At 47.6% G+C, this 72,089-nt stretch overlaps 1 protein-coding gene across 3 annotated transcripts; it reads right to left on the bottom strand.

Annotated features, from left to right (window-relative positions):
• Positions 1 to 2,378: 2,378 nt before the first annotated feature.
• tfb2m (transcription factor B2, mitochondrial) lies at positions 2,379 to 42,036 on the bottom strand. 3 transcript variants are annotated; one of them, XM_072512892.1, is made up of 9 exons: positions 41,668 to 42,034; positions 25,556 to 25,982; positions 25,373 to 25,464; positions 19,738 to 19,891; positions 16,214 to 16,362; positions 16,026 to 16,115; positions 14,000 to 14,062; positions 7,351 to 7,499; positions 2,379 to 4,732 (listed from the first exon to the last, which is right to left on the bottom strand). In XM_072512892.1, the coding sequence occupies exons 2-9, from the start codon at positions 25,968 to 25,970 to the stop codon at positions 4,540 to 4,542; spliced, it is 1,305 nt and encodes a 434-aa protein (XP_072368993.1). In that variant the 5' UTR covers positions 25,971 to 25,982; positions 41,668 to 42,034; the 3' UTR covers positions 2,379 to 4,539. The 3 variants fall into 3 exon arrangements, with proteins under 3 accessions (XP_072368993.1, XP_072368998.1, XP_072369002.1); XM_072512897.1 differs by lacking the exon at positions 41,668 to 42,034 and adding an exon at positions 41,490 to 41,648; XM_072512901.1 differs by having other exon boundaries at positions 4,572 to 4,732; positions 7,351 to 7,470; positions 41,668 to 42,036.
• Between the last annotated feature and the right edge of the window lie 30,053 nt (positions 42,037 to 72,089).

Consider the following 72,089-nt stretch of genomic DNA (forward strand, 5'->3'; position numbering starts at 1 on the left):
CCACATTGCTGTAGATCTGGAGTCACATGTGTGATGATATGCAGAGAGCAATTCTGTATATATTCTATGCGACCTCCAACCAGCAGATGGCAGTGTAAGTATACCATGCGGCTCTGTGCCTCAAGGGAGTTGTAAGTGTTGGTGGATAGACATATTTTGCAGTAGCTCTATAATAGTTAGTTTGTTATTTATTGATTCCAGTTATCTTTACCATGCAGTTGTTTCATAATAAATTATTTAAACTAGATGTTCTGCAGTGCATCATTCATATCCAGTCTACAGAACATGACAACATGTGGCCAGACCAAGTAAGGACAGCAGATTTCCTTCCTTAAAAAGGACATTAGTGAACCAGATGTGTTTTTATGACCATCAACAATGCTTCATGGTTATAGTTAGACCTGATTCGAGATTTTTATTGAATTCAAATTTCACCATCTGCCATGGTGGGATTCAAACCCGGTTTCCAGAGCATTGAAAATCACTTTGTCACAAGTAGGCTTCAAATGAAGTTAATGAAAAATTTCGGGTCTCTGGATTACTAGCCCAGTGACAGTACCATTACACCAACACCTCCCCTAAAAAAAGAGGCATTTAATATCTTGGATGTAAATTTTCCTTCTTAAAATATTTTTTTGGGGGGGATCCTTCTTGACTAAAGGTATATCCAATCATCCCATACGGATCAAATTCTGATACTGTATTGTGACATGGATTGCACAGCATTGGATAACATTTCACATCCTCAGCGGTGTGGTGGCATAAAATGCTTTAGTGTGCAAGCATTAATAGCAGTGTCCTTTTTCAGACTTGCAAGAATGGCAAGTGTGCCAGGAAGCTCACACTCCACCCTTATCCATGACTATGTGCCAAATTGAGAAGCAATGTTGTTTGAGGGATTGTCTTTTACTGATGGATTGAATCAACACTTTGGCTCTAACCTCAAGATTTGAACAACACAATTTTACCAGGTCTTCGAATTGTCTCAAATCCGACAGATCAGAATTATTTTCAAAGTGAAAAAAAGAGTAATCAAGTGTGATTTGCAACCCTGGCTGTGTTCCACTCAGTGGCTTACAACCTATTTGCCTTTGTATTCATTGAAACCCTGTTCCCTCACTCCCATCCCAACCTAACAGCCGATTGCTACCAGGATTGCACAGCAGATTATATTTTGTTTCACCAACTCACATCATACGTTTAGGAAGTGGTACTTCACATTACAGCAGAATTACTGTTAGCACTGCTGCCTCACAACACTGAGGACCCAGGTTCGATCCCAGGCCACTGTCTGTGTGGAGTTTGCAAATTTCCCTGTGCCTGCGTGGGTCTCACCCCCACAACCCAAAAAATGTACAGGATAGGTAGATGCCCCTTAATTGGAAAAAAAAAATTGGATACTAAATTTAAAAAAATCAAGTGACCAAAGGCATGTTAGAAACAAATTGTGAGCATGCGTTTGAAAGCAGAGTGGAGGTGAATGTCAACATACCTAAGGTTGTAACTGAATATCTACCCAACAACAAAAATCTTCAGGGATGAATCTCTTTGTATTAGACACCTGTTTGTTCTTTTTGTAATCCAATAAAACATAGTTAAGTACATGTTGTTAATTCAAAAACTAAATTGTTATTTTCTCTTTAAATGTTAAGTCTATCAAGGCGTTTCAAAATTAGTTTGAGAATTAAAAAGGTTTTGCTGGACCCACATTAGCATTCCAACTTTAAAAAAATTATTTAGAGTACCCAATTAATTTTTTCCAATTAAAGGGCAATTTAGCGTGGCCAATCCACCTAGCCTGCACATCTTTGGGTTGTGGGGACAAAACCCACGCAAACACAAGGAAAATGTGCAAACTCTACATGGACAGTGACCCAGAGCTGGGTGTCGAACCTGCGACCTCTGCACCGTGAGGCAGCTGTGCTAACCACTGCGCCACCATGCTGCCCGATACCATTCCAACTTGATATTGTGCTTTGAAAGCTTTAAGTGCACTTCAACTGTTTTACCTTTTCCAGTTGCACAAAAAGGTTTGAAGACCAGAAATGTTAGCAGGTATACTCCCGAAACAGTCTTTTGCGTAACTTGTAACATTCAATATGGAGAAAGAGCCTCCGCTACTGGGATAATGTGACTGAGAGAAATTACACGTACAAATACAGCAATGTGAGATGTGATACAAATCACATACAAAGAAAGTTTATTGCTTTGCATTTAAAAGTTCATGGAAGCATGATATCAGAGAGTACCAGATCTTGGAATTAAATGAAAATGAGATTAGTTTACTCAGCTGAAAGCATTGGTGATGACAACCAAAGAGAGAATCAATTTAAAATAATTTGTGAACTCGTGATGCTTAAACACAAGACCAAAATAAGCAGTGTTTTGGAGATTTATTGGATATTAATCATACAGAACAAATGTGCCAAAATTGCCAGCTAACAATGGTGCTTGATGGTTGACTCTTAACTGACCTAGGAAATGACTTGGCAAGTCAGTCCGTTGAGCTGTCAAGAATCGAGCTCGCCATCTCGAGGACACAACAAATGTGGGCTTTGTCAGAAGCACCAGCATCATGTGAATTTAAAAAACGATACGTTATCAAGTTAAAAAAGAAAATGTCATTTGTAAATCACTTCAATTTAATATTTAAAAGTACCCAATACCCCCCCCCCAATTAAGGGGCAATTTAGCGTGGCCAATCCATCTACCCTGCATATCATTTTGGGTTGTGGGGGTGAGACCCGTGCAGACATGGGGGGAATGTGCAAACTCCACATGGGCAGTGACCCGGGTCCTTAGCGCCGTGGCCATTTGTGAATCTTAACCATTAAGTGACGTGCACCACTAGCCAATTGTTTCACCTGATTTGTTTAACTTATAATGGATTAGAACAGAGTTTTTGAAAGTGTGGATCACAACCTGTGGGTGTCGGAAGAGTCTGGAGTGATCGATCACACTGTTCCTGTGGTGGTCCTGATCATGTGAGAAATGCCCAACAGCCGCTATTGGCTTTTAAATTGAGAATGGCGGCCACTGCTGCCTTTTAAATGAAAAACAAATTGTGCTGTGTGCAGTCATGAGGCCAGAAGCAGCAGCAGTGAGCAGGTCAAGCGCCCTGTACATGTTTTTTGCACCAAATCACATACGAGACCCGCTTCCATTTTCTAGCTGCTGGTAAGCAAGGCAAGAGGATTATGAAGATTGATTTTTTTCTTACAAGAAAGAGATGGTCAAGGACACAAATAGGCAGTGTACCTACTGGACAGGATCTCACTGAATCTGCTGGAGCGAGCAGGGCAGGACAAAGCAGTGTTAGCTCTGGACAGAGCTCCAAGGCCCCTAATTAACAGTCTACAAACAACCAACCTAACTGGGGAACAATGCAATATAAAGATAATTTCTTGAGGTATGGTTTTGTCAATTGTGCCTATACAAATAAGGATGTAAAACCCATGTGGGTTACATGTAGGGAAGTACTGGCAAATGAGAGAAGTTTCAGATCTTGAAAGAGAAGTGGTGGTTGAGACCCCAGCATCAGTTATTAACTTACAGCTGACTCCAAATTAAAAGACAATACAGCTGTACCGGACCTGTGATACCACATTAAAAACATGCCAGAAGCAGGCTATCTGAATTCTGGAGTAGCATCTCCCAGGGGTATCCCATGCGGAGTACAACAAGTTATTTGTTGCTATTGCCTTTCACGACGACCTACATGTGAGAGGTTGGATTTTCCGTCGCGGTACAAAAGGAACTGGCTGATGTCTGTACCCAATATTAACATTGCCCTCTCCTCCTTTGAACCCTATTCAAGTGAGATCATGAAGACCAAGCAGGCTCCCATTTCGCACTAAAGGTAAGCGAATGCGACGTGGGTCGCGAAGGCCGGCTGATTTAGCAAAAGTGGGTCCCGGGGAAAAAAAGTTTGAAAAACACTGGATTAGAAAGTCATTCACTTTTCATTTGTCAGTTCTCACTCATTATGATCTTGTTGCTCATGAGCCATTTGACCATCCAAAACCATAAAGTGATCAACAGAGTACTCCCCCTAACCAAACTCTAACAGACTTAAGTTTTAAAAAATCTTGACAGCTGAACAAAATTATTCAATGGGAATTATATTTCATTAGTATATTGTTTCAATAAAAATTCATTTGAATAAAACACCATTTTTGGAGAAGTTTAAACAGTATCAATAACTGCAATTTCTGTACAGTATGTACTCTTTACACTGGTATCTCCTTTCATGTGTGTCAATTGACCTCTGTGCAGGAACTGGAATGGCCGACAAAGATCAACATTCCTTGTAATTATAAAGGAGGCCATATTGGTGAGTAGGGTCTGCAACATGAAGATTGAAGCCAAGATTTCACTGACAGAGTGCACAGAATATCATTTCAGAAATGGACCATACGTTTTAGCAATATGCGAAAAAGCACTTGAAGGTCTCCACTGATTTGGTTGCAGTTGAAGCTGCATAGCATTCACACAGCACAGAGATTGAGGAGCATGACTGTTTTAACCAAAGTTATGCATTCAGATATGCGACACTGTAGAATTCATGTTCTCCAAAACTTCATCATAGAGCCAGCTTTGACGGAAATCCTGGGAGTGCTCCATTGCTTCAAAAAGTTCCTTGTACTCCTCTGGATGCACATCACCTGTTAATACATTCTCTGGTAAATTGAGCTGCATCAATAACTTCTCTCCACTTCCAGGACACCAGGATCTAGGTAATGATTTTTTAAAAAAACATTGAGGGTTACTTTCTTTATTTTAAAAAAATCTTTAAAAGGTCAATTAACATTCATCATGTTTGATTAAGTTGGATAGGTTATGTTTTATTATACGGTGCAACATAAATCCAAAGAGAGGCCTATTAGACACTTTGGTGAAGCTCAATTTGATTTGAAACTGAACAATGTTGAAATTAGATTGAATTATTTACTAAATGTCACGGAGTAATATCAGTGATTATATGGAGGATAAAGAAGTTTTGATTTTGGAATTTGTAATCAAATACAATTTTGGTGCTGCACTCAAGTGTGCGCGTGTGGAAAAATTGGCGGATATGTCTGAATTCAGTAATCAGGCTGGGCTCGTTTAGCTGTGACAGGCAGATCCATGTGTGGTCACTTAAATGCTCAAATTCCCCTAAGATCAAGGGAGGCGACATTAAACAGCTACCCATCGCAGACGATGAATTTACCCAGAAGCAGAGGATCTCAAAGAAATGCAGAACACCTCCACAGATGAGATATAAATTCAACTTGCTTTTAAATTGGGTATTTCAGGTGGAACAATTGAGATTTAATGTTCTGATGCCACAGAAGGCTAACACCACCCCTCCCAGAAGAAGAGACAAGGAAACTAATTCATAAAGCAAATTGTGAAAGTGCTGGAACATTAACAGCAAGTTAAAAAAAAATTGAATCTATTCAATAGACCAATTAACTATTACTGTTAACATGTCAACTATCTATGAAGTCTAACCTTACTTTCAACAATTTCCATCACTTTCTGACTCAAGTTAAAAAGAGAAAGCAGTCACTAATTAATTACTTCACATAACTGCCTTTGCAATCCTTTAGTCAATTACTTTACCTTCTACTTACTGTACACTCAATTAAGTGCTGCACCTAGCATTACAAAGTTAAAGAAGCTGGTTAATTACTGACTTCTTTCATTTCCCCAAACAAGTGGACAGCAATGCAGCACAGTGGTTAGCACCTGCTTCACAGTGACAGGGACCCAGGTTCGATTCCCGGCTTGGGTCACTGTCTGTGCGGAGTATGCACTTTCTCCCAGTGTTTGGATTGGATTGGATTTTGTTTATTGTCACGTGTACCGAGGTACAGTGAAAAGTATTTTTCTGCAAGCAGCTCAAACAGATCATTAAGTACATGGGAAGAAAAGGAAATAAAAGAAAATACATAATAGGGCAACACAAGGTATACAATGCAACTACATAAGCACTGGCATCGGATGAAGCATACAGGGTGTAGTGTTAATGAGGTCAGTCCAGAAGAGGGTCGTTTAGGAGTCTGATAACAGCGGGAAGAAGAGTTTTTGAGTCTGTTCGTGCGTGTTCTCAGACTTCTGTATCTCCTGCCCGATGGAAGAAGTTGAAAGGGTGAGTAAGCCGGGTGGGAGGGGTCTTTGATTATGCTGCCCACTTTCCCCAGGCAGCGGGAGGTATAGATGGAGTCAATGGATGGGAGGCAGGTTTGTGTGATGGACTGGGCTGTGTTCATGACTCTGAAGTTTCTTGCGGTCTTGGGCCAAGCAGTTGCCATACCAGGCTGTGATGCAGCCAGATAGGATGCTTTCTATGGTGCATCTGTAAAAGTTGGTAAGGGTTAATGTGGACATGCCGAATTTCCTTAGTTTCCTGAGGAAGTATAGGCGCTGTTGTGCTTTCTTGGTGGTAGCGTTGACGTGGGTGGACCAGGACAGGTTTTTGGAGGTGTACCCCATGGAATTTGAAACTGCTAACCATCTCCACCTCGGCCTCGTTGATGCTGACAGGGGTGTGTGTGTACAGTACTTTGCTTTCTGAAGTCAATGACCAGCTCTTTCGCTTTGCTGGCATTGAGGGATAGATTGTTGTAGCTGCACCACTCCACTAGGTTCCCAATCTCCCTCCGGAATTCTGACTCGTTGTTATTCGAGATCCGGCCCACTATGGTCGTATCGTCAGCAAACTTGTAGATGGAGTTGGAACCAAATTTTGCCACGCAGTCGTGTGTGTACAGGGAGTATTGTAGGGGGCTAAGTACGCAGCCTTGCGGGCCCGCGGTATTGAGGACTATTGTGGAGGAGGTGTGGTTGTTTATTCTTACGGATTGTTTGCGTGGGTTTTCTCCAAGTGCTCCGCTTTCCTCCCACAAGTTCGAAAAGACGTGTTTGTTACGTGATTTGGACATTCTCAATTCTTCCTCAGTGTACCCGAACAGGCGCCGGAGTGTGGCGACTAGGGGATTTTTTTTGTGACACGAATAAAGATTAGAATAAAAAATTAACTCAAGCTTGTTGTGAATCCTGCCGGTAGGTCTGTGATGCAATTGTTAATGGGATCCCAACTGATTAATGCAAGACAATTTGGATAGCCAAATATGGGAATCATTAACTCCATAAACTGAGTACTGAATTCCAAATATACGAAAACATTTGCAATGCCTCAGAATATAAACTTATTTAGGAAATGTGGACAACGATCATACACTATATTTATCTTAAAATCCATCAGAATTTCACAACTACAAAATACTCCAGTACAAGATGATCAGTTATCATAATACGATTCTGAATGCAAGTCTGGGGATGGGTAAACTGCTGTATACTTACTCCAGTCGATCAATTAGTTTAGCTTTACGTTTTGTAAGGCACTGCTTTAGCATCAGAACCAGTGTGGATGAATTGGCAGCTGTCAAGGTCTGAGTGAATAAGTCTCTGCGTGGAGTCAGTCTCACAAAACACAAATGATCGTTTGTTAGCTACAGAAATTTCAAAAGAGACAAGATGATTAATCTCATACTCAAGTCTAATTTTTTTCACTCAACAAGTCAATACTGTTTCATAGAATTTACAGTGCAGAAGGAGGCCATTCGGCCCATCGAGTCTGCACCGGCTCTTGGAAAGAGCACCCCACCCAAGGTCAACACCTCCAACCTATCCCCATTACCCAGTAACCCCACCCAACACTAAGGGCAATTTTGGACACGAAGGGCAATTTATCATGGCCAATCCACCTAACCTGCACATCTTTGGACTGTGGTAGGAAACCGGAGCACCCGGTGGAAACCCACGCACACACGGGAAGGATGTGCAGACTCCGCACAGACAGTGACCCAAGCCGGAATCGAACCTGGGACCCTGGAGCTGTGAAGCAATTGTGCTATCCACAATGCTACCGTGCTGCCCGTTAAACAATGAATAATTACAAAATGTGCAGAATTATAAAATTAGCCAAAATACCACAGGAACTGGTTCCAATTGGTTTTCCCATTTGAAACATACAAAGATGAAAACAATTTAAAATAACGTGAACAATAAAAATATACAGTGAGCACCAGTTAGTTACATTTTTACAAGATAGTGGTAAACATGTGCATTAGGAAGTAGGCGGAGAGTAATTCCCTTGGAAGGTGGGCAACACCTGCGTAATCCAAATACCACAGACAGCAAACCAGACCACAATTCAACACCTTAAACCTCCAAAAACAGATTACCCAGTCAAGCACAAAACACACAGACAGACATTCACTTCTGGGTGCACACATGACAGTGAAAACCAATGTTTATTATATGGCAAAGGGGTGCAAAAATGTGATTCAAAATTACATTGATATGTACACCCTATTATATATAACATCGGAGGTCTGATAACATCAGACCTCAAAGGTACTGAAATAGTAAGATTACCGGATGAATATGTAGCTGAAGAGATGGAGTGAGGTGGAGAGTTTCAGATTCCTGGGGTATTGGGACCAGTTCCGCAGGAGGTGGGTCCTGTACAAACTGGACGGGTTACACCTGGGGAGGGGGTTCTTGCTAGAGCGGTTGGGGAGGGGTTTAAACTAATAATGCAGGGGGATGGGAACATATGTACGGATTCAGAGCAGGGGGAATCAAGAACAAGAGAAAAGGACAGAAAGGAGAATAAGAAGTGAAAGGCAGAAAAATTAAGGGCCAGTTTTAGATAATAGCACTGTAAAAGAAATAGTAAGGGACAGGATAAATTAAAAGGGCTCGCCTTAAGGTTTTGTACCCGAACAGAAGGAGCATTCAAAATGAAATGGATGAATTAGTTGCGCAGATGGATGAAAAGGGATATGATATAGATGGGATTACGGAGACATGGCTCTAAGGTGACCTGGGATGGGAACTAAACATTGAGGGATATTCAGTTTTTAGGAACCATAGACAGAAAGGAAAAGGTGGTGGAGTTGCACTGTTGATTAAAGAAGCTATTGATACACTATGGAGGAAAGATATTAGTACAGGTGATGTGGAATATGTCTGGGTGGAGTTAAGGGCGACACGATGGTACAGTGGTTAGCAGTGTTGCTTCTGTTAAGTAATGGGTTAAGAGCCATTGCAATTAGTTGTCTCATTTATGTTAAGTATCCAATGATTGACACTGATATGTAAAGGGGCTTCAGGTGGCCCTTGTGTCAGGTGGTGTGTTGTTAACAGTTTTGTACAGAGGCAGTGGAAGTGGAAGTGAAATAAATGGTGTTTGGTGAAAAGGAACAGGACTTTTGACTCTTCATACAACGGTAACTAAAACGTAGAACAGCTTCACAGCACCAGGGACCCGGTTCGATTCCCGGCTTGGGTCACTGTCTGTGCGGAGTCTGCACGTTCTCCCCGTGTCTGCGTGGGTTTCCTCTGAGTGCTCAGATTTCCTCCCACAAGTCCCAAAAGATATGCTTGTTTGGTGAATTAGACATTCTGAATTCTCCCTCAGTCAACCTGAACAGGCGCCAGAGTTTGGGGATTTTCGCAATAACTTCATTGCAGTGTTAATGTAAGCCTACTTGTAACACTAATAAAGATTATAATAAAGAAACATTAAGGGGCAAAAAACATTCGCAGGGGTGGTGTACAGACCAAACTGCAGTGGTAATGTTAGGAACAGAATTAGACTGGAAATCAGGGATGCATGTGGATAAAGGAACAAGTGTGATTATGGAGGGACTTTAATATGCATATTGATTGGGTGACACAAATTAGTCACAGTACAACAGAGGAGGAGTGTATACAGGATGGCTTTCTGGACCAGTATGTTGAGGAACCAACATGGGAACAGGCCTTCTTGCACTGGGTGTTGTGCAATGAGAAAGGATTAATTGGCAATCTAGTTGTGAGAGAACCCCTGGGGATGAGTGACCGTAATATGGTAGAATTCTTTATCAAGGTGAATAGCGAGGTAGTTGATTCGGAGACCAGGTTCCTGAACTTCAATAAAGGTAACTATGGTAGTATAGGGAAATTAGAGATAGCATTGGATTCAAAGAAGAGGCATACAAATTAGCAATACATTTTATTTAAAAAAAATAGACCTCAGGATTGGGAACAGTTTAAAATTCAACAAAGGCAGACCAAGGGATTGATTAAGAAAAGGAAAATATAATTCGCAAGTAAACTAGCGGGGAACATAAAAACGGACTGTAAAATTTTCCATTGGTATGTAAAGAGAAAAAGATTAATAAAAACTAATGTACGCCCCTTACAGTCAGAAACGGGGGAACTCATAACAGGGACTAAAGAAACGGCCGAGGAATTAAGTTCCTACTTTGCTTCTGTCTTCACAAAGGACTTGGTGGAAGTTCTGAGAAGCACAAGTTTTAGTGAGGATCTGAAGGAAATTAGTATTGGTAAAGAAATGGCTTTGGGGAAATTATTGGGATTGAAGGCAGGCAAATCTCCAGGGCCTGATAATCTGCATCCCAGAGTACTTAAGGAAGTGGCCCTAGAAAAAGTAGATCCATTGATGGTCATTTTCCAAAATTCTTTGGACTCTGGAATGGTTCCGACAGATTGGAGGGTAGCAAATGTAACCCCGCGATTCAAAAAGGGAGGTAGAGAGAAAACAGGGAACTATAGACCAGTGAGCCTGACGTCATTTGTAGGGAAGTTGCGGAGTCCATTATTAAGGATTTCTTAGCACAGCATTTGGGAAGCAGTGCTATAATCAGACAAAACTCAACATGGATTTACGAAAGGAAAATTATGCTTTACAAATCTACTAGAATTCTTTGAAGATGTAACTAATAGAGTTGACCAGGGAGAACCGATGGATGTGGTTTATTTTGACTTTCAGAAGGGATTTAAAAATTTTATTTTTATTTTTTAAGAAAATATTTTATTGAAGCATTTGTAATTTTCACAAATTAACATGTTGACATTTCTAAAACAACCGCGCGGGTCGACGCACAAAATACACCCTAAAATAATAATAATAATCGCTTATTGTCACAAGTAGGCTTCAATTAAGTTGTGAAAAGCCCCCTAGTCGCCACATTCCGGCGCCTCTTCGGGGAAGCTGGTACGGGAATTGAACCTGCGCTGCTGGCCTTGTTCTGCGTTACAAGCCAGCTGTTTGGCCCACTGTGCAAAACCAGCCCCTGACTGCTAAACTAGCCCCTGCTGGTATAACATAACAAAATAACAACAAACAATAAACCACGTCCCCCACCCTATCCCCAATTACCCGTATACTAAGTTCCCTGTCCTTATTTAACATTACCCTGCCTCCTGTTTTCCTCCCCCCTTTTCCCTTTCCCCCCCTTACTGCTGACATTCAGTTTTTGTTAAAGAAATCAATGAACGGCTGCCAACTCCGGGCGAATCCCTGAATTGATCGTCTCAGAGCGAACTTGATTTTCTCCAGACTGAGAAACCCTACCATATCGCTGACCCACACTCTGACTTCGGGGGCTCCGTGTCCCTCCATCTCAGCAAGATGCGTCTCCGGGCCACCAGGGAGGAGAAGACCAAGATATCGGCCTCCCTCCCCCCACTTTGCCCCCGGATTCTCCGACACCCCAAATATTGCCAATTCTGGACTTGAGTTACCCTACCTTCCAGGACTTCTGACATAACATCTGCAAATCCCTGCCAGAATTCCCTCAGTTTCGGACATGCCCAAAACATATCAACATGGTTGGCCAGGCTATCCTCACACCGTCCACATCTGTCCTCCACCTCCTCAAAGAACCTACTCATCCGGGCTACCGTTATGTGGGCCCTGTGGACTACCTTGAACTGAATCAAGCTGAGGACGAGGATGCATTTACCCTTTTCAAGGCTTTTTCCCCAGTTCAGTTTCCAGGTCCCCTCCTAGCTGCTCTTCCCACTGCCTCTTCACCTCTGATAGGGCCCCCTTCCCACTCTAACAATTCCCTGTATATCTCCAAAACCTTCCCACCTCCAACCCCTGTTTTTGACAGCACTTTTATCCTGTAATCCCCTCAGGGGGAGGTGAGGAAAGCTTGGGACCTGCCTCCGTACAAAGCCCAGCACTTGAAGGGACCGAAACCCGTTCCCACTCCGCAAATTAAACTCCTCCTCTCATGTCTCCAAGGTCAGGAAGCCTTCCTGGATGAATAGATCCCCAAACCTCTCAATCCCTGCCCGCTGCCAAACCTTAAAGCCCCCATCCAGACCCCCCGGGACAAACCAGTGATTGTCACAGATCAGTGATCACACTGACGCCACCTCCAGTCTCATATGCTGCCTCTATTGCTCCCACACCCTTAGGGCTGCCACCCCCACAGGACTTGTAGAGTACCGAGCCAGCAAGAATGGCAGGGGCGCCGTCTGTAAAGCCTCCAGACTCGTACCTTTGCAGGATGCTGCCTCCATCTGCTCCCAGACCGACCCCTCCCCCACTACCTGACCATCGATATGTTGGCAGCCCAGTAATAGTTAATAAAGCTCAGGAGAGCCAAGCCCCCTTCCCCGCGGGTCCGTTCCAGGAGTGTCCTCTTTACTCTTGGGGTTTTACCCAAACATATGAACCTCGATATCGCCACATTCATACTTCTGAAAAAAGCCTTTGGGACAAAAATCGGGAGACATTGAAAAAAAGAAAAGCAGCCCCAGAAGGACCGTCACCTTCACTGTCTGATCCCTCCCCGCCAGCGTCAGTGGGAGCATGTCCCATCAACAAAAATTCCTTCTCATTTGATCCACTGCTTTGCTCAAATTTAGCTTGTGAAGCTTTCAGAAAGCTTTTGACAAGGTCTCACAGGGCAGATTAATATGTAAAGTTGGGGCAGCACGATGGCGTAGTGGGTTAGCCCTGTTGCCCCACGGCCCAGAGGTCCCAGGTTCAATCCCGGCTCTGGGACACTATCTGTGTGGAGTTTGCACATTCTCCCAGTGTTTGCTTGGGTTTCGACCCCACAAACCAAAAGATGTGCAGGCTAGGTGGATTGACCACGCTAAATTGCCCCTTAATTGGGGAAAAAAAATGAATTGGGCACTCTAAATTTAAAAAGAAAATATGTAAAGTTAAAGCGCATGGGATTATGGGTAGTGTCGAGATGGATAAAAGGCTGGTTAGCAGACGGGAAGCAAAAAGTTGAAATAAATGGATCTTTTTCTGATTGGCAGGCAATGACTAGTGGAGTACATTACCGCAGGGATCTGTGCTAGAGCTCCAACTGTTCACATTATATATTAATGATTTGGACGAGGGAACTCAATGTATGAACTTCAAATTTGCAGATGATACATAGTTGGGTGGAGCTGTGAGGAGGATGCAGAGATGCTTCAGCGGGATTTGGACAGGCTGAGTGAGTGGTCACATGCATGGCAGATGCAGTATACCTCGGGTGTCCTCGTGTATCAGTTGCTGAAAGCAAGCAGCTATAGCCAGCAGTAAAGCAGGCAAACGTTATGCTGGCCTTCATAGCTAGAGGATTTGAATATAGGAATAGATGTTTTACTGCAATTGTATGGGGCATTGGTGAGGTCACACCCAGAGTATTGTGTGCAGTTTTGGTGTCCCTTTCTGAGGAAGGATGTTCTTGCTATGGAGGTAGTACAGCAAAGGTTTACTAAGTGGATTCAGGACTGTCATAAGAGGAGCGACTAAATCGGTTAGGATTATATTCATTGGTGTTTAGAAGAATGAGGTAGGAGAGATTTCTTCACCCAGAGAGTGGTGAATCTGTGCAATTCATACCACAGAAGGTAGTTGAGGCGAAAACAGTGTGTAACTTCAAGGAGGAATTAGATATAGGTTTTGGGGTTAAAGGGATATTTGGGGGGAGAGGGGGGGAAATCAGGGTGTTGAACTTGATGATCATAATGAATGGCGGAGCTGGCTCAAAGGGCTAAATGGCCTCCTCCTGCTTCTATTTTCTATATTTAACATCGCTTCTCTTACAACACCACCAATTTGTTTCTTTAACTAAAAAGAACAGATACCGTCCCAAGTATTTATTGCTACGTACAATCAGCAGGCAAATGAAAAACTTACCGAACTGCGTGGTATTGCACAGCCACCATTTTTAGAATTTGTAGCAAAAGATGACCAAGGTTCCTAAAATAAATAATTCACTCAAAATCATATTTGATATTTCAAAGCAATAGATTTTATAGTAATACTACAATAAACACTAAATATTCAACCTAATGGCCCATGAACGGATGTACCATGAACGGAGGGCAGCACGGTAGCACAGTGGCTTCACAGCGCCAGGGCCCCGGGTTCGATTCCCAGGTCACTCTCTGTGAGGAGTCTGCACATTCTCCCTGTGTCTGAGTGAGTTTCCTCCGGGTGCTCCGGTTTCCTCCCACAAGGCAGCATTGTGGATATCACAATTGCTTCACAGCTCCAAGGTCCCAGGTTCGATTCCGGCTTGGGTCACTGTCTGTGCGGAGTCGGCACGTTCTCCCCGTGTGCGCGTGGGTTTCCTCCGGGTGCTCCGGTTTCCTCCCACAGTCCAAAGATGTACAGGTTAGGTGGATTGGCCATGCTAAATTGTCCTTAGTGTCCAAAATTGCCCTTAGTGTTGGGTGGGGTTATTGGGCTATGGGGATAGGGTGGAGGTGTGGACCTTGGGTAGGGTGCTCTTTCCAAGAGCCGGTGCAGACTCGATGGGCCGAATGGCCTCCTTCTGCACTGTAAATTCTATGACATCTAAGTCCCGAAAGACGTGCTGTTAGGTGAATTGGACATTCTGAATTTGCCCTCGGTGTACCCAAACAGGTGCCGGAATGTGGCGACGAGGGGATTTCCACAGTAACTTCATTGCATTGCAAGTAAGCCTACTTGTGACAATAATAAAGATTATGAACTACCCCACAATCAATAATAAAATATAATAATCTTCATAGAATCCTTACAGTGCAGGAGGCTGCCATTTGGCCCATCGAGTCTGCACCTACCCTTTGAAAGAGCACCCGACATAGGCCCAATCTCCCACCCTATCCCGTAACCCCACATACTAGGGGGCAATTTATCATGGCCAATCCACCTAACCTGCACATCTTGGGATAGTGGGAGGAAACCAGAGCACCTGGAGGAAACCCACGCATACACAGGGAGAATGTGCAAACTCCAGTCACCCGAAGTCAGAATCGAACCAGGTTCCCTGGTGCTGTGAGACAGCAGTGCTAACCACTGAGCCGCCCTACATCACATGGGCTGCAACGGTTCACGGTGACAGCTCATCACCACTGTTTCCAGGGAAATTAGGGATGTGCAGTAAACGCTGGCCTAGCCAGTGACACGTATATCCCGCAATGTAATTTTAAAAAACTGCTGCAGCCATGTTATTAAGCCAAGTACTGGAAGAGGGCACATGGCCTTGCAAGCCACTCAATTCAAGGGCAATTAGGGATGCAAAAATGCTGGTCCAGCTATCGACGCACACATTCCCAGGAATTAATTTGTTTTTTAAAATCTCATAATTTAGAGAAGCCCAGTGCAAAACCAGCTGAATTAGCTTAGCATCACAATTTAGCAGTGCTCCAAAGAAGCAAGGATCAGAGAGGGATTCTAAGCTGTGTGAGTGAGGGTTATTGACCACTCAGGGAAAGAGGAAACTGACAAGCGGATAAAACGGCCAAACAGCCGAGATAAAAACAGGCAGCTTTGGAAAACAAAATATGCACAGCTAGTTCTATTTCAGCTTGTGAAAAGCCGAGAAGTGGCACATGCATTTGCAGAACCAGTGAGCTCCTTCATTCACATACTTGTGATTAAAATTAAGATCCACATGAAGCAGGATAGAAGGCTGCACAAAGGATCAATTTAATCTTAGTGTTTTCATGATAACTGACATTTCAAACTCTGGAAGTGGATCTTCAGGTAGTCAAATCTCAAAGTCACTGCGTAGTTGCAGTTTGTATTTGTATCACAGTGATGTGATGTGTGCCATGTATGGCCACCGGAAATAGTATCAATGTTACAGACGCTAAAAAAGGTGAATGAAATATATGCAAATAAAAGCACAGTCCACAATTTACAATCATAGCATTAAATGGAAACAAATTCTCACCTTGTGCAATAGCTGTATTTCACAAGCTATCTGGCACAGGGCAGTCAATGCCTGATAGTTCTTCAGGTTCCCAGCCTCTGCTGTCAGCTTCTACATGTAAAATAAAACACTCTATTTCAACAACTAAATTCAAAGCACAAGTCACGCGCATGTGTCTCAGGCACTTAAAAAAAAATTGGCAAACATACCGTGTATTCTTTCTCACTCATGAACATGTTAATTTCTACTCTCCCGTGTTGAAACACGGAAATCCGTTCGTACATGGCATAAATAAGCTTCCAAAGCATGCTCCGTTCATTTCTTTGTGGGAAGATTCCAACTACTCTTATTGGAATATCTAGGAAAGAGAATTGTAATTTCAGAGTGCGATACTTAATTTGTCTAAATTACAAATCAAAATCCACTCATGCCATGGCTATAAAACTTCCTGTTACCATCTCCACCCCCATTTGCTACTGAAGGTGTTGACTCCATGTAGGGGTATGGTTCCACATGTGAAATGCTTCCATATACTGCACCCTTCATGAAGGTCAGCCTTCATCTGTGAGGCCACACAGGATGTTGACCAAAGTCAATACCAAAGGGTTTATACTAGTATGGCAGGGGGGTGGGTACCGGAGCAATAGGTTAGAAGGTGAAAACATTGAGGGAGAACTAGGGAATAGGGCCAGTATGGCTGAGGAAGAGCAGACAGGGAGATGTTGCTGAAAACAGCGGAACTGGTGGCCTGAAGTGCATATGTTTTAATGCAAGTATAATAACGGGCAAGGCAGATGAACTCAAGAGCTTGGATTAGTACTTGGAACTATGATGTTGTTGCCATCACAGAGACCTGGTTGAGGGAAGGACAGGATCAGCAGCGAAACGTTCCAGGATTTAGATGTTTCAGGCGGGATAGAGGGGGATGTAAAGGGGGTGGTGGAGTTGCGCTACTGGTTAGGGAGAATATCACAGCTGTACTGCGGGAGGACACCTCAGAGGGCAGCGAGGCTATATGGGTAGAGATCAGGAATAAGAAGGGTGCAGTCACAATGTTGGGGGTTTACTACAGGCCTCCCAACAGCCAGCGGGAGATAGAGGAGCAGATAGACAGACAGATTTTTGGAAAGGATTAAAAACAACAGGGTTGATGGGAGACTTCAACTTCCCCAATATTGACTGGGACTCATAGTGCTAGAGGCTTGGACGGGGCAGTTTGTAAGGAGCATCCAGGGGGGCTTCTTAAAACAATATGTAGATAGTCCAACTAGGGAAGGGGCTGTACTGGACCTGGTATTGGGGAATGAGCCCGGCCAGGTGGTAGGAGTTTCAGTAGGGGAGCATTTCGGGAACAGTGACCACAATTCAGTAAGTTTTAAAGTGCTGGTGGATAAGGATAAGAGTGGTCCTAGGATGAATGTGCTAAATTGGGGGCAGGTTAATTATAACAATATTAGGCGGGAACTGAAGAACCTAGATTGGGGGCGGATGTTTCAGGGTAAATCAACAACTGACATGTGGGAGGCTTTCAAAGGTCAGTTGAAAGGAATTCAGGGCCGGCATGTTCCTGTGCGGAAGAAGGATAAATACTGCAAATTTCAGGAACCTTGGATAACGAGAGATATTGTAAGCCTCGTCAAAAAGAAAAAGGAGGCATTTGTCAGGGCTAGAAGGCTGGGAACAGACGAAGCCTGTGTGGAATATAAAGAAAGTAGGAAGGAACTTAAGCAAGGAGTCAGGAGGGCTAAAAGGGGTCACGAAAAGTCATTGGCAAATAGGGTTAAGGAAAATCCCAAGGCTTTTTACATGTACATAAAAAGCAAGAGGGTAGCCAGGGAAAGGGTTGGCCCACTGAAGGATAGGCAAGGGAATCTATGTGTGGAGCCAGAGGAAATGGGCGAGGTACTCAATGAATACAAAATTATGAGGGGCATAGGCAGAGTGGATAGTCAGAGGCTTTTCCCCAAGGTAGATGGGTCAATTACCAGGGGGCATAGGTTTAAGGTCAGAGGGGCAAGGTTTAGAAGAGATGTACGAGGCAAGTTTTTTTTTTGTTTTTTTTTTTTTACACAGAGGAACTCGCTGCCGGAGGAGGTGGTGGAAGCAGGGACGATAGTGACATTTAAGGGGCATCTTGACAAATACATGAATAGGATGGGAATAGAGGGATACGGACCCAGGAAGTGTAGAAGATTTTAGTTTAGACGGGTAGCATGGTCAGCACAGGCTTGGAGGGCCAAAGGGCCTGTTCCTGTGCTGTACTTTTCTTTGTTCTTTGTCAATCCTGAACTTTCTTCATCCATCATTCACTGAGAAGCTGGACAGCTTCAATAACAGGAACCTTGGTTGACATTTCTTTCATCAACTTGAGGGTGCTGATGCAGATTGCAGAAGTCCCAACTGATGCCTTTTCACCAATATTTTGGAGTGCACGTTAAAAATAATGCAGCAGACAGGTAAAGGAGCAGTGTGAAAGATGGACACAAGCAGGTTACGCCAACAGGAATGCTGTGGGAGAAAAAGAAAAAAACTAACCCCCCCCAAATATTGAAGAATCTACCAAGGAAAACACACAAGGTGTTTGTCTAGTTAAAATGTGACCCATATACAATGTGCATAAATCCAATGCAATTATTGAAGCACTATTCAAAATATTATGAGATCTAAATCCTCCAATTGATAATCTTTGTGCAAAAGGTGGATTCAGGGTGCAACACACAACGTCAAATTGATAAACAAATAAAACACTTGCAATTATCCAACACCTTTCGCGTCTCAAGGACGCCCCAAAGTGCTTTGCAGACAGAGGTTCTTATTAAATGTAGGCATTATCATCATGTAGGAAATAAGGCAGTGAATCTGCACACAACAAACTTCCTCAAACACCAAAGTGATAGTAACATCAATTGAGGAATAAATATTGGACAGTACACTGGGATAGCTTCCCCGCTCGACGGCTGCCTTGGGTTTCCCCCCTCCTCCGCCTGAGGGAGCAGACAGGGTCTCGGTTTAACATTTGAGCCAAAAGTCAGGACTTACTGCCGCAGTACAGCAATGGAACGTCAGTCTCGATTTGTGTTCCCAACTGGGTTTTGAACTCTGTTTCGGACTCTGGTGAGACTTCGGCCAACTGAATCATTCCAACACAAACCACCTCCACCTGTCCATTCCAAGGGACTAAATAGTATATTTCAATGTTTGCGGGCAGCATGGTGGCGCAATGGTTAGCACTGCTGCCTCACGGCGCTGAGGTCCCAGGTTTGATCCCGGCTCTGGGTCACTGTCCGTGTGGAGTTTGCACATTCTCCCCGTGTTGCCGTGGGTTTTGCCACCACAACCCAAAGATGTGCAGGGTAGGTGGATTGATTACGCTAAATTGCCCCTTAATTGGAAAAAAATGAATTGGGTACTCTAAATTTATTTAAAATATTTCAATGTTTGCAAAAAGTACAAACAAAGTTGCTCTTAGCACCATCTAGTGGATTTTTAACCACATTGCGACTCAGCCTTTGAATGAAAAGAAAATGAAAATCGCTTATTGTCACGAGTAGGCTTCAAATGAAGTTACTGTGTAAAGCCCCTAGTCGGCACATTCCGGCGCCTGTTTGGGGAGGCCAGTACGGGAAAGTTTGGGGAGCAGTTCTTCACAACATCAGCATCGTTGGAACATTAAAAATGAGGATTGTTCAACTCAATTGCTGAATTAGAGAGAGAGAAAGAAAGAAATAATCACCTTCACTCCAAGCGACCGGTGGTATTCCCAGATCATCGAAGAGCTTTTCAGAAAACATGGCAGGCGGTTTCACTGGGCCACGACCAATTGGATCCAGTTTGAAGAAATCACAGTGCACCACCTCCAATTGTCCGTTCAAACGCCTTTCTAGGGACTAAATGTTTATTTCAATATTTCAGAAAACTCTCCTGGAGACACTTCTCATCAGCTGCCAATTCCTTTGCATGACTTTAAAGAACCAATGGCAAAGTCCAGGTAATGGAGCAGCTCAGGTGGGGGGGGGGGGGGGGGGGGGGGGGACAGGCTAACTTCAGAGTATAATGGTTTGTATCTGTACTCAGGTGCTATGTCGATGGGATAGTTTGGCATATTAAGTGGAGTATGTCTCAAAAACATGGGGCTGGGTGGGAACAAGAGGCTTGTAATGTCTATCAGGACACAAGACAGAATTACTTGTGTCAAAAACACAATGCCAAGTACAACACTCGATTCTTTCAGAAGCTGAATTTAAACCAAAGCTTGCATGCCACAGAATACGGCAATAAATCCAAATTTCAACAATCTTGGACAGAGTGGCCGGGTTTCTCTGTAATGCCGGCACCTGGGTTTCCCAACGGCGTGGGGCTGCCCCACAATGGGAAACCCCATTGACCGGCTGGCATAACGGAGAATCCCGCCGGCCGGTCGGGGCAGAAATGTGGCGCAGCGGGGCGGAGAATCCCGCCAGTATCTCTGAACGCAAGAACGAGGAACAGGAGTAGGCCATCTGGCCCCTCGAGCCTGCTCCGCCATTCAATGAGATCATGACTGATCCTTTTGTGGACTCAGCTCCACTTTCCCACCCGAACACCGTAACCCTTAATCCCTTTATTCTTCAAAACTCGATCTGTCTTTATTTTGAAAACATTTAATGAAGGAGCCTCTACTGCTTCACTGGGCAAGGAATTCCATAGATTCACAACCCTTTGGGTGAAGAAGTTCCTCCTAAGCTCAGTCCTAAATCTTATTTTGAGGCTATGACCTTAGTTCTGCTTTCACCCGCCAGTGGAAACAACCTGCCCACATCTATCCTATCTATTCCCTTCAGAATGTTATATGTTTCTATAAGATCCCCCCGCATCCTTCTGAATTCCAACGAGTACAGTCCCAGTCTACTCAACCTCTCCTCGTATTACAAACTCCTCAACTCTGGGATTAACCTAGTGAAGCTCCTCTGCACACCCTCCAGCGCCAGTACATCCTTTCTCAGGTAAGGAGACAAAATCGGAACACAATACTCCAGGTGTGGCCTCACTAACACCTTATACAGTTGCAGCATAACCTCCCTAGTCTTAAATACCATCCCTCTAGCAATGAAGGACAAAACGCCATTTGCCTTCTTAATCACCTGTTACACCTGTAAACCAACGTTTTGCAACTCATGCACTAGGACACCCAGGTCCCTCTGCACAGCAACGTTTTGATATTTTATTTAAATAATAATCCCTTTTGCTGTTGTTCCTACCAAAATGGACAACCTCACATTTGTCAACATTGTATTCCATCTGCCAGACCCTAGCCCATTCACTTAACCTATCCAAATTCCTCTGCAGACTTCCAGTATCCTCTGCACTTTTTGCTTTACCACTCATCTTAGTGTCGTCTGCCAACTTGGACACATTGTACTTGGTCCCCAACTCCAAATCATCTATGTAAATTGTGAACAGTTGTGGGCCCAACATTGATCCCAAGGGACACCACTAGCTACTGATTGCCAACCAGAGAAACACCCATTAATCCCCACTCTCTGCTTTCTATGAATTAACCAATCCTCTATCCATGCTACTACTTTACCCTTAACGCCATGCATCTTTATCTTATGCAGCAACCTTTTGTGTGGCACTTTGTCAAAAGCTTTCTGGAAATCCAGAGATACCACATCCATTGGCTCCCCGTTGTCTACCGCACTGGTAATGTCCTCAAAAAATTCCACTGAATTAGATGGCACGACCTGCCCTTTATGAACCCATGCTGCGTCTGTCCAACGGGACAATTTCCATCCATATGCCTCGCTATTTCTTCCTTGATGATAGATTCCAGCATCTTCCCTACTACCGAAGTTAAGCTAACTGGCCGATAATTACCCGCTTTCTGCCTACCTCTTTTTAAACAGTGTCATGTTTGCTAATTTCCAATCCGCCGGGACCACCCCAGAGTCTAATGAATTTTGGTAAATTATCACGAGTGCATTTGCAATTTCCCTAGCCATCTCTTGTAGTACTCAGGGATGCATTCCATCAGGGCCAGGAGACTTGTCTACCTTTAGCCCCATTAGCTTGCCCATCACTACCACCTTAGTGATAACAATTGTCTCAAGGTCCTCACCTGTCACAGCCTCACTTCCATCAGTCACTGGCATGTTATTTGTGTCTTCTACTGTGAAGACCAAGCCAAAAAACCTGTTTAGTTCCTCAGCTATTTCCTCATCTCCCATTATTAAATCTCCCTTCTCATCCTCTAAAGGACCAATATTTGCCGTAGCCACTCTTTTGTTTTATATATTTGTAGAAACTTTTACTATCTGCTTTTATATTCTGAGCAAGTTTACTCTCATAATCGATCTTACTTTTCTCATTTTATTAGAAGCTTTCTGTTGCCCCCTAAAGATTTCCCAGTCCTCTAGTCTCCCACTAATCTTTGCCACTTTGTCTACTTTTTCCTTCAATTTGATACTCTCCCTTATTTCCTTAGATATCCCCGGTCGATTTTTCCTCTTTCTACCGTCCTTCCTTTTTGTTGGTATAAACCTTTGCTGAGCACTGAAAAATCGTTTGGAAGGTTCTCCACTGTTCCTCAACTGTTTCACCATAAAGTCTTTGCTCCCAGTCTACCTTAGCTAGTTCTTCTCTCATCCCATTGTAATCTCCTTTGTTTAAGCACAAAACACAAGTGCTTGATTTTACCTTCTCACCCTCCATCTGTATTTTAAATTCCACCATATTGTGATTGTTCCTTCGGAGAGGATCCCTAACTATGGAGATCATTAATCAATCCTGTCTCATTACACTGGACCAGATCTAGGACCGCTTGTTCCCTCGTAGGTTCCATTACATACTGTTCCAGGAAACTATCGCGGATACAATGTAAATTTCTCCAATCAAAATTAGAGGTGCGTATATGTTGCCAGCAAAGGAAATTAGTGACAATATTTGTGAACACTCTGGGCAGTGAGTCAAGCCAAAAAGAAGTTTCACTCTGATGCTTACTGCCTTGAACATTTAAGAATTTTTGCCTTGGCTCCAGCTAATCTATCACTTGAAATAACTGATCAATTAATTGGTTCCCTCTTCTCAAAGGAGGGCACAAATAACATATGAGAAATGTTGGGGAATGCAGGGTTATTGAGAGAGGAACTGAAGGAAATCAGTACTGGTGGAGAAAGAGTGTTGGGGAAATTGATGGGATTGAAGGCTGATAAACCCCAGGGCCTGATAATCTACATCCCAGAGGATTTAAGGAAGTGACCCGATAAATAGTGGATGCATTGGTGGTCATCTTCCAAGATTCTATAGACTCTAGAACATTCCTGAAGATTGGAGGGTAGCTAATGTAGCCCCACTATCGAAAAAGAGGCAAGAGAAAACAGGGAATTATAGAGCAGTCAGCCTGACATCAGCAGTGAGAAAAATGCAGATTTAATAGATGAGCACTGTAAGAAGTCATACAACACCAGTTTAAAGTCCAACAGGTTTGTTTCAAATCACTAGCTTTCGGAGCACTGCTCCTTCCTCAGGTGAAATGAAACGAATGAATGAATCAGATGGCAGGATCAGATGGAGTCAGTATGGATTTATGAAAGGGAAATCATAGAAACATAGAAAATAGGAGGCCATTCAGCCCTTTGAGCCTGCTCCACCATTCATCATCATGGCTGATCATCCAACTCACTAGCTTAATCCCACCTTCCCCCCCCCCATATTCTTTGAACCCCTTCGCCCAAAGTGCTACATCTAACTGCTTCCTGTGGTAACAAATTCCACATACTCATCACTCTCTGGGTGAAGAAATTTCTCCTAATCTTTGTCCTTAATGGTCTACCCCATATCCTCAGACTGCGACCCCTGGTTCTGGACACCACCACCATTGGTGCATCTACCCTGCCTTGTCCTGTTAGAACTTCATAGATTTATATCAGATCTCCCTTCATTCTTCTGAACCCCAGCGAATACAATCCTAACCGACTCATTCTCTCCTCATACATCAGTACCGCCATCCCAGGATTAGTCTGCTAAATCTTTGCTGCACCCTCTCTAGAGCAATAACATCCTTCCGCAGATAAGGAGACTAAAACTACACACAATATTCCAGGTGTTTCCTCACTCAGGCCCTGGATATATCACAGAATTGTTCTGGTGTAGAAGGAGACCATTTGGTCCATTGTGTCTGCACAGGTTCTCCAAATGAGCATTATGACTGAGCATCATTCCACCAAACCCCTGCACATTAGATGATTATCGAATGCCCTCTTGAATGCCTCAATTGAACCTGCCTCCACCAGACTTTCAAGCAGCACATTCCCACCCGGAGCATTCATTGTGTGAAAATATTTTTCCTCACATCAAATTTGTTTCGTTTGCAAGTCAATTTAAATCCATGCCCTCTTCTTCTGGATCCTTTTGCGAGCGGGAATAGTTTCTCCATACCTACTCTGTTCAGCCCCCTCATGATTTTGAGCATCCCTATCAAGTTTCCACTCAACATTCTTCTCTCCAAAGGAGAACAGTTCCTTGGGCAGCACGGTGGCACAGTGGGTTAGCCCTGTTGCCTCACGGCGCCGAGGTCCCAGGTTCAATCCCGGCTCTGGCTCACTGTCCGTGTGGAGTTTGCACATTCTCCCAGTGTTTGCGTGGCTTTCGCCCGCACAACCCAAAGATGTGCAGGCTAGGTGGATTGGCCTCGCTAAATTGCCCCTTAATTGGAAAAAATGAATTGGGTACTCTAAATAATTTTTTTAAATTTGGAATGCTAATGTGGGTCCAGCAAAACCTTTTTAATTCTCAAACTAATTTTGAAACGCCTTGATAGACTTAACATTTAAAGAGAAAATAACAATTTAGTTTTTGAATTAACAACATGTACAAGTTCTCCCCCAAGTTTCAAGTTCTGCCTCAACGGAAAGCAACATGGGCATGGCTGATAATGATTCTGGTGAGAAAAGACCCATACAGCTAGTCATGAAGGAACTAACGCAGACATCTGCCTAGAAATGCTTCAGTTTAAAACGGAGGTTAGAATCATTGAATTTGTGCAGGGAGAAGAGAATTGGCACTCTTGGTCACTTGGGAGCCAATAATTCTTGGTGACACAGCGGCAGAGCAGATTGAATAGACTCAAGAGAAAATATTCCTGACCAAGGGAACAGCACTGGAATGGTCTTGCAGATTAGGGTAATTTTGCCTCCTTTCATCCCAGTGAGTGTTTGGCCTACTTTTTCCACATCAAGGCTGGAATTTGGGAATTGACGTGGAGAGCTGCAATCTCAATTCATTGGTCCATTCAGCTGCCATATGTATCTCGCTCACTAAATTGTGACAAGCTCAGTTTCTCAAAATTAATTAACTTTGATCAAGCAAACAGAAATTAAGTATGAATGTACCTGTAATGCAGGAAGAAACTGTTTGTCATGCTCCAGAGCCACCACTCTCTGAGCTCCACCATTCAGCAATGCACGTGTCAAAACCCCAGGCCCTAAGAATGTAATCAAACCAAACTAATCATCAAGGGAGGGGAAAAGATCCTTAAGCAAAGTACAACACACGTTCAAAAAAAGTACCCTTACCTGGATTGCACTCAAAGATTATCGCGTTTCTTTCAGAGAGGTCACCATCAAGACAGTCCACAATTAGATTTGCCAGGTCGGGATTGAGAACAAATCTCCTGAAATGTTTGCTCCTCTCTGCCTTAATTATTATATCTTCAATGTCCTCCAGGTCCATAAAGTCAAACCTGGATAATGGCCTCTGCCATTCCTTTCTCAATATTGAACTGGTGACTCCTGACAAGCATCTCTGTGTCCTTCCACAATAGGTTGAATATTCCGCAAACTTGTGTAGAGCCTGAGATTTTGGTGGGCTGTCAGGAAACCTTGTGTCACGTGAATACGATTTTGCTAAATGCTGGACTTGAGGACAACCACATGCTCTACAGAGAACAGTCCTTAATGTGAAAAGTACACTCTTGTTTAATAACGCCATTATGGTGGTGATCTGAAATAAAAGGGAGATATTAAAATTCCAGAGGATGAAATAAAAATCCTATCCATCATTCACACTATGTCTCGGCCCTGGGTCACTGTGGAGTGTGCACATTCTCCCCGTGTCTGTGTGGGTCTCACCCTCACAACCCAAAGACATGCAGGGTTGTGGGGGTGAGCATTGGTTACGCTAAATTGCCCCTTCATTGGATTTTTTAAAATTTAAATAGACCAAACTAATTACACCCTACACCTTACAACATGATAGCAGCAAACGGAACTCAAAACCTTACAGAGAAGATGAAGGAAAACAAAAATATCAAATAAACATTCTGATCTGAAGAAAAATTCAAGAAGCGAAGGCGCGGAAGGAAATCACCAAAGAAAAGCTCCAAAAGAAAGGCTTGGATGCTGAAGGCAGAAATGAAATTCCTTACTGCAGCAGAAGGCTCCACTGAATTCCATGGAAGCACAGCTTCAAGAACCAGAGAGTGTGCAGAGTCAGCAGACCTAATATGGGGCGAGCTAAAAAAATTAATTCCTGGACAACACTAGTGTGGAAAAAAGTTATCCTGTAGTGGTCAGAAATTGCCATTTAAATTTCAGTCCAAGAAACCAGATTTCCAAGTCTGCGCCTGAACACACAGCTTGCTCTGCAGCAAGAAAAATAATTTAAAATGAATCACGGCTGAGTAGATAGCTTAAAAAACTCAGTAAAAGCGGGGATTCAACGCTTCCAAGGCCTGACAACATTGTACTAAAGTGGGGAAGACTCTAACCAGTAGTTAAAGCTTTGCTGAAAAAAATTGAAAATGCGGTGATCACAATTATGGCAGGAGCCTGCCATAACCTGCAAAGCACAGGAAAATACTTTGTGAAGAAACGGTCAGCAGTGCCATACTGGATTTGCAGAAAACTCGTGAAGCTGAAATTTAAACTTTTTAACCTTGATCAGAAATCCACTCTTCCAGTTCAACAACTTGGAAGGCTCTGGCGAAAGAGAGATTCCTGAGAAAAGATGGAAACTGAACAAGTTAACACACGGCTATATTTGGCAGGATCGGTAGTCGACAATATAATAGCTAGACAAGGATTCAACAAATCACCTGTAAAAAAAAAAAAAGCAAATTACTGCAGATGCTGGAATCTGAAACGAAAGAGAAAATGCTGGAAAATCTCAGGAGGTCTGGCAGCATCTGTAGGGAGATAAAAGAGCTAACGTTTAGAGTCCGATGACTCTACGTCAAAGCTCATGGGATCATAGAATCATAGAAAATAGGAGACTATTCAGCCCTTCGAGCCTGCTCCACCATTCATCATCATGGCTGATCATCCAACTCACTAGCCTAATCCCGCCCTTCCCCCACCATATACTTCGAACCCCTTCACCGTAAGTGCTATACCTAACTGCTTCTTGAAGACATATGATATTTTGGCCTCAACTGCTTCCTGTGGTAACGAATTCCACAAACTCACTCTCTGGGTGAAGAAATTTCTCCTAATCTTTGTCCTTAATGGTCTACCCCCATATCCTCAGACTGCGACCCCTGGTTCTGGACACCACCACCATTGGTGCATCTACCCTGCCTTGTCCTGTTAGAAATTCATAGATTTAGATCAGATCTCCCTTCATTCTTCTGAACCCCAGCGAATACAATCCTAACCGACTCATTCTCTCCTCATACATCAGTACCGCCATCCCAGGATTAGTCTGCTAAATCTTTGCTGCACTCTCTCTAGAGCAATAACATCCTTCCGCAGATAAGGAGACTAAAACTACACACAATATTCCAGGTGTTTCCTCACTCAGGCCCTGGATATATCACAGAATTGTTCTGGTGTAGAAGGAGACCATTTGGTCCATTGTGTCTGCACAGGTTCTCCAAATGAGCATTATGACTGAGCATCATTCCACCAAACCCCTGCACATTAGATGATTATCGAATGCCCTCTTGAATGCCTCCACCAGACTTCCAAGCAGCACATTTCCACCCAGAGCATTGACAGAGTCATCGGACATGAAATGTTCGCTCTTTTCTCTCCCTACAGATGCTGCCAGACCTGCTGAGATTTTCCATCATTTTCTCTCTCTAAATCATCTGTGAAGTTTGATGAAGTTATAAAATCATCAACACTTTTTTATTCTTTCATGGCTCGTCCAACATTTTTATTGTCCATCCTCAATTTTCCTTGAGAAGCTGGTTGTGAGTCACCTTCTTGAACCACTGCAGTTCATGTGGTACAAGAACACCCACGGTGACAATAAAAGATTATTATTAGGAAGGGAGTTCCAGGATCTTGACCCAGCGACAGTGAAGGAATGGTGACATGGTTCCAAATGAGGATGGCAAGTGGCTTAGAGGCAAAATTGCAGGTGGTGGTATTCCCATGCATCTGCTGCCCTTGTTTTTCCAGGTGGTAGAGGTTGAAGGTTTGGAAGGTACTAAAGGAGCTTTGGTGAGTTGCTGCAGTGCATCTTGTAGATGGCACACACTGCTGTATCGTGCGCCAGTGGTGGAGGATGGGGAGACAATGAAGCAGGTTGCTTTGTCCTGGATGGTGTCAAGTTTCCTGAATGTTGTTGGAGCTGGATTCACCCAGGAAAGTGGAGAGTATTCTGGACTTGTGCCTTGTGGACAGGCTGTGGGGACTTACTCATCACAGGGTTCCCAGCCTCTTGTAGCCACAGTATGTGTATGGCTGGTTCAGTTCAGTTGGTAACTCCAAGATGTTGATAATGGGGGATTCAGCAAAAATAATGCATTGAATGACAAGGAGAGATGTTTTGATTCTCTCTTGTTGGAGATGGTCATTGCCTGGCACAAATGTTACTTGTCACTGATCATTATTCAGGTCTTGCTGCATGTGGGCAAGAACTGCTTCAGTATCTGAGGAGTCACGAATGTTGTGCAATCATCCCCACTTCTGATCTTATGATTTAAAAAAAATAAATGTTTTATTAAAGTTTTTCCAAAAAGCATTTTTACATAACAAAAATAGAAATACAGATAATAAAAAATAACAAACAACATATCCCAAAGTTTACAGTGAAACTACTTACACAACAGAAAAGTTTTTCCTTTTTTAAAAAAAACCAGAAGGTGGGTTTTGTCTCCATGCCCAACTCACATTATATCAACAGTACCCCCACCTGAACGCCCCACCTCCCCCAGGATGCTGCTGCTGCTGACACTTACTGCTCCCAAAAAAAGTCAAGGAAAGGTTGCCACCGCCAGGAGAACCCCATCAAGGACCCTCTCAAGGCAAACTTTATTCGCTCCAGGCTGAGGAACCCCGCCATATCACTAACCCAGGTCTCCACACCCGGGGGTTTTGAGTCCCTCCACATTAGCAAGATCAGTCTCCGGGCTACCAGGGAGGCAAAGGCCAGTACCTTGGCCTCTTTCGCTTCCTGCACTCCCGGATCCTCCGACACCCCAAATATCGCTACTGTTGGACTCGCCTTCACCCGAGTGTCCAAAATCCTATGATGTGGAGATGCCGGCGTTGGACTGGGGTGAGCACAGAACGAAGTCTTACAACACCAGGTTAAAGTCCAACAGGTTTGTTTCGATGTCACTAGCTTTCGGAGCGCTGCTCCTTCCTCATATACGTCTTCATTCACCTGAAGGAGGAACCAGGAACATTCCTCGTCACAATGGACGTCTCTGCACTCTACACCAGTATCCCCCATGACGACGGCATTGCTGCAACAGCCTCAGTACTCAACACCGACAACTGCCAATCTCCAGACGCAATTCTGCAACTCATCCGCTTCATTCTGGATCACAACGTCTTCACCTTCGACAACAAGTTCTTCATCCAGACGCACGGAACAGCCATGGGGACCAAATTCGCACCCCAATACGCCAACATCTTCATGCACAAGTTTGAACATGACCTTCAACCGACGTTATACACCAGATACATCGATGACATTTTTTTCCTTTGGACCCACGGCGAAGAATCACTGAAACGACTACACGATGACATTAATAAGTTCCATCCAACCATCAGACTCACCATGGACTACTCTCCAAAATCATTTGCATTCTTGGACACACTCATCTCCATCAAGGACGGTCACCTCAGCACTTCGCTTTACCGCAAACCCACGGATAACCTCATGATGCTCCACTTCTCCAGCTTCCACCCTGAACACATTAAAGAAGCCATCCCCTATGGACAAGCGCTCCGTATACACAGGATCTGCTCAGACGAGGAGGAGCGTAACAGACATTGAAAGATGCCCTCGTACGAACGGGATATGGCACTCGACTCATCGAGCGACAGTTCCAACGCACCACAGCGAAAAACCGCACCGACCTCCTCAGAAGACAAACATGGGACACAACCGACAGAATACCCTTCGTCGTCCAGTACTTCCCCGGAGCGGAGAAACTACGTCATCTTCTTCACAGCCTTCAACACGTCATTGATGACGATGAACATCTTGCCACGGTCATCCCCACACCCCCACTACTTGCCTTCAAACAACCGCGCAACCTCAAACGAACCATTGTTTGCAGCAAACTACCCAGTCTTCAGAACAGTGACCACGACACCACACAACCCTGCCATGGCAATCTCTGCAAGACGTGCCAGATCATCGACATGGATACCACTATTACACGTGAGAACACCACCCACCAGGTACACGGTACATACTCGTGCGACTCGGCCAACGTTGTCTACCTCATACGCTGCAGGAAAGGATGTCCCGAAGCGTGGTACATTGGCGAGACCATGCAGACGCTGCGACAACGAATGAACGGACATCGCGCAACAATCACCAGGCAGGAATGTTCCCTTCCAGTCGGGGAACACTTCAGCAGTCAAGGGCATTCAGCCTCTGATCTCCGGGTAAGCGTTCTCCAAGGCAGCCTTCAGGACGCACGACAACGCAGAATCGCCGAGCAGAAACTTATAGCCAAGTTCCGCACACGAGTGCGGCCTCAACCGGGACCTGGGATTCATGTCGCATTACATTCATCCCCCACCATCTGGCCTGCAAAATCCTACCAACTGTCCTGGCTTGATGCAATTCACATCTCTTTAACCTGGGGTTACCCCATCTCTGGATCTGTAAAGATTTAATCACCTGCTAATGGTCGCATTCCTAGCATTGTTTGGCATCTTTGAATTTGTCTATATATGTGTTTCTGGAACAGACCTCTTCATTCACCTGAGGAAGGAGCAGCGCTCTGAAAGCTAGTGACATCGAAACAAACCTGTTGGACTTTAACCTGGTGTTGTAAGACTTCGTACTGTCCAAAATCCTAGACATCACCCTCGCAAACCCCTGCCAGAATTCTTTAAGTGCCGGGCATGCCCAAAACATATGTGCATGGTTCGCCGGACTCCCTGACATCTCGGGCGCCTGTCCTCCACCCCAAAAAACGTACTCATACTTGCCGCCGTTATATGCGCCCGATGCACCACCTTAAACTGAACCTGGCACATGAGGAGTTTACCCTGCCCAGGGTGTCGGCCCACAGGCCCTCATCCAGCTCCTCCTCCCACTTGCCCTTCAGTTCCTCCACTGAGGCTTCTTCCACCTCCTGCAGCTCCTGATAAATGTCCGACACCTTCCCCTCCCCTACCCAGATGCCTGACACCACCCTGTCCTGGATCCTACGCAGGGGCAGCAGCAGAAATGTCCCCACCTGTATTCTAAGAAAGTCCAGAACCTGGAGGTACCTGAATGCATTCCCCGGGGGTAGGCCAAACTTCTCCTCCTGCGCCTGCATGCTAGAGAAAGTCCCGTCTATAAACAGGTCCCCATCCTCCTAATACCCGCCCTATACCAGCCTTGGTATCCCCCATCCAACCTACCCGGAGCAAATCTGTGGTTATTCTGTATCAGGGTCCACACGGAGGCCCTCTCCTCTCCCCTGTCTCCTCCACTGCCCCCAGATCCTCAGTGCCGCCGTCACCACCGGATTAGTGGTGTATCACGCCGGCGAGAATGGCAGCGGAGCCGTAACAAGTGCCCCTAGACTGGTGCGTCGACAAGACGCCGCCTCCAACCGCCCCCTCCTCCATCATCCATTTCCTGATCATGGGCACATTGGCCGCCCAGTAATAACAGCAGAAGTTTGGCAGAGCCAGTCCCCCCCCCCCCAACGCTACAAGAATAGCCTTTTGACTCGCGGGGTTCTATTCGCCCACACAAATCCCATAACAATCCTATTCACCAGCTTGAAAAAGGACTTGGGGATGAAAATGGGGAGGCACTGAAACACGAAGAGGAACCTGGGGAGAACCGTCATCTTCACAGTCTGCACCGGTCCTGCCAAGGAAAGCGGGAGCATATCCCACCTTTTAAACTCTCCCTCCATCTGCTCCACTAGCCGGGTTAAGTTGAGCCTATGCAGGGCATCCCAGTTCCTGGCCACTTGTATTCCCAAGTACCGAAAGCTCCTCTCCACTATCCTGAGCGGGAGCTCCCTCAGTCTCTCCTGCTGGCCCCTACCGTGGACCACGAACAGCTCACTCTTCCCCACGTTCAACTTATACCCCGAGAACCTCTCAAAGTCCCCCAGGATCCGCATGACCTCCCCCATCCCCTCTAACGGGTCCGAAATATACAACAGCAGGTCATCCGCATAGAGGGAGACCTGGTGCTCCTCCCCTCCGCGCACCAGTCCCCTCCAATCCCCCGAAGTCCTGAGCGCAATGGCCAACGGCTTGATTGCCAGGGCAAACAGCAACGGGGACAGGGGACACCCCTGTCTCATCCCCCGATGCAGCCTGAAATATTCCGACCTTAGCCGGTTTGTGGACACACTCGCTACAGGGGCCTGATACAGCAGCTTGACCCACCCTATAAATCCCTCCCCAAATCCAAACCTGCCTAGCGCCTCCCATAGATACTCCCACTCCACCCTGTCAGAGGCCTTCGCTGCGTCCATCGCAGCCACCACCTCCCCTCTCCAAGGACATCATGATAATATTCAGGAGCCTCCTCACATTCGCGTTCAGCTGCCTGCCCTTAACAAAACCCATCTGGTCCTCCCCAATCACTCCCGGGACACTGTCCTCTATTCTGGTGGCCAGAATTTTTGCCAACAGCTTGGCATCCACGTTCAGGAGTGATATCGGCCTGTAGGACCCACACTGAAACGGATCCTTCGCCTTCTTCAGGATAAGCGAGATCAATGCCTGCGACACTGTCGGAGGGAGGATCCCTTTCTCCTTTGCCTCATTGAAGGTTCTCATCAGGAGCGGCTCAACAGCTCCGAGAACTTATAAAATTCTACGGGGAAGCCGTCCGGGGCCTTGCCCGTCTGCATGCCTGCCAGCTCCCCCCCACCCAGGACTACCTCCTCCAACCCAATCGGAGCCCCCAGTCACTGCACCCGCTCTGCCTCCACCCTTGGGAACCTCAACCGGTCCATGAACCGCCTCATCCCTTCCCCCTCCCCGGGGGGCACAGACTTGTATAACCTTCCGTAGAACTCCCTGAAGACTTCATTGACCCTCTCTGGGCTCAGCACCATGTTGCCTTCCCTATCCCGCACTCCCCCAATCTCTTTGGCCGCCTCCCTCCTGCGCAGCTGGTGCGCCAGCATCCTACTCGCCTTCTCCCCATATTCAAACTTCCCCCTTCGCTTTCCTCAACTGCGCCTCCGCCTTCCATGTGGACAGGAGGTCAAACTCCGCCTGTAATTTCCAGCGCTCGTTCAACAGCCCCCCTCTGGGGCCTCCGCGTACCTCCTGTCTACCCTGAGTATCTCTCCCACCAGTCTCTCGCTCTCCGCCCTCTCCTTCTTCTCTCTATGGGACCCAATGGAGATTAACTCTCCCCTAATGACCGCCTTCAGAGCCTCACAAACCACTGCCACCATCACCTCTCCGGTGTCATTCGCTCCCACATAATTCTCAGTACTCCTCCTTATCCGCCCGCACACCTCTTCGTCCACCAGCAGCCCCACATCCAGTCGCCAGAGAGGGCGCTGACCCCGTTCCGCCCCCAGTCGCAGGTCCACCCAGTGCGGGACATGGTCCGAGACCGCAATGGCCGAGTATTCTTCCCCCTCCACCCTCGGGATTAACGTCCTAATCAACACAAAGAGGTCTATTCGCAAATAGACTCTATGGACATGGGAGAAAAAAGGAAAACCCCTTCGTCCTTGGCCGCGTAAACCTCCAGGGGCCCACTCCCCCCCCCAAATCTGGCCCATGAACTCCCATAAGGCCCTGGCCGCCGCCGGCCTCTTTCCCGTTCTGGACTTGGAACGATCCAAGCTCGGATCAAAGACCGTATTAAAATCCCCTCCCATAATCAGGTGACTTATCTCCAAGTCCGGGATCCTACCCAACACGCGCCTCATAAAGTCCGCATCGTCCCAGTTCGGGGCATATACATTCACTTACACCATCCGGGCCCCCTGCAGCTTGCCACTCACCATTATATACCTGCCCCTCTTATCCACCACGATGCTCCCCGCCTCAAATGCCAGTCGTTTACTGACCAAAATAGCCACTCCTCTGATCTTTGAGTCTAACGCTGAGTGAAACACCTGTCCCACCCATCCTTTCCTTAGCCTCGTCTGGTCCGCGAGCTTTAAGTGCGTCTCTTGCAACATGGCCACGTCCACCTTCAACCCCTTTAAATGCGAGAACACGCGGGACCGCTTGACCGGCCCATTCAGGCCCCTCACGTTCCACGTGATCAGCCTGGTCGGGGGGGGGGGGGGGGGGGGGGGGGGGGCCAGGATCCGCAGATTATGGCTCCGAGACCTGCACTCAAGGTCATCCAGCCTCTCCTGCCTTCTCTTATGGAGCGCCTCAACTTTCACTGCCAGGCCCAGGATCTCGTCCTCGTTCTCCGCCACCTTCCTCCTCACCTCCTTGATCTCCTTCGCCTTCTGGGTCACCACAATCCTCTCCATGGAGGCCAGCATCTCAGTTTTCAGCTCCATGAAACAGTTTTTCAGGAGCTCCTGCCGTTCTCTGGCCCACTGGGCCCACACCTTCCGATCCTCTCTGGCCGTCATTTTGTCCTCCCGGACCTTCTCCGCCTCCTTCCCCGGGGTCGCGCGTCTGCCGGCTCCGCTCCTGATCCTCTCCATCCACCAGCAGGGGGGGGGCTCTCCCAGGTCTGTTCCCAAGCCGGTCCCTCCTGTTAACTGCCGCCGCCGTTCCTTTTAGCGGCCCGAAACACCGATCCCGGCGGGAGCTGCCGTTCGCGTGACCTAGCAGGTCATGGCCGCTACCGGAAGTCTTCTGACCTTATCTTGGAGGAAAGGTCATTGATAAACCAACTGAAGATGGTTGGGCTCAGAAACTACCCTAAAGAACTCTGTAGTGATATCCTGGGAGGAGGTGATTGACCTCCAACAACCACAACCATCTTTCTTTGCAATAGGTGCGACTCCAACCAATGAAAAGTACCTCCCCCGGTTTCCATTGATTTCAGTTTTGCTAAGGCTCTTTGATGCCATACCAAGTCAAATGCTGCCCTACTGTCAAGGGCAGTTACTCGCACCTCACCTCTGGAGATCAGCTCTTTGATTCATGTTTTTATTAAGCCTGTAATGAGGTCAGGAGCGGAGTGGCCCTGACTAAATGCAAACCGAGCAAGAGGGAGAAGGTTGTTTCTGATTAAGTGCCCCTTGACAGTACTGTCGACGACACTTCTACACTTACTCTCAGAAATAACAAAATCTTTCAAAAGGCTAAATTTAGTAAAACGTGTCCAGCAACCAGGCAAAACTGTCGTCTCCTTCTCAGCTGCACAGAATAGCCGAAGCCTAGGATTGGTGTCCTGAAATCCAAACTAATCGTGGACAGAATAGTTGGAGTAGCAGACGAGGCACTCTCCAACTTGTTTCAAGCAAAGAAAGATCTAACCCATGAAAAATCCCTCCAGATTGTCAGGCAACCGGAAATCTATGGGACTGGTTTAGCACAATGGGCTAAACAGCTGGCTTGTAATGCAGAACAATGCTAGCAGCGCGGGTTCAATTCCCGTACCGGCCTCCCCGAAAAGGCGCCGGAATGTGGCGATTAGGGGCTTTTCACATCAACTTAATTGAAGGGCTGCAGAAGGATTTGGACAGGCTAGGAGAATGGGCAAAGGAGTGGTAGATGGAATACAATGTGGAAAGGTTTGAGGTTATGCACTTTGGAAGGAAGAATGGAGGCATAGACTATTTTCTAAATGCTTAGGAAATCAGAAGCAAAAACGGACTTGGGAGTCTGATAGTAATCGACTATTTCCTGACAGATCGGATAGGTAAAAGGCTAGTAAGTGTAAATATTAAGCCCCAGTTTTAATACCCATTTTAAAATGAGGATTTCAGCACTCATAACCTCAGGTCATGACAAAACACATAGCTTCAACAGAGACTCAAAAAAAGCCTGACACATGCATAAACTAATTGGAGATTAAAACAACATTGTCACTAAGCAAGATGAAAAAGCTATTGTTCTAATAAACATATTTTCAAAGACAGTTTGACAATAAGAAATGAGCTGTACCAGTAATCAGATCAAGGACGGAGCAGGCACCATAGACAACATGAAGGCACCATTGTTCATAATGTGGATAAAGCAAAGTCAGCAGAAAAACAGTAGAAACTAGTCTTGATAATTGCACAGAATCGCATTCCATACATGCACAAATATTCAAACATGAAACATTCAGAACGTATGTTGCACATTAAGGATTGACAGCCAACCATCGAATCTAATGTATTTGATTCTAACCCAAACCAATTACATAAGAACATAAGAACTAGGAGGAGTAGGCCATCTGGCCCCTCGAGCCTGCTGCACCATTCAATGAGATCATGGCTGATCTTTTGTGGACTCAGCTCCACTTTCCAGCCCGAACACCATAACCCTTAATCCCTTTATTCTTCAAAAAACTATCTTTATCTTAAAAACATTTAATGACGGAGCCTCTACTACTTCACTGGGCAAGGAATTCCATAGATTCACAACCCTTTGGGTGAAGATGTTCCTCCTAAACTAAGTCCTAAATCTACTTCCCCTTATTTTGAGGCTATGCCCCCTAGTTCTGCTTTCACCCACCAGTGGAAACAACCTGCTCGCATCTATCCTGTCTATTCCCTTCATAATCTTATATGTTTCTATAAGATCCCCCCTCATCCTTCTAAATTCCAAAGAGTACAGTCCCAGTCTCCTCAACCTCTCCTCGTAATCCAACCCCTTCAGCTCTGGGATTAACCTAGTGAATCTCCTCTGCACACCCTCCAGTGCCAGTACGTCCTTTCTCAAGTAAGGAGACCAAAACGGAACACAATACTCCAGGTGTGGCCTCACTAACACCTTATACAGCATAACCACCCCAGTCTTAAACTCCATCCCTCTAGCAATGAAGGACAAAATTCCATTTGCCTTAATCACCTGTTGCACCTGTAAACCAACTTTTTGCGACTCATGCACTAGCACACCCAGGTCTCTCTGCACAGCAGCATGTTTTAATATTTTATCATTCAAATAATAATCCCTTTTGCTGTTATTCCTACCAAAATGGATAACCTCACATTTGTCAACATTGTATTCCATCTGCCAGACCCTAACCCATTCACTTAGCCTATCCAAATCCCTCTGCAGACTTCCAGTATCCTGCACTTTTTGCTTTACCACTCATCTTAGTGTTGTCTGCAAACTTGGACACATTGCCCTTGGTCCCCAACTCCAAATCATCTATGTAAATTGTGAACAGTTGTGGGCCCAACACTGATCCCTGAGGGACACCACTAGCTACTGATTGCCAACCAGAGAAACACCCATTAATCCCCACTCTTTGCTTTCTATTAATTAACCAATCCTCTATCCATGCTACTACTTTCCCCTTAATGCCATGCATCTTTATCTTATGCAACAACCTTTTGTGCGGCACCTTGTCAAAGGCTTTCTGGAAATCCAGATATACCACATCCATTGGCTCCCTGTTATCGACCGGACTGTTAATGTCCTCAAAGAAGTCCACTAAATTAGTTAGGCACGACCTGCCCTTTATGAACCCATGCTGCGTCTGCCCAATGGGACAATTTCCATCCAGATGCCTCGCTATTTCTTCCTTGATGATAGATTCTAGCATCTTCCCTACTACCGAAGTTAAGCTCACTGGCCTATAATTACCCGCTTTCTGCCTACCTCCTTTTTTAAACAGTGGTGTCACGTTAGCCAATTTCCAATCCGCCGGGACCACCCCAGAATCTAGTGAATTTTAGTAAATTATCACTAGTGCATTTGCAATTTCCCTTGCCATCTCTTTTAGCACTCTGGGATGCATTCCATCAGGTCCAGGAGACTGGTCTACCTTTAGCCCCATTAGCTTGCCCATCACTACCTCCTTGGTGATAACAATTGTCTCAAGGTCCTCACCTGTCATAGCCTCATTTCCATCAGTCACTGGCATGTTATTTGTGTCTTCCACTGTGAAGACCGACCCAAAAAACCTGTTCAGTTCCTCAGCCATTTCCTCATCTCCCATTATTAAATTTCCCTTCTCATCCGCTAAAGGACCAATATTTACCTTAGCCACTCTTTTTTGTTTTAGGTATTTGTAGAAACTTTTACTATCTGTTTTTATATTCTGAGCAAGTTTACTCTCAATCTATCTTACTCTTCTTTATAGCTTTTTGAGTAGCTTTCTGTTGCCCCCTAAAGATTTCCCAGTCCTCTAGTCTCCCACTGATCTTTGCTACTTTGTATGTTTTTTCCTTCAATTTGATACTCTCCCTTATTTCCTGAGATATCCACGGTCGATTTTCCCTCTTTTTACCGTCCTTCCTTTTTGTTGGTATACACCTTTGCTGAGCACTGTGAAAAATCACTTGGAAGGTTCTCCACTGTTTCACCATAAAGTCTTTGCTCCCAGTCTACCTTAGCTAATTCTTCTCTCATCCCATTGTAATCTCCTTTGTTTAAGCACAAAACACGAGTGCTTGATTTTACCTTCTCACCCTCCATCTGTATTTTAAATTCCACCATATTGTGATCGCTCGTTACGAGAGGATCCCTAACTATGAGATCCTGAATCAATCCTGTCTCATTACACAGGACGAGATCTAGGACCGCTTGTTCCCTCGTAGGTTCCATTGCATACTGTTCTAGGAAACTATCGCGGATACATTCTATAAACTCCTCAAGGCTGCCTTGTCCGACCTAGTTAAACCAATCAACATGTAGATTAAAATCCCCCATGATAACTGCTGTACCATTTCTACATGCATCAGTTATTTCTTTGTTTATTGCCTGCCCCACCATTAGGACGACATAGGTGTAGATAGATGACTAAAGTCAGATAAGATTCTCCTTAAACATGATGGTCCGTATGGCCATCTTTATCCAGGATCACCCTCTTCTTTGATCTAACTACTCACTAACCTTATTTTCATATTTTCACCTCTAACTCTTGAAGTAAATGTAAGCTGTTTTGCCGTAAGCAAGAAACCATTTCTGTATTAATTCGAAAGTTAAATTGTTTAGAAGTTACTTCTCTTTAAGTCCTTTTGCCGGACTTCATTGAGAATAGATTTAAATTTCTCTCAATTGTAATCAAATAGAGGCAATAAAGATTCTTGTTTGCATCCGAGAAGTTTAACTCAAATTTCTACTGAGTTTTAGTGTCGCAAGACTTCACTAATTCCGCATGTCACCACTAATCTCATCAGAGTCCTTGTTCACGATTATCTTAAGGTTAACGTGCAGGTTCAGTCTGCAGTTAGAAAGGCAAATGCAATGTTGGCACTCATGTCAAGAGGGCTAGAATACAAGACCAGGGATGTACTTCTGAGGTTGGAAAGGCGCTGGTCAGACTCCATTTGGAGTAATGTGAGCAGTTTTGGGCCCAGTATCTAAGGAAGGATGTGCTGGCCTTGGAAAGGGTCCAGAGGAGGTTCACAAGAATGATCCCTGGAATGAAGAGCTTGTCGTATAAGGAACGGTCGAGGACTCTGGGTCTGTATTCGTTGTTGGAGTTTAGAAGGATATGGGGGGATCTTATTGAAACTTACAGGATACTGCTAGGCCTGGATAGAGTGGATGCGGAGAGGATGTTTCCACTTGCAGGAAAAACTAGAAGCAGAGGACACAATCTCAGACCAAAGGGACAATCCTTTAAAATAGAGATGAGGAGGAATTTCTTCAGCCAGAGGGTGGTGAACCTGTGGAACTCTTTGCCGCAGAAGGTTGTGGAGGCCAAATCACGGAGTATCTTTAAGACAGAGATAGTTTCATGATTAATAAAGGGATCAGGGGTTATGGGGCAAAGGCAGGAGAATGGGGATGAGAAAAATATCAGCCATGATTGAATGGCAGAGGAGGCTCAATGGGTCAAGTAGTCTAATTCTGCTCCTATGTCTTATGGTCTAAGAGAACAGTAAGAAGTCTTACACCAGGTTAAAGTTAAAACAGGTTAGTTATCGAAGTGCAGATCCTTCATCAGCTGCACTCCGAAAGCCAGTGATTCGAAACAAACCTGTTGGATTTTAACCTGGTGCTGTAAGACTTCTTTCAGTGCCCACCCCAGTCCAACAGCAGCATCGCCACATCAGGTCTAAGAAATCACAGGGCCTGCACTTTGGAGATCAGTCTTGTGTTGGACAGAGCCTTGTACAGAAGCTTGGAGACAGCTCCCAGCTTGGACTTTTACCGTACCCATGTATATAGTTTCTAGCAGTTAAATGCATACTGTCAAACCACCTGCGAGTACAAATATCTTAATAAGACCAACCAAACTACATGCAGCACCTTACAACAGCTGGTATCAGGAAATAAAAATATAGCCAAAGATCCCAACAACATCCTTTCAAAATGAAATATGACACTCATTCCTAATCTGTACTGCGTAACTCCTGTGCCTATATACCTAGTTGACTCCAGACTGCTCTACAAACTAGCATCACTATAAGCCAAGTGGGGGCCAGTAATGAATGCACATCATGCATATATGGCAAGAATGTCTGTTTTAAAATACTGAGGGGGAAAGTTTGATCACACATCTACCGCCTCTCTCTCTTTCCCCTCTCCACTTTTTCTCTCAATGCATTTTAGTCATATAATTTATAGTGCAGCAGGTAGCCATTCAGCCCATCGAGTCTGCACCTGCCCTTACAAAGAGCATCATACTGAAGCTCATGTATCTACCTTATCCCCGTAACCCCCACTTAACATTTTTTGGACACTAAAGGAAATTTAGCATGGCCAATCCACCTAACCTGCACATCTTTGGACTGTGGGAGGAAACCGGTGCACCCGAAGGAAACCCACACAGGGCACAGGGAGACTTTGCAGACTCCACACGGACAGTGACCCAGCCGGGAATCGAATCTAGGACCCTGGAGCTGGGAAGCAACTGTGCTAACCACGATGCTACCCAGACTAAAAGTTCTCTCTTAGAGCAGGTAACCACCGCCACACTGGTGACTACAAATTGAAATGTACAGCACTGAAAGGCGCTGAATGCGGAATTTCCGCGTCGTAACCCAACACGTTGGGGGAAAGGACATAGAATAAAAGTCGAGTCGGCCCTCACCCGAGCAGCGCCCCTCAAACGGGAGGGAAATTGGTCTACCCGTGTTTCAAACCAGCAGCAGGTGAGCCTGGCCCACCTGGACACCGTGCTTTGCTGCTGTCAGCCGCCATGGAGACTCCTTCCTGCATCGCGGAAACTAATATACAAGACCTGCAGAAGGGGGGTCACTGGAGCTGACCTGATGGGGGAGAAGCTGGGAAAGAAGGTGCCCCTGCCCAGCCTGCGGAGTGGGTTCAGGCGCCGCTGACGTTGCTGCTGCTCACGCTCTCCTCAAACGGGCCGCCGCCGCCATTGTGACATTGAATTCCACGTGACCGGCGTCTTACGTCACCATCGCGGCCCAGGCGACGCTCCGCTCTGTGGTCAGTGATTAGAATTATGCACAAAAACAAACAAACCCCTCCACTCCGGGCCATTTAAATCACACTGGCGAGTGTGTGTGTGTGTAAGGGAGCACGATTACATTCTTCCACACTGCTCCGACACGCCAAGTATCTGTTTTGAATCACGGTTCTGATCGGTGGGCGTGGCCGCCTCCTCTTCCCCCGCCCACCCGGCGAACATTCGGGAAAGATTACACCGCGCGTGCGCACGCACGGGCTCGGCCGGATGCGCATGCGCAGCGGCATCCCCTTGCCTGAACCTGCCTTGGACAATTTGTGCACATAGACCCCCTCCCCCCCTCCCCTGTCAGTTTCTGACCCTCTATTTTTTAATGCCCCACTCTCCTCGCAGTTAACAATATTTCCACATTTTCTGTTATTTGCACATTGTGGTACTCACCACTAGTGGCATATTGTATGTAATACGGCACTGTCCGTATATTACAGGTACGACGGTAAATCCCTGCCGGCGTATAAAAGTGTGTGCTCTCCTGCGCTGCAGCCATTCTGGTTCCAGCTACAGGAGGCACAACATCTTGCTCAATAAAGCCTCGATTGTTCCACCATTCTCGTCTCGTGGTAATTGACGGTACATCAATTTATTGAACAAGATTTTAAAAGATGGATTTCCTCATCAAGCCTGATCGCCTGGAGCTGAGCCCTCACGCAGCTAACGCTACGTCCACCTTCGACCACTGGCTAGCCTGCTTCGAAGGCTACCTCAGAGCAGCCACTGAAGAACCCTTGGACTCGCAGAAGCTCCAAGTCCTTTACTCACGGGTGAGCCCTGACATTTTTTCCCTCCGGGATGCGCCCACCTACTCTGAAGCGATGACGCTCCTGAAGGGACATTACGCTAAACCGGTGAATCAAGTGTGCGCCAGGCACCTCCTGGCCACGAGACAGCAACTCCCCGGGGAGACTCTGGACGATTTCTTACAGATCCTCGGTAGCAACTGTGACTGCCAGGCAGTTTCGGCAGTCCAACACACCGAACTGTTAATCAGAGACACTTACGTCGCGGGTATGAGGTCTACGTACGTCCGCCTGCGACTATTAGAAGAGGGTACGCTCGATCTCGCGGGGACTAGGCAGCTCGCTAACTCATTAGAAGTGGCCTCCCGTAACCTGCAGTCTGACACCCCCGACTGCACAGCACCCTCGTGGGCATCGCGGGCCCCACCAGCTGCCGACTCCAGCTCACCGCAAGCCTGCACTGTGAACCTCACCCTGGACTGCAAACCCGTCGTCACTAGGAGCAGACGGTACAGTGCCCAGGCCAGGACCTTCATCAGGTTGGAGGTCCAACGGCTTCTGCAGGAGGGGATCATTGAGGCCAGCAACAGCCCCTGGAGAGCTCCAGTGGTGGTAATGAAGACTGGGGAGAAGCACAGGATGGTCATTGACTACAGTCAGACCATCAATCGGTACACGCAGCTCAACGCGTACCCCTTCCCATGCATATCTGACATGGTCAATCAGATTGCGCAGTATCGTGTCTTTTCCACAGTAGACTTGAAGTCCGCTTACCACCAGCTCCCCATCCGCCCGGAGGACCGCCAATACACTGCGTTCGAAGTAGATGGCCGCCTCTACCACTTCCTTAGGGTTCCCTTCGGCGTCACCAATGTGGTCTCGGTCTTCCAGCGAGTGATGGACTGAATGGTTGACCAGTATGGGCTGCGGACCACCTTCCCGTACCTAGATAACGTCACCATCTGCGGCCACGATCAGCAGGACCACGACGCAAACCTCCAAAAATTCCTCCACACCGCCAAACTCCTTAACCTCACATACAATAAGGAGAAATGTGTGTTCCGCACCAAATGCTTAGCCATCCTTGGCTACGTAGTGGAAAATGGAGTCCTAGGACCCGACCCGGACCGCATGCGCCCCCTCCTGGAACTCCCTCTCCCCCTCTGTCCCAAGGCCCTGAAACAATGCCTGGGGTTTTTCTCCTATTACGCCCAGTGGGTCCCTAATTATGCGGACAAGGCCCGCCCACTCATTAGTCCACAGTTTTTCCCCTGATGGCTGAGGCCCATCAGGCCTTCAACCACATCAAGGCGGACATCGGCAAGGCCACGATGCACGCGGCCGACGAGTCCCTACCCTTTCAGGTGGAGAGCGATGCATCGGACATAGCTCTGGCCGCCACCCTCAACCAGGCGGGCAGACCCGTGGCCTTTTCCCGCACCATCCATGCCTCCGAAATTCGGCACTCCTCTGTCAAAAAGGAGGCCCAAGGCATTGTGGAAGCTGTGCTGCGTTAGAGGCATTACCTGGCCGGCAGGAGATTCACTTTCCTCACTGACCAACGGTCGGTTGCCTTCATGATTAATAATACACAGCGGGGCAAGATCAAAAATGACAAGTTCGAGCTCTCCACCTATAATTATGAGATCTTGTATCGCCCGGGGAAGCTCAACAAGCCCCCGGATGCCCTATCCCACGGTACATGTGCCAGCGCACAAGTGGACCGACTCGGGGCTCTCCACTATGACCTCTGCTACCTGGGGGTCACCCGGTTCTTCCATTTTATCAAAGCCCGCAACCTGCCCAACTCCATTGAGGAGGTCAGGACTGTCACCAGAGACTGCCAAGTCTGCGCAGAGTGCAAGCCACACTTCTACCAGCCAGATAGAGTGCACCTGGTGAAGGCCTCCCACCCCTTTGAGCACCTCAGCGTGGACTTCAAAGGGCCCCTCCCCTCCACCGACCGCAACACGTACTTCCTCAACGTAATTGATGAGTATTCCCGGTTCCCTTTAGCCATCCCGTGCCCCGACATAACTTCTGCCACGGTAATCAAATCCCTGCACAGCATCTTCACTCTGTTCAGTCTCCCCACCTACATCCACAGCGATCGGGGATCCTCCTTCATGAGTGATGAGCTGCGTCAGTTCCTGCTCAGCAAGGGCATCGCCTCGAGCAGGACAACCAGCTACAACCCCCGGGGAAACGGGCAGGTGGAGAGGGAGAACGGGACGGTCTGGAAGGCCGTCCAGCTGGCCCTACGGTCCAAATATCTCCCAGTCTCACGCTGGCAGGAGGTCCTCCCGATGCGCTCCACCCCATCCGGTCACTCCTCTGCACCGCCACTAATGAGACCCTTCACGAAAGTGTGTTTGCCTTCCCCAGGAAGTCCACCTCCGGGGTCTCGCTCCCAACATGGCTGACAGTTCCTGGACCCGTCCTACTCCGGAAGCATGTGTGGAGCCATAAATCGGACCCGTTGGTCGAGAAAGTCCACCTCCCACATGCGAACCCGCAGCACGCGTACGTGGCACACCCCGACGGGCGCCAGGACACAGTCTCCCTCCGGGACCTGGCACCCACTGGGTCCCCACCTACGACCCCCGACCTGACACCGCTCTCTCACACCCCCTCCGGTTGCCTCATTCACCCCTGCGCCACTCACCCTCCCTCCAGCGAACCTCACCGCAGCCCCCACCCCAGCGGGATCCATCCTCCCACTGGATTCACTCAGGGGTGACGAAGGTGAGGACAACATACTCCCGGAGTCGCAGGTGACCACGCCGGTGCCCACATCACCACCAGGACTGAGGCAACCGCGGCGGAGGGTCAAAGCCCCCGACAGACTTAATTTGTAATGTTTTCATCGCTCAAGCCGGACTTTTTTTTAACGGGGTGAACGTGGTATTTACCACTAGTGGCATATTGTATGTATTATGGCACTGCCCGTATATTACAGGTACGACGGTAAATCCCTGCCTGCTGACTCCACCCAGCAGGCGGCGTATAAAAGTGTGTGCTCTCCTGCGCTGCAGCCATTCTGTTTCCAGCTACAGGAGGCACAACATCTTGTTCAATAAAGCCTCGATTGTTCCACCATTCTCGTCTCGTGGTAATTGACGGTACATCACACATTTTGACTTTGTGCCATGTACCCCTAGGTCGAGGTCATTGTTACAGATCATGAAGATCAGCAATACCAACCCTTCCACTCACCACCTCTCCCGTTCACTGTCCCTCCTCACTTCCCCCGTTGTCACCTCTCCCGTTCACTTCCTCCTCACTTCCCCCGTTGTCACCTCTCCCGTTCACTTCCTCCTCACTTCCCCCGTTGTCACCTCTCCCGTTCACTGTCCCTCCTCACTCCCCCCCATTGTCACACTCTCCCATTCGCTGTCTCTCTTCACTCCCCTTGCCACCTCTCCCATTCGCTGTCCCTCCTCACTCCCCCCCATTGTCACCTCTCCCATTCGCTGTCCCTCCTCACTCCCCCTTGCCACCTCTCCCATTCGCTGTCCCTCCTCACTCCCCCTTGCCACCTTTCCCATTCGCTGTCCCTCCTCACTCCCCCTTGCCACCTTTCCCATTCACTGTCCCTCCTCACTCCCCCTTGCCACCTTTCCCATTCACTGTCCCTCCTCACTCCCCCTTGCCACCTCTCCCATTCACTGTCCCTCCTCACTCCCCCTTGCCACCTTTCCCATTCACTGTCCCTCCTCACTCCCCCTTGCCACCTCTCCCATTCACTGTCCCTCCTCGCCCCCCCTTGCCACCTCTCCCATTCACTGTCCCTCCTCACTCCCCCTTGCCACCTCTCCCATTCGCTGTCCCTCCTCATTCCCCCTTGCCACCTCTCCCATTCGCTGTCCCTCCTCACTGCCCCGTTGTCACCTCTCCCATTCACTGTCCCTCCTCACTCCCCCTTGCCACCTCTCCCATTCGCTGTCCCTCCTCATTCCCCCTTGCCACCTCTCCCATTCGCTGTCCCTCCTCACTGCCCCGTTGTCACCTCTCCCATTCACTGTCCCTCCTCACTCCCCCTTGCCACCTCTCCCATTCGCTGTCCCTCCTCATTCCCCCTTGCCACCTCTCCCATTCGCTGTCCCTCCTCACTGCCCCGTTGTCACCTCTCCCATTCACTGTCCCTCCTCACTCCCCCTTGCCACCTCTCCCATTCGCTGTCCCTCCTCATTCCCCCTTGCCACCTCTCCCATTCGCTGTCCCTCCTCACTCCCCCTTGCCACCTCTCCCATTCACTGTCCCTCCTCACTCCCCCTTGCCACCTCTCCCATTCACTGTCCCTCTCACTCCCCCTTGCCACCTCTCCCATTCGCTGTCCCTCCTCATTCCCCCTTGCCACCTCTCCCATTCGCTGTCCCTCCTCACTGCCCCGTTGTCACCTCTCCCATTCACTGTCCCTCCTCACTCCCCCTTGCCACCTCTCCCATTCGCTGTCCCTCCTCATTCCCCCTTGCCACCTCTCCCATTCGCTGTCCCTCCTCACTGCCCCGTTGTCACCTCTCCCATTCGCTGTCCCTCCTCACTGCCCCGTTGTCACCTCTCCCATTCACTGTCCCTCCTCATTCCCCCTTGCCACCTCTCCCATTCACTGTCCCTCTCACTCCCCCTTGCCACCTCTCCCATTCACTGTCCCTCTCACTCCCCCTTGCCACCTCTCCCATTCACTGTCCCTCCTTACTCCCCCTTGCCACCTCTCCCATTCACTGTCCCTCTCACTCCCCCTTGCCACCTCTCCCATTCGTTGTCCCTCCTCACTCCCCCTTGCCACCTCTCCCATTCGCTGTCCCTCCTCACTCCCCCGTTGTCACCTCTCCCATTCACTGTCCCTCCTTACTCCCCCTTGCCACCTCTCCCATTCGTTGTCCCTCCTCACTCCACTCCCCCTTGCCATCTCTCCCATTCGCTGTTCCTCCTCACTCCCCCTTGCCACCTCTCCCATTCGCAGTCCCTCCTCGCCCCCCCTTGACACTTCTCCCATTCGCTGTCCATCCTCGCCCCCCCTTGCCACCTCTCCCATTCGCTGACCCTCCTCGCCCCCCTTGCCGTTGCCACCTCTCCCGTTCACTGTCCCGCCTCGCCCCCCCCTCCCATTGCCACCACTCCCGTTCAGTGTCCCTCCTCATCCATGGTCTGGTTTAGCACAGTGGGCTAAATAGCTGGCTCGCAATGCAGAACAATGCCAGCAGCGCGGGTTCAATTCCCGTACCGGCCTCCCTGAACAGGTGCCGGAATGTGGCAACTAGTGGCTTTTCACAGTAACTTCATTGAAGCCTACTTGTGACAATAAATGATTATTATTATCCCCCCCATTGCCACCTCTGCCGTTCATTGACCCTCCTCACCCCCCCCCCCATTGCCACCTCTCCCATTCACTGTCCCTCGCCACGCCTCGTCTCCTCCACTCACCACCTTCCGTTCACTCCTCCAGCTCAACAGCTCTCCCTGGCTATTCCCTGCCTTTTCCACTCACCACCTCTCACATTCACTGTCCCTCCTCACCCCCCCCTCCCCGTTGCCACCTCTCCCGTTCACTATCCCTCACCATTCCCCGCCTCTCCCCTCACCACCTTTCCCATTCACTGCCCCTCCTTGCTCCCCATCCCTCCACTCGCCACCATTCACTGTCCACCCCTGTTCCCTGCCCCTCCCACTCGCTGCCTCTCCCATTCACCAACCTTCCCTACTTCCCGACCCTTCCCACTCTCTGATCCTCCCTGCTATCTGACTCTCCCGCCCGTCAGCTTTCCCAGTCACCGACTCTCCATGCTCCCCGACCTTCCTTCTCCCCAAACTGCCCGCTCGCTCACCCTCCTACTCCCCTCAAAACAACCTCAATCAAGTTAGTTAAACATGTTGTGAATCCATGTTTAAGTGTTCTTTTGTTAATGAATGTTTTAATTTGATGTTTAAAGACCCAAAAGTGTTACTGGAATTTGTGACCTCTGAATTCAGTAAACTTACCTTCTCGTGTTCAAAATATTTTTTTAAATAGTTAGAAATAGGCAAAGCTTCCCTTTGGGATTGGACTTGCAAGACAATTGACATTTGCTGGATCATTGCAGTTAGCAAAAATATATTGTGCTCAGATATAAAGCTATTCATTGAGCTGGCATCTGCTATCTTTTGTAGGAAAGAGGGGCGGCACAGTGATTAGCACTGCTGCCTCATGGCCCCAGGACCCGGGTCCGATCCCAACCCTGGGTCACTGGATGTGTGGAATTTGCACATTCTCCCCGTGTCTGCTTGGGCCTCGCCTTCACACACAAGGATGTGCAGAGTAGGTGGCTTGGCAAAGCTAAATTGCCCCTTAATTGAAAAAAAAGAATTGGGCACTTTAAATTAAAAAAAATCTTTTGTGGGAAAGATTTCCAGGCTTTGACCATAAGACACAGGAGCAGAATTAGGCCTTCCAGCCCCTCGAGTCTGCTCCACCATTCGATGATGTCTGATATATTTCTCAACCCCATTCTCCTGCCTTCTTCCTGTAACGCCTGATTCCCTTATGAATCAAGAACCTATCTATCTCTGTCTTAAAGACACTCAGTGACTTGGCCTCTACAATCTTCTGTGGCAAACAGTTCCACAGATTCACCACCCTCTGGATGGAGAAATTCCTCCTCATCGCAGTTTTGAAGGATCGTCCCTTCAGTCTGAGGCTGTGCCCTCGGGTTCTAGTCTCTCCTACCAGTGGAAACATCCTCTCCAATTCCACTATATACCCTTCTCAGTATCCTGTAAGTTTCAATGAGATCCCGTGTCATCCTTCTAAACTCCATCGAGTACAGACCCAGAGTCCTCAACCGCTCTTCATATGACAAGTCTTTCATTCCCAGGATCATTCTTGTGAACCTCCTCTGGAACCCCTCTAAGGCTTCTACCACCTACAGTGCGAAGAAGTGTTTTTTAAGTTCTCCCTTGAAAGGCCAGGCTCTTGATTTCAAGATTGAGTCTCCCTTGTCCTAGATTTCCCGGCTGGTAGAATATCAGCTCCATTGGTCCTTTGCCAAAGCCTAAAAACCTTGATCAAATCAACCTGTAATGGTTTATACTCCAGGTAATGCAACAACATGGGTGGCACGGTAGCACAGTGGTTAGCACAGTTGCTTGACAGCTCCAGAATCCCAGGTTTGATTCCCGGCTTTGGTCACTGTCTGTGCTCCCCGTGTCTGTGTGGGTTTCCTCCGGGTGCTCCGGTTTCCTCCCACAGTCCAAAGATGTGCAGGTTAGGTGGATTGGCCATGCTAAATTGCCCTTACTGTCCAAAAAGGTTAGGTGGGGTTCTGGGGATAGGGTGGAGGTGTGGGCATAGATAGGGTGCTCTTTCCAAGGGCTGGTGCAGACCCGATGGGCTGAATGGCCTCCTTCTGCACTGTAAATTCAATGATTCTAACAACTGCTTGTATTTATATTGCATTTTAAGCTGAGTAAAACATCCCAAGATTTAAATGAGGGATCAGAGTTAAGGAGGTGGAGGGTTGAGGAGGGAATTCCAGAACTTATGAGCTTGGCATTGAAGGCACGAGTGCCAATGGTGGAATGACTAAAATTGGCATACACAAGAGACCAGGTTTATGGATTCACGCTTCATAATTTAATCAATGGAGCCCTGATTAATATGTGTCTCACTTCTCCCAAAGTCAAAAAACTAGTCTAGTTAGATGCAAAAATAAATCTAAACCAGTCTAATACCAAAAATGTTGAGAAATGTCATGGTTGGTTGAAATATATACAGCAGTACCTAACAGTCGCATCAATATTCCTTTGTGTGCCCTGCTAATTTAGTCAAAAAAGCAATGGATCGCTTTTTTTTCAGCATTCTACAATTGTTTTTCACAGCATTTCGTAAAACTTTCTGTATTTTGAAGAAATTATAGACCAACACCACAATTTGATAGTCATACTTCAGTATTGAAAACAGGGCAGCACGGTAGCACAGTGGTTAGCACAGCTCCCTCACCGCATCAGGGACTCGGGTTCAAATCCGGCCTTGGGTGACTATGCGGAGTCTGCACGTTCTCCCCATGTCTGCATGGGTTTCCTCCGGGTGCTCCGTTTTCCTCCCACAGTCCAACGATGTGCAGGTTAGGTGGATTGGCCATGATAAATTGCCCCTTAGTTTCCAGGCAAATGCAAGTTAGGTTACAGGGATAGGGCGGGGCGAATGGGGGGGGGGGGGGGGGTGTACCTGGATGGAGTGTTCTTTCGTCGGGTCGGTGCAAACTCGATGGGCCGACTGGCCTCCTTCTGCACTGAAGGGATTCTATGATTCGACGTGGGGCTGCACTACATTTTAAGGCAGATTTATGAACCTGGTACAAATCTTTGCAACTCCTGGAGCACAGCTGCAAGTGAACAGGTTCCCATCAGCAGGAGATCGAATTAAACATGACTCCAACATTGAGATCTATAGAACTATGGATTCCTCAAGCAGTTCCCCAATGGAGTGACTCAACAATGCTGCTGGGAGCTGGAGGCACATACTTTCCCACTGAAAATTGGCAGCCTGCTTCCACTGAAAATTGGCAGTACTGATTGTTTGTTATTTCTCACAGTTTTTACAGGTGGATTTTTCTTCAATCAGGATTGATTTGAAGGGCTGTTTAACATCATAAAGTCTCCTTAATTCGCCCAGGCGTTGTGAACATTCGAACTTCGATCACTGACACACTGGGCTGACATGCAAAATGGCTGCATGGATAAAGTCACAGAAGGCGTGCACTGCTAGCTCCTCAGCAAGGGAGTTTGGGAAAAGTGATGGAACAATTTGACAATTTGCCTAATTGTTAATTAGGGACCACGTTCAGTGACTTTGCAAGTAAAAATAACTAGTGGTACCTAAAGGACAATCAGGCTTGCTGCAGTAATCTTTGTGAAACTGCTTTTCCCACAAAGCAATTTCGAGCTGCAGATAAAAGAATCAAATTTTACCCCAACCTAGTGATGCTAAGACAAATGAAAGCAATCAAGCAGTACACCTTAAAAATACATAGGTATTAAAAAACACTGGTGCATGATTTGAAATCAACAGGTTTTCCTACCTATTGCATCTTAAAAAGAACAATTAGCACAGAATATTGGAAAATGTAGGTGTTTTAATTGAATGTTGCAAAACAAGAGGCCAGAAAAATGTAATAGTTACTGATAAATCCAATAAAGAATTCAGGACAGATTTTTGAATTAATTCGTGGGACGTGAGCATCGCTGGCTTTAAAAAAATTAATTTATGGGATGTGGATATCGCTGGCTAGGACAGCATTTATTGACTTCCGGGTGCGGCGATGACCAGCTGAGTCGCACGTTTCGGCAGCTCCCGGTGAAACGGACTTTTGGGCTCTTAATAAGAGCCCCAACGGCAATTTTGACGGCTAAAAGTACTGTGCGGTGAACCAGAAGGGAATCCCCCCTGGATACGGATGAAAAAAGGAGAGGAAGGTGGCCGGATTGCGGTGGATCCTTTAGAGCAGCGGCAAGGAAGGCAAGCAAAAACCAAGATGGCGTCGGAAGGTGGCAGTTTAATATGGGGCCCTGAACAACACGAGTTTTTGAAACGCTGCGTGGAAGAACTCAAAAAGGAATTGAAGAAGGAGCTGTTGGCCCCGATATTACAGGCGATCGAAGGGCTAAAGGAGGAGCAAAAGACCCAGGAGCGGGAGCTTCGGGTCGTGAAGGCAAAGGCTGCCGAGAATGAGGACGACATACAGGGCCTGGTGGTGAAGACGGAGATGCACGAGGCACACCATAAACGATGTGTGGAAAGGCTGGAGGCGCTGGAGAACAACGCGAGGAGGAACAACCTAAGGATTCTTGGTCTTCCTGAAGGTGCGGAGGGAGCGGACGTCGGGGCATATGTGAGCACGATGCTGCACTCGTTAATGGGAGCGGAGGCCCCGGCGGGTCCGCTGGAGGTGGAGGGAGCATACCGAGTGATGGCGCGAGGACCGAGAGCAGGAGAAATTCCTAGAGCCATAGTGGTGAGATTCCTCCGTTTTAAGGACAGAGAGATGGTCCTTAGATGGGCAAAGAAAACTCGGAGCAGTAAGTGGGAGAACGCGGTGATCCACGTATACCAAGACTGGAGTGCGGAGGTGGCGAGAAGGAGGGCGAGCTTTAATCGGGCCAAGGCGGTGCTTCACAAAAAGAAGATAAAATTCGGAATGCTGCAGCCGGCAAGACTGTGCGTAACATATCAAGGGAGGCACCACTACTTTGAGACGGCGGATGAGGCATGGACTTTTATCATGGAAGAAAAATTGGAATGAGCGGGTTATTAAAAAAAGAACGTTTGAAACAAAGTGGTGGGGCGAGTATGGGGGGCGAAGAGGGGGGTAAAAAGGGGGGAAAGAGGAGTTTTATGTTATTAATCCTGCGATGTGGTAACTTTTCTCTCTTCCACAGGAGGTGGTGGGGGGAGGAAAGGAGGTGGAAGAGATGGGGCGTTGGCCATTGGGGGCGGGGCCAAGGGGGAAGCACGGGCTCGGTTCCCGCGCTATAAGAATCATGGCGGGAATAGGGAAGCAGGAAGGAGGGGGCGTCGCACGGTGCGAGCCGAGGTCACGGGGGGAAGCCGAGGTCGGCCAGAGTTTGCTGACTTCTGGGAGCAACATGGGGTGTGTAACTACGCTAGTGGGGGATCTAGCGGGGGGGGGGGGGTGGGAGGGGGGAATTATTGGGCTGCTGCTGCTGGGGAGAGGGGGGAGCTGGTATGAGGTGGGATGGGCGGGGGGGCACCGCCTGGGGGGGGACACAGCTGCGTGGGAACCGGGTGAGGAGCTGGAAAAAGGGGATGGCTAATCGACAAGGGGGGGGGGGTAAAAAGCCCCCCAACCCGGCTGATCACGTGGAACGTGAGAGGACTGAAATGGCCGATAAAGAGGGCACGGGTACTCGCACACCTTAAGAAACTTAAGGCAGACGTGGTTATGTTACAGGAAACACACTTGAAACTGATAGACCAGGTGAGACTACGCAAAGGTTGGGTGGGGCAGGTGTTCCATTCGGGGCTAGATGCGAAAAACAGGGGGGTGGCTATATTAGTGGGGAAGCGGGTAATGTTTGAGGCAAAGACTATAGTGGCGGATAGCGGGGGTAGATACGTGATGGTGAGTGGCAAACTACAGGGGGAGACGGTGGTTTTGGTAAACGTATATGCCCCGAACTGGGATGATGCCAATTTTATGAGGCGTATGCTAGGACGCATCCCGGGCCTAGAGGTGGGAAAGTTGGTAATGGGGGGAGATTTCAATACGGTGTTGGAACCAGGGCTGGACAGGTCGAGGTCCAGGACTGGAAGGAGGCCGGCAGCAGCCAAGGTGCTTAAAGATTTTATGGAGCAGATGGGAGGAGTAGACCCGTGGAGATTTAGCAGACCTAGCTGTAAGGAGTTTTCGTTTTTCTCCTATGTCCACAAAGTCTATTCGCGAATAGACTTTTTTGTTTTGGGAAGGGCGTTGATCCCGAAGGTGAGGGGAACAGAGTATACGGCTATAGCCATTTCGGATCACGCTCCACATTGGGTGGACTTAGAGATAGGGGAGGAAACAGAAGGGCGCCCACCCTGGAGAATGGACATGGGACTAATGGCAGATGAGGAGGGGTGTCTAAGGGTGAGGGGGTGCATTGAAAAGTACTTGGAACCCAATGATAATGGGGAGGTCCAGGTGGGAGTGGTCTGGGAGGCGTTGAAGGCAGTGGTTAGAGGGGAGCTGATATCAATAAGGGCACATAAAGGAAAGCAGGAGAGTAGGGAACGGGAGCGGTTGCTGCAAGAACTTCTGAGGGTGGACAGGCAATATGCGGAGGCACCGGAGGAGGGACTGTACAGGGAAAGGCAAAGGCTACACGTAGAATTTGACTTGCTGACAACGGGTACTGCAGAGGCACAGTGGAGGAAGGCACAGGGTGTACAGTACGAATATGGGGAGAAGGCGAGCAGGTTGCTGGCCCACCAAATGAGGAAAAGGGGAGCAGCGAGGGAAATAGGGGGATTGAGGGATGAGGAAGGAGAGATGGAGCGGGGAGCGGACAGAGTGAATGGAGTGTTCAAGGCATTTTATAAAAAATTATACGAAGCTCAACCCCCGGATGGGAGGGAGAGAATGATGGGCTTTATGGACCGGCTGGAATTTCCCAAGGTGGAGGAGCAGGAAAGGGTGGGACTGGGAGCACAGATTGAAATAGAGGAAGTAGTGAAAGGAATTAGGAGCATGCAGGCGGGGAAGGCTCCGGGACCGGATGGATTCCCAGTTGAATTTTACAGGAAATATGTGGACTTGCTCGTCCCGCTACTGATGAGGACCTTTAATGAGGCAAAGGAAAGGGGACAGCTGCCCCCGACTATGTCTGAGGCAACGATATCGCTTCTCCTAAAGAAGGAAAAGGACCCGCTGCAATGCGGGTCCTATAGACCTATTTCCCTCCTAAATGTAGACGCTAAGATTCTGGCCAAGGTAATGGCAATGAGGATAGAGGATTGTGTCCCGAGGGTGGTCCATGAGGACCAAACTGGGTTTGTGAAGGGGAGACAGCTGAATACGAATATACGGAGGCTGCTAGGGGTAATGATGTTGCCCCCACCAGAGGGGGAAGCGGAGATAGTGGTGGCGATGGATGCCGAGAAAGCATTTGATAGAGTGGAGTGGGATTATTTGTGGGAGGTGCTGAGGAGATTTGGTTTTGGAGATGAGTATGTTGGATGGGTGCAGCTGTTGTATAGGGCCCCAGTGGCGAGTGTGGTCACGAATGGACGGGGATCTGCATACTTTCGGCTCCATAGAGGGACAAGGCAGGGATGCCCTCTGTCCCCATTACTGTTTGCACTGGCGATTGAGCCCCTGGCAATAGCATTGAGGGGTTCCAAGAAGTGGAGGGGAGTACTTAGAGGAGGAGAAGAACACCGGGTATCTCTGTATGCGGATGATTTGTTGTTATATGTAGCGGACCCGGCGGAGGGGATGCCAGAGATAATGCGGACACTTCGGGAGTTTGGAGAATTCTCAGGATATAAACTGAACATGGGGAAAAGTGAGTTGTTTGTGGTGCATCCAGGGGAGCAGAGCAGAGAAATAGAGGACTTTCCGTTGAGGAAGGTAACAAGGGACTTTCGTTACTTGGGGATCCAGATAGCCAAGAATTGGGGTACATTGCATAGGTTAAATTTAACGCGATTGGTGGAACAAATGGAGGAGGACTTCAAGAGATGGGACATGGTATCCCTGTCACTGGCAGGGAGGGTGCAGGCGGTTAAAATGGTAGTCCTCCCGAGATTCCTCTTTGTGTTTCAGTGCCTCCCGGTGGTGATCACGAAGGCTTTTTTCAAAAGGATCGAAAAGAGTATCATGAGTTTTGTGTGGGCCGGGAAGACCCCGAGAGTGAGGAAGGGATTCTTACAGCGTAGTAGGGATAGGGGGGGGGCTGGCACTACCGAGCCTAAGTGAGTACTACTGGGCCGCCAATATCTCAATGGTGAGTAAGTGGATGGGAGAAGAGGAGGGAGCGGCGTGGAAGAGATTGGAGAGGGCGTCCTGTAGGGGGACTAGCCTACAAGCTATGGTGACGGCCCCATTGCCGTTCTCACCGAAGAAATACACCACAAGCCCGGTGGTGGTGGCGACTTTGAAAATTTGGGGACAGTGGAGACGGCATAGGGGAAAGACGGGAGCCTTGGTGGAGTCCCCGATAAGAAATAACCATAGGTTTGCCCCGGGGAGAATGGATGGGGGATTTGGAATATGGCAAAGAGCAGGAGTAACGCAACTGAAAGATCTGTTTGTAGATGGGAAGTTTGCAAGTCTGGGAGCGTTGACCGAGAAATATGGGTTGCCCCAAGGGAATGCATTCCGGTATATGCAACTGAGGGCTTTTGCGAGGCAGCAGGTGAGGGAATTCCCGCAGCTCCCGACGCATCAGGTGCAGGACAGAGTAATCTCAAAGACATGGGTGGGGGACGGTAAGGTGTCAGATATATATAGGGAAATGAGGGACGAAGGGGAGATTATGGTAGATGAGCTGAAAGGGAAATGGGAAGAAGAGCTGGGGGAGGAGATTGAGGAGGGGCTGTGGGCGGATGCCCTAAGTAGGGTAAACTCATCGTCCTCGTGTGCCAGGCTAAGCCTGATTCAATTTAAGGTGTTACACAGGGCGCATATGACTGGAGCACGGCTCAGTAAATTTTTTGGGGTAGAGGATAGGTGTGCGAGATGCTCGAGAAGCCCAGCGAATCACACCCACATGTTCTGGTCATGTCCGGCACTACAGGGGTTCTGGGTGGGGGTGACAAAGGTGCTTTCGAAAGTAGTGGGGGTCCAGGTCGAACCAAGCTGGGGGTTGGCTATATTCGGGGTTGCAGAAGAGCCGGGAGTGCAGGAGGCGAAAGAGGCCGATGTTTTGGCCTTTGCGTCCCTAGTAGCCCGGCGCAGGATACTGTTGATGTGGAAGGAAGCCAAGCCCCCGGGGGTGGAGACCTGGATAAATGACATGGCAGGGTTTATAAAGCTGGAACGGATTAAGTTCGTCCTAAGGGGATCGGCTCAAGGGTTCACCAGGCGGTGGCAACCGTTCGTCGAATACCTCACAGAAAGATAGAGGGAATGGAAAAGAAGAAGGCAGCAGCAGCAGCCCGGGGGGGTGGGTGGGGGGGGGGGGGGGGGTGGAGGAACCAGAAGGAGTCTCAGGGTTATTAACATATATGTATAATATGTATAGGTCGTTGCTATAAATAATTGTGTATTGGACTGTTAAATCATATTTTTGGAGAGTGTTTATCTGAGACAAGACAGTTGCCATTTAGTTTTAGTTTTAGTTTTTGTTATATATTATTTATTCTTTGTTTATAAAACAGGTCATTGTTATTTATACTGTTATATTATTGTGTAAAGGATACACAATGTACTGTGATGGTTGACCAAAAATTTTCAATAAAATATTTTTTAAAAAAGGACAGCATTTATTGCCCATTCCTCATTGCCCTTCAGAAGGTGGTGGTGAGCTGCCTTCTTGAACCGCTGTAGTCCCTGAGGTGCAGATACACCACAGAGCTGTTGGGGAGGGAGTTCCAGGATGTTGCCCCAGCGAAGTGAAGGAACAGCGATATATTTCCAAGTCAGGGTGGTGAGTGACTTGGAGGAGAACCTCCAGGAGGTGGTGTTCCCAGGTATCTGCTGCTCTTGTCCTTCCAGATGGTAGTGGTTGTAGGTTTGGAAGGTGCTGTCAAAGAATCTTGGCGAGTTACTGCAGTCCATCTTGTAGACGGTACACATGGCTGCCACTGTTTGTCAGTGGTGAAGGGTTTGAATGTTTGTGGAAGGTGGAGCAATCAAGTGGGCCACTTTGTCCTGGATGGTGTCGAGCATCTGGAGTGTTGTTGGAGCTGCACTCATCCAGGCAAGTGGAGAGTATTCCATTATACTCCTGAGTTATGCCTTGTAGATGGTGGACAGGCTTTGGGGGGGTCAGGAGTTGAGTTACTTGCCATAGGATTCCTAGCCTTTGACCTGCCCTGGTAGCCACAGTATTAATATGGCTAGTCCAGTTCCGTTTCTGATCAATGGTAAAGCCCAGGATTCATAGAACATAGAACGATACAGCGCAGTACAGGCCCTTCGGCCCTCGATGTTGCACCGAAACAAAAGCCATCTAACCTACACTATGCCATTATCATCCATATGCTTATCCAATAAACTTTTAAATGCCCTCAATGTTGCGAGTTCACTACTGTTGCCGGTAGGGCATTCCACGGCCTCACCACTCTTTGCGTAAAGAACCTACCTCTGACCTCTGTCCTATATCTATTACCCCTCAGTTTAAAGCTATGTCCCCTCGTGCCAGCCATTTCCATCCGCGGGAGAAGGCTCTCACTGTCCACCCTATCTAACCCCCTGATCATTTTGTATGCCTCTATTAAGTCTCCTCCTAACCTTCTTCTCTCCAACGAAAACAACCTCAAGTCCATCAGCCTTTCCTCATAAGATTTTCCCTCCATACCAGGCAACATCCTGGTAAATCTCCTCTGCACCCGCTCCAAAGCCTCCACGTCCTTCCTATAATGCGGTGACCAGAACTGTACGCAATACTCCAAATGCGGCCGTACCAGAGTTCTGTACAGCTGCAACATGACCTCCTGACTCCGGAACTCAATCCCTCTACCAATAAAGGCCAACACTCCCTAGGCCTTCTTCACAACCCTATCAACCTGGGTGGCAACTTTCAGGGATCTATGTACATGGACACCTAGATCCCTCTGCTCATCCACACTTCCAAGAACTTTACCATTAGCCAAATATTCCGCATTCCTGTTATTCCTTCCAAAGTGAATCACCTCACACTTTTCTACTTTAAACTCCATTTGCCAACTCTCAGCCCAGCTCTGCAGCTTATCTATGTCCCTCTGTAACCTGCTACATCCTTCCTCACTGTCGACAACACCACCGACTTTAGTGTCGTCTGCAAATTTACTCACCCACCCTTCTGCGCCTTCCTCTAGGTCATTGATAAAAATGACAAACAGCAACGGCCCCAGAACAGATCCTTGTGGTACGCCACTTGTAACTGAACTCCATTCTGAACATTTCCCATCAACCACCACCCTCTGTCTTCTTTCAGCTAGCCAATTTCTGATCCATATCTCTAAATCACCCTCAATTCCCAGCCTCCGTATTTTCTGCAATAGTCTACCGCGGGGAACCTTATCAAACGCTTTACTGAAATCCATATACACCACATCAACTGCTCTACCCTTGTCTACCTGTTCAGTCACCTTCTCAAAGAACTCGATAAGGTTTGTGAGGCATGACCTACCCTTTACAAAGCCATGCTGACTATCCCTGATCATATTATTCCTATCTAGATGATTATAAATCTTGTCTCTTATAATCCCCTCCAAGACTTTACCCACTACAGACGTGAGGCTAACCGGTCTATAGTTGCCGGGGTTGTCTCTGCTCTCCTTTTTGAACAACGGGACCACATTTGCTATCCTCCAGTCCTCTGGCACTATTCCTGTAGCCAATGATGACATAAAAATCAAAGCCAAAGGTCCAGCAATCTCTTCCCTGGCCTCCCAGAGAATCCTAGGATAATTCAGCGCTGGTAATGTCATTGAATGTCAAAGGGCAGTAGTTAGAGACTCTCTTGTAGGAGATGGTCATTGCCTGGCACTTATGTGGCGTGAATGTAACTTGCCACTTGTCAGCCCAAGCCTTGATATTGTCCAGGTCTTGCTGCATTTGGACATGGACTGCTTTAGTGTCTGAGGAGTCGTGAATGGTGCTGAACATTGGGCAGTCACCGCAAACATCCCCACTTCTGACCTTATGATGGAAGGGAGGTCATTGATGAAGCAGCTGAAGATGGTTAGACTCGGACACTACCCTGAGGAACTCCTGCAGTGATCTCCTGGAGCTGAGATGATTGACCTCCAACCACCACAACCATCTTCCTTTGTGCCAGGTATGACACTAACCAGCCAAGAGTTTCCCCCCTGATTCCCATTGACTCCAGTTTAGCTCGGGCTCCTTGATGCCATACTCGGTCAAATGCTGCCTTGATAACAAGGGCAGTCACTCTCACCTCACCTCTGGCATTCAGCTCTTTTGTCCATGTTTGAACCAAGGCTGTAATGAGGTCAGGAGCTGGGAGACCCTGGCGGAACCCAAACTGAGCGTTCGTGAGCAGGTTATTGCTGAGTAAATGCCACCTGATAGCACTGTTGATGACTCCTTCCATCACTTTGCTGAGGATGGGGAGTAGACTGATTGGGCGGTAATTGGCTGGGTTGGATTTGTGCTGTTTCTGGTGTACAGGACACACCTGGGTAATTTTCCACATTGCAGGGTAGATACCAGTGTTGTAACCGCACTGGAACAGCTTGACTAGGGGTGTGGCACGTTCTGGAGCACAAGTCTTCAGTATTATTGCCGGAATATTGTCAGGGCCCAAAGTCTTTGAAGTATCTGATACCTTTAGCCATTTCTTGACACATGAATCAAAGAACAATACAGCACAGGAACAGGCCCTTCGGCGGTCCAAGCCTGTATCGGTCATGATACCACTCTTTGCTAAAACCCTTAGCACATCCTTGTGCGGTATCCCTCGATACCCATCCTGTCCATGTGTTTGTCAAGATGCCTTTTGAACGCTGTTAATGTATCTGCTTCCACAACCTCCCCTCACAAGGCATTCCAGTCACTCGCCACCCTCTGCGTACAAAACCTGCTTCGCACATCTCTAAACTTTGCCCCACAGAGCTTAAACCTATGCCTCCTGGTGACTGATCCCTCCACCCTGGGAAAGAGTGTCTGCCCACCCACTCTATCCATGCCCCTCATAATCTTGTAGGCCTCTAGCAGGTTACCCCTCAACTTCCATCTTTCTAATGAAAGCAGTCCGAGTCTATTAAGCCTCTCCACATAGCGTGTTGGCCGAAGACTGATATCTATGATGCTGTAGACCTCCAGAGGAGACCAAGATGGATCATCTACTCGGCACTTCTGACTGAAGATTGTTGTAAATACCTCAGCCTTGTCTGGTGCACATATGTGCTGGGCTCCTCCATCATTGAGGATGGGGATATTTGTGGAGCCTCCTCCTCCAGGGAGTCGTTTAATTATCACCATCAATCACGCTGGATGTGGCAGGACTGCAGAGCATAGATGATGAAATTAAATTAAAATTGCTTATTGTCACAAGTAGGCTTCAAATGAAGTTACTGTGAAAAGCCCTTAGTCGCCACATTCCGGCGCCTGTTCGGGGAGGCCGGTACGGGAATTGAACCTTGCTGCTGGCCTGCCTTGGTCTGCTTTAAAAGCCAGCGATTCTGCCCAGATGATGCGTTCTTTGTGGAATCCCTTAGCTCTGTCTATTAAATAAAATCAAATTACTGCAGATGCTGGAATCTGATACCAAAAGAGAAAATGCTGGAAAATCTCAGCAGGTCTGCTAGCATCTGAAGGGAGAGAAAAGAGCTAACGTTTCAAGTCCAGGTGACCCTTTGTCAAATCTTATAGACATAGAAAGTGGGAGGTATTTATACTGTGGGTTAGGAAATGAAAGATGAGTCATAGCCACTTTTGTGAGGGCAACGAAGAATCCAGCACGTTGAAGGATAGAAAGAAATAACATTTATTTACAATAACATATATATACACAACAACAGCAGCAACTCCCTTGCTGCTCACTCCTCTCTAGCTGGTTCCAAACTGGCCAGCTTTATTTATGCAGGGAATCTGCTAATGATTTCGCCGCTCCCTCATTGGGGAAGCTCATACTCCCAAAGGATTGTGAGGCTGCCTTTAGTCCCTAACCAGTGGTAAGCAGGCAGGTTATAACATCCCTCCCCCCAAAGTCCAAGGTGTTTTGCCGCAGGCCGGACACCATTTGCACGAGGCGCTGGATCGGGCGGCTTGTAACGAGATGGAAAACGGCGCTTCCGTGATGAGCGGCGTAACGGTTGTACATCCACGGCCCGTGGGCCTGAGGACTCCCCCTCTGAGGCGTCCTGTGTCTCCATCTCAGAGTCAAAGTCTGCTGCCTCTGTCATCTCAGCGTCTCTATCTCCGCGCGGTTCTGCAACGACCTGCGCAGGCTTTAAGTGCGGCACCAGAGGAAGATTGTGAGGAATACTTTCCACTGTGCCTGGTCTCTGTGGCTGTAGAAATGAGCTCCGGGTGCAGGGAATCTTTGGAAGAGATGGTCTTCTGGACTGAACGTGGTCTACATGCTTGCATTGGAGAAGACCCCTGGCTTGCACCTGGTAAGAGATAGGGCCTGGTCGACGAAATATAACGCATGCAAGCACGCTCAAGGCCACCCTGGCCATTCCCAGTGATGTAGGGGCGCGGCCGGCGGAAGCTTCTGATGCTCCTGGCGAATGGAGCAGTTTTGGGCCACCTTCTCAATGTCGGTGTCGAGGCCTGGCCACCAGACGTAACTCCGGGCCAACATTTTCATTTTGGCCACACCCGGATGCCCATTGTGCAAGTCCCTCAGTATCAGCTCATGTCCTTTTTCCGGGACAATCACACTCGTCCCCCACAAGAGGACACCGTCTTCCACACTAAATTCTGACAGCCTCACCTGGGAGCTGTCTATGCTGCCCATCGTACAGGACTATGTGCCAAACCTTTGACAGGACTGGCTCCGTCTGGGTCCACTCACGGATCTGTGATGCCGTGCCAGGCAAGGAGTCCATAAAATTTAGGTTTTCAACTACCTCACCTGTCGTGGGGGTCGACATGGGGCCAGTCGATAAAGGCAATTGGCTCAGTGCGTCGGCATTCGCTATCTGCGTTCCTGGTTTGTGCTCCAGAGAATACTCGTATGCAGCAAGCAACAAAGCCCAGCGCTGGATCCGTGCGGAAGCAATGGGCAGTATTGGCTTATCCTCTCAGGAAAAGTCCTAGCAGAGGCTTATTATCAGTCACAATAGTGAAGTGGCGGCCATACACCTACTGGTGGAAGCGTTTCACCGCAAAGACTACCGCCAGGCCCTCCTTCACGATCTGCGCGTATTTATTTTCCGCTGCAGTCAATGTGCGGGAGTGAAAGCTATCGGCCGCTCATCCCCGTTCTCCATCTTGCGGGACAGGACGGCCCCAATACCATACGATGATGCATCATATGTGACGAGCAAAGGCTTTCCAGGATCATAGTGGGTTAGTAACGCAGACAACGACAATTGTTGTTTTACCCGCCAGAAAGCGGTTTCTTGCGGCTGACCCTAAACCCAGGTGTGATTCTTCTTTAGCAGAAGGTGCAATGGGGCCAGCGTAGTTGCCAGATTGGGGAGGAACTTCCCGTAATAGTTTCCGAGGCCGAGGAAAGAACGAAGATGCAAAGTGTCAGTCGGGACGGGGTCCTGTTAAATTGCGCGCAACTTCTCTGCGATGTGGTGCAAACCTTCGCGGTCCACCCGATAACCCAGGTAGACTACTTCCTTCGCCTGAAAGACGCACTTTGTGTGATGTAAACGGACTCCAGCCTCTGAAAAGCGTCTAAGGACAGCCTCCAAATTTTCCAAATGTTCCTGCTCCGACGTCCCTGTAATCAAAACGTCGTCTAAGTAGACAGCGACACGCGGTAAACCTCTCAAGATGCCCTCCATGACGCATTGAAAAATAGCGCAGGCAGAGGATACCCCAAAGGGCAACCGTGTATATTCGTACAGGCCCCGGTGTGTATTAATATTTACATATGGCCGGGAGGCAGGGTCCAGCTCCAACTGTAGGTAGGCTGTGGGGGTCCAGCTCCAACTGTAGGTGACTCATATCTAATTTCGTCAACGAGAGTCCGCCTGCAAGCTTTGCGTAGAGATCCTCTATGCGAGGCATTGGATATCGGTCGAGCTGGGAAGCCGCATTCACTGTAGGTTTCTCGTCACTGCACAAGCAAACTGTGGCATCTGGCTTCATTACAGGTACAATTGGTGCTGCCCAGTCAGCGAAACGGACAGGCCTGATAATACCCAAGGTCTCCAAATGAGTGAGCTCCCCTTCTACCTTCTCGAGCAAGACGTAAGGCACAGGGCCCACCCGGAAATAGCGTGGCATGGCTCCTGGTTCGACTTGGCTACGGGCTACGGCCCCTTTTACTTTCCCCAAACTGGGCTGGAATACATCTGGGTACCGTCCTAGCACCTCAGTCAACCCTCCAGAACCTGTTTGGTGGATGTGCTGCCACTGCAGCCGCAAATAGCACAACCAGTCCCGAGCCAACAGGCTGGGCCCGTGGCCGCGCATCACGATAAGTGGGAAACGCCCTTCCTGGCGTTCATAAACAACGGGGGTCATTGTAGTTCCTGCAATGTCCAATGGTTCCCCCGTGTAGGTGGCCAACCTGGCCTGTGTGTCGGTTAATGTAAGGGTCTGTATACCCTCCTTGATGCGGTCAAATGTCCTCTAGACGATCACGGAGACCGCTGCGCCAGTGTTCAACTCCATCTCAAGCGGGTGATCATTGACCCGTACTGTCACCCTAATGGGGGCCACATGGGGCGCTGCCACACAATGCAGCTGCAGGCAGTCGTCCTCCGTCTCCCCGTCCTCAGGAGTAGTTGCCGCAGGATTATCCAAATGAAAGGTACGGAGTGACAGCGCCTTTGCCGCCCCCAGGACCAGCGTCCGCGACGGGGTCAGCGCCCACAAGTCCGACACGGACATGGCTCCTCATCCATTGGTTCTGGAGAAGGCTCCCTTTGGGGTGGAATGTCCGACGGCCACTGGCGTTGATCCACATGTCGCCTCGCCCAAGGTACCGCGGGGAGACGCTTTTGGACGGAACGGGTTGCGCCCCAAGGCGTGCACCTCCATTCTCTGTAGCTACTGCACGCCCCGTTCTGCGCTCTGTCGGGACAATACTATTTGAATGGCCTGTTGAAAAGTCAATGTTGGCTCAGCTAACAACTTTCTCTGGGTGGCCGCATTGTTAATACCGCAAACCAAATGGTCGCGTAACATTTCTGACAAGGTCTCACCATAGTCACAGTACTCCGCAATCCTGTGTAGCCTGGATAGAAACTCTGCAAGGGATTCTCCTGGGGTTCTCTCAGCAGTATTAGACCGGTAACGCTGGACTATCGTGCACGGAGTTGGGTTAAAATGTTGCCCCACTGAGTTCACAAGTTCATCAAACGCCTTGGTGTCTGGTTCAGCTGGGTACGTAAGGCTCCTAATCACCCCAAATGTATGTGGGCCGCAGACGGTGAGCAAAATGACCACCTGACGCTCGTTTTCGGTGATATTGTTTGCCCGTAATAGTAACGCATCCGTTGTGCATACTGGTTCCAACTTTCCAGTGCAGCATCAAAAGCATCCAAACGTCCATACAGAGACATGGTGTAATAGAAAACAACTTCCAACCCTTATCCAACAGTAATCCAGGGAGGTGGCTTCAGCAGTGTCGACAGCTATTCACTTTAACCCTCGTCGCCAGTTTTGTGAGGGCCACGAAGAATCCAGCACGAGTTGAAGAATAGAAAGAAATAACATTTATTTACAATAACACATATACACAATGGCAGCAGTAACTCCCTTGCTGCTCACTCCTCTCTAGCTGGTTCCAAACTGGCCAGCTTTATTTATGCAGGGAATCTGCCAATGATTTCTCCGCCCCCCTCATTGGGGAAGCTCATACTCCCAAAGGATTGTGCGATTGCCATTATTCCAAAGCCAGTGGTAAGCAGGCAGGTTATAACAGCCACAGAAACCAAGGAAAAAGAGTGCTAATGACAGTCCCCAGAGAGAATAAAAGATGTGAAAGGCCAAACAGCAGAGAAACTAAAATCAGAGGGTAAACTGACAGATGTAGGAGGGTGGGGGAAGCAAAGGTGAGGAAAGGTAAGGCGAGGGGGGATAAGATGGGGAGGGGGAATATATATATATATATATATATAAAGAAATAAATAAAATGTAAAAGACAGTTAAAATGAAATTGAATGAAAACAATGGGGTAGAGGTGGGGTAGAGCTAATCATCTGAAATTGTTGAATTCGATGTTGAGACCGGAAGGCTGTAGCCTGCCTAACCGGAAGATGAGATGCTGTTCCTCCAGTTTGCTTTGAGCTTCACTGGAACATTGCAGCAGGCCAAGGAAAGACATGTAGGCATAGGAGCAGGGTCTTGTGCTAAAATGGCAAGCAACAGGAAGGTCAGGGTCCTGAATGTGCACAGATTGAAGGTGCTCAACAGGGTGATCACCCAGTCTGCGTTTGGTCTCTCCGATATAGAGCAGACCACATTGGGAGCAGCGAATGCAGTAGACCAAATTGAAAGAGGTGCAAGTGAGCACTGCTTAACCTGGAATAATTGTTTTGGGCCTGGGGTGTTAAGCATGGAAGAGGTAAAGGGGCAGGTGTTACACCTTCTGCGATTGCATGGGAAGGTGCCATGGGTGATGGGAGAGGTACTGGGTATGGTGAATGAGTGGACTAGATTGTCTCGGAGGGAACGGTCTCTGCGGAATGCTGACAGAGGGAGTGAAGGAAAAATGTATTTGGTGCTGGCATCACGCTGGAGTTGGCGAAAATGGCGGAGGATTATGCTTTGCATACGGAGGCTGGTGGGGTAAGAACGAGAGGGAGTCTATCCTTGTTGTGGGAGGGACGGGGCAAGGGTGGCGGCACGGGAGATGGACCGCATGCTGTTGAATGCCCTGTCAACAACTGTCGGTGGGAAATCACTGTTGAGGAAGAAGGAACACATTTTCAAAGCACCACTTTGGAAAGTGGCATCATCGGAACAAATGCGACGCAGGCGACGGAGCTGAGAGAAAGGGATGGAGACCTTACAGGGTGTAGGGTGCGAAGAGCTGTAGTCCAGATAGTTGTGGGAGTCAGTGGGCTTATAATGGATATTAGTAGATAGTCTATTGCCGGAAATAGAGACAGCAAGGTTAAGGAAGCTCTGTCTATTACTTGCTCTTATGCTGTTTGACACACAAGTAGTCCTGTGTTGTAGCTTCTCTAGGTTTACACGTCATTTTTAGGTTGCCTGATGTTGCTCCTGGCATGCTCTCCTGCACTCTTCATTGAACCAGGTTTGATCCCCTGGCTTGGTGGTAATGGTAGAATGGGGGATATGCCGGGCCAAGAGGTTGCAGATTGGGGTTAAATACAATTCTGCTGCTGCTGATGGCCCATAGCGCCACATGGACGCCCAGTCTTGAGTTATTCCATTTAGCACGATGATAGTGCCACACGACACGATGGAGGGTGTCCTCAATGTGAAGACGGGACTTAACCTCCACAAGGACTGTGCGGTGGTCACTTCCACCGATGTTGCAATGGACAGATGGATCTCCAGCAGGCAGATTGGTGAGGATGAGCTCAAGTGTGTTTTTCCCTCTAGTTGGTTCCCTCACCAGCAGCTGCAGTCCCAGTCTAGCAGCTAAGTCCTTTAGGACCCGGCCAGTACGGTCTGTGGTGGTATGACAAGCCACTCTTGGTGATGTACATTGAAATCCCCACCCAGATCATATTCTGCGCCCTTGCTACCCGCAGTGTTCCTCTTCCTCTAAGTGGTGTTCAACATGGAGGAGTACCGATTCATCAGCTGTTGGTGGCTGACATGTGGTAATCAACAGGAGGTTCCTGGCTAGGTCAGCATTTATTGCCCATCCCTAATTGCCCTTGAGAAGGTGTTGTGAGCCGCCTTCTTGAACTGCTGCAGTCCATATGGTGTATGTGCACTCAGTGCTGTTCGGGAGGGAGTTCTAGGATTTTGACCCATAAGCTTCTCTTTGAAGCATAAGTAGTGTGAGTCACCCTGGTTAACTGAGGTCTGTAAAAAAGACAGACAGAAAGCACACTCCGTAAGCTTTGCGCAAGTCAAGGAGACACAGCCGGAGTGAGACATATCCAGAGTGGGAATTTGGAACTTGGTAATTTGGTGCAGTGAGGTAATTTGGTGCAGAGTGGGAGAAGGTGCTTTTCCCCAGTGTTTTGTTCTCTCTCTTTCTTTTGGCCTGTAACTTTTAATCTGCAGTGAGAGAACCAGAGAGCATCTGAGACCCTCGGAAGGTAAGTAAGTGATTTTTATTCATTTTTACTTTTATTACCATTTCAAATTGTGTGCATGGGTGGGGGTGGGGGCACGACTGAAGTGACATCACAGAAAAGCTGTGACCTGATTGGCTGGTTGGAAATCTACACTAAATTAAAAAAATTAAGCATTGTTAAACTAATTGTGTCCTCTGCTTCTAGTTTTTCCTACAAGTGGAAATATCCTCTCCACGTCCACTCTATCCAGGCCTCGCAGTATCCTGTAAGTTTCAATAAGATCCCCCCTCATCCTTCTAAACTCCACGAGTACAGACCCAGAGTCCTCAACCATTCCTCATACGACAAGCTCTTCATTCCAGGGATCATTCTTGTGAACCTCCTCTGGACCCTTTCCAAGGCCAGCACATCCAGAAACAGTGAAGGAACGGCGACATCGTTCCAAGTCATGATGGTGAGTGGTTTGGAGGTGGTCCCATGTATCTGTTGCCCTTGTCCCTCTGGATGGTGGTGGCCATGGGCTTGGAAGGGTCTGTCTAAGGAGATTTGGTGAATCGCAGTGCATTTTGTAGATGGTACACACTGCTGCCACTGTGTGTTTGTGGTGGAGGGAGTGCATGCATGTGGATGGAGGGGAACTCCTTCACAAGTGGTTTGAATGTGGAACTTTCTACCGAGTAGCACAGTAGTTAGCACTGTTGCTTCACAGCACCAGGGATCCGGGTTTGATTCCTGGCTTGGGTCACTGTGTGGAGGCTGCACATCTCCCCGTGTCTGTGTGGGCTTCCTCCGGGTGCTCTGGTTTTCTCCCATTAGTCCCGAAAGAAGTGCTTGTTAGGTGTATTGGACATTCTGAATTCTCCCTCCGTGTACCCGAACAGGTGGCGGAGTGTGGCGACTAGGGGCGTTTCACAGTAAGTTCAGTGCCGTGTTAATGTAAGCCTACTTGCGACACTAATAAAGATTAATATAAGTAGCTGAGGCAACTAGCCTGAATTCATTTAAGGAGAAACTTTATAAACATATGAGGGAGAAAGATAAGTTGATAGGTTCAGTTGAGGCAGAATAGTGGAGAATTTTGTGTCGTGTAAACACTGTTGTCGATGAATTGGGCTGTATGCCGGTTTCTCATCTCTAAATTCTATGTAATGAATGCATTCTACATAGCACAGGGGGAGGGGGGTATCAGTTAGCTCAGTTGATTGATGGCTGGTTTGGGATGCAGAGCGACGCCAACAGTGCAGGCACAATTCCTGGACCGGCTGTAGTTATTTTATGAAGGCCCCACCTTCTCAACCTTGCCCCTCGCCTGAGGTATGATGACTCCTCAGATTAAATCACAACCAGTCAGCTCTCAAAGGGGAGAGCAGCCTACAGTCTCTGACGATATTTACTTTATACAGCCCAATTAATTGTGGAGTTCTAATTTGCAGAACAGTGAACATTGGGAAGAACTGCAGGATCTACAATCAAGTTACATACCCATTTAAATAAATGAAGGTGTGTAGTTGGATGCACTACACAGGTTAAGTATATCAATCAAAATTGATCGGACTACAACATATTAAGGGTCAATAATGAGCAACTGCAACACCACGTCAAGGGGCAAAGAGGGGTGGACACGGTAGCACAGTGGTTAGCACAGTTGCTTCATAGCTCCAGGGTCCCAGGTTCAATTCCCGGCTTGGGTCACTGTCTGTGCGGAATCTGCACGTTCTCCCCGTGTCTGGGTGGGTTTCCTCCGGGTGCGCCGGTTTCCTCTCACAGTCCAAAGACGTGCAGGTTAGGTGGATTGGCCATGATAAATTGCCCTTAGTGTCCAAAAAGGTTAGGTGGGGTTACTGGGTTACAGGGATAGGGTGGAGGTGTGGGCTTAGGTAGGGTGTCATTTCGAAGGGCTGGTGCTGTTTTGATGGGCCGAATGGCCTCCTTCCGCACTGTAAATTCTATGATTCTATGATCATGGGCCTCCTCCTGTGCAAAGGTGGCGATTTACAGGTTTAAGTCGGGTGTGGCTAGCTTTGAACCATAGAATTCCTACAGTGCAGAAGAAGGCCATTCGGCCTATCGAGTCTCCACTCATCCTCCGAAAGAGTACCCTACTTAGGCCCACGCCCCCATCCCATAACTCCACCTAACCTTTTGGACACTAAGGAACAATTTAGCATGGCCAATCCACCTACGCATCTTTGGACTGTAGGGGGAAACCGGAGCACCCAGAGGAAACCCGCACAGACACGGGGAGAAAGTGCAAACGCCACACAGTCACTGAAGGCCAGAATTAAATTTGGATCCTTGGCACTGTGAGGCAGCAGTGCTAACCACTGTGCCACCTGTGGTGATATGCATGTACTCATCAATGTATATAGTTGTCTATCAGTGTACATAGTTATCGGTATGACCTCCAACCTGCAGGTGGCGATAGAGATCCACCACGTGACTGGAGACACCGGTCAGTTGGTAGTGAGTCGTAAAAGAGGATAGTTGCACTTTGAGTAGGTCTAGGAGAATTCACTGAATTAATTTAGTAGCCATCGTCTGTATTATAGTTCGTTAGTTATCATCCCATGTGTTTGTTAATAAATCATCTTCCTAGTTAAACAACTAGATGCTTCTGTGTACATCATTACAATGGCCATCACACAGAACACAACATGGTACCAGGGGTCCAGAACAATTAAAGATAATGACGGAGAAGAAGGGGCAAAATAGACTGAAGAAAGAAGAGAAAATTCTTCTGCCGACCTGATGAACTATGGCCATCTGCAACTCAACGCAATAAAAGACTGAAGTTAGCGATGGAAGGTTTGAAGGAACCCCACCAGCTTTAATCTCGGGGAATGTTGATGAAAATTAGCGCGTTTTCAAGCAGCAATTTAGACTCTATGTTGCAGCCCTTGGTCTGCAAGCACAGCCTGATCAGAGGCATATTGCGTTGCTGCTCACGGTAGCAGCTCCTCAAGCAATAGAAATATACAATACCTTCAATAGCGAAGACAAGAGCAAGAGCTTCGATGAAATAATACAGTACTTTGGTTGGCATTGCTCTCCAAAGAAAAATGTTGATTCTTTTGTAACCGACTTGTAGTTGAAGGCGCAGTAGTGCAATTTTTGTACTTTAAACTCGCCGATAATCCGTGACCAGATAGTGTTCGGCGTATTGAATAACAAAGTACGTGAGAGATTATTGAGGGAAGAAGACCTGAAATTAGAAAATGCCATCAAGATTTGTCAGGCAAGTGAACAGCGGATTAGTACGCTCATCCCGCAACATTTTGGCGCCATAAGCAACACCATGTTGATCTCGTCACCGTGTCTCTTCTAGTCTCCGATGAGAAGACGCACCTAATAAAGTAAGAGACAACCAAGGACATACTCCTACAAAAGGTAAACAAGTGTCTCCGAGAGGGATGGCCTAAGGGTTCCTGCTCAGGTTACTACAATGTGCAGTCAGAATTGAGTGAGGCGAATGGCCTTCTACTGCCAGGATTGTGATTCCGCATTCCTTGAGGCCACTGATGATCAGAAGCTTAATGAAAGGCACTTGGGCACTGAGAAGTGCAAGCACAGGGCCAGGAATACAATTTATTGGCCAGGCATCACCCAAGAGATTGCAGGTATGGTCGACCACTGTGACATGTGTCAGAATTTCCACCACAAAAAATATATAATCTTTATTGTCACAAGTAGGCTTACATTAACACTGCAATTAAGTTACTTTGAAAAGCCCCGAGTCACCACATTCCGGCGCCTGTTCGGATACACCGAGGGAGAATTCAGAATTCTCAGCTGGTACGGGAATTGAACCCGCGCTGCTGGCCTTGTTCTGCATCACAAACCAGCGGTCTAGCCCAATGAGCTAAACCAAAGCAAATAGCCAGTGCGTATGTGAAAACATTGCAAGTCTGTGACAGAAGGTGGGCATGGATCTTTTTCACTTCAATGGAAAAGACTACT

This window comes from Scyliorhinus torazame, chromosome 1, assembly GCF_047496885.1.
Source record: "Scyliorhinus torazame isolate Kashiwa2021f chromosome 1, sScyTor2.1, whole genome shotgun sequence".
Lineage (NCBI taxonomy): Eukaryota > Metazoa > Chordata > Chondrichthyes > Carcharhiniformes > Scyliorhinidae > Scyliorhinus > Scyliorhinus torazame.

Bases quoted from the DNA above. Each gene is read 5' to 3' on its own strand.
- tfb2m (XM_072512892.1), bottom strand. From the start codon at position 25,970: ATGGCGTTATTAAACAAGAGTGTACTTTTCACATTAAGGACTGTTCTC. The intron at 14,063-16,025 runs GTGAGAATTTGT...TATTTATTTTAG, and splicing joins AAATACAGCTATTGCACAAG to GAACCTTGGTCATCTTTTGC. The intron at 7,500-13,999 runs GTAAGTTTTTCA...AAATTTCTGTAG, and splicing joins GTGCAATACCACGCAGTTCG to CTAACAAACGATCATTTGTG.